The 72,089-nt window shown below is 39.8% G+C and overlaps 1 protein-coding gene and 1 long non-coding RNA gene across 2 annotated transcripts; both read right to left on the reverse strand.

Moving 5' to 3' along the window:
* Nucleotides 1-15,809: 15,809 nt before the first annotated feature.
* Nucleotides 15,810-59,969, reverse strand: LOC122656823. The gene is made up of 3 exons (XM_043851483.1): nucleotides 59,548-59,969; nucleotides 59,283-59,430; nucleotides 15,810-16,168 (listed from the first exon to the last, which is right to left on the reverse strand). Exons 1-3 carry the CDS (start codon nucleotides 59,941-59,943, stop codon nucleotides 15,945-15,947), a joined length of 768 nt encoding a protein of 255 aa, XP_043707418.1. The 5' UTR covers nucleotides 59,944-59,969; the 3' UTR covers nucleotides 15,810-15,944.
* Nucleotides 17,424-17,672, reverse strand: LOC122656824. The gene is made up of 2 exons (XR_006332177.1): nucleotides 17,571-17,672; nucleotides 17,424-17,536 (listed from the first exon to the last, which is right to left on the reverse strand). It is a non-coding gene; the product is annotated as an uncharacterized LOC122656824 (long non-coding RNA).
* Nucleotides 59,970-72,089: the final 12,120 nt, after the last annotated feature.

Raw genomic sequence — 72,089 nt, forward strand, 5'->3', positions numbered from 1 at the left:
GGAAAATTCCAAGACGAATTAACAATGAAGTCTGCCACCTTCATAGATTTATCCTTAAATAAATCCAAGTGAAGCCCTGATGCCTCAGCTATTGACTCATTCCCTAGCCATCGATCCTTCCAAAAGTTTACCAAAATGCCATTTCCAATAATAACCTATCTCTCATGTTGTTGAACCACAGGCCAAACCTTTTTAATCCCAGACCAAATAGATGAGGATTTGTAGTTATTCTTTAGGGGCCCATCAGCATGAATGAATCTGGCTCTAAAGAAGCAGCTAACCATAGAAGAATCATGCTTCATAGACCATGCAAGCTTGCATAATAGAGCCTTGTTGATATCTCGGAGTCTTCAAATGCCTAGCCCCCCACCCTTCGACCTTTAGCCTGCACACCAAATCCCATTTGACTGTCATATCCTTGCGAACCTCATCATCACCCAACCAGATGAAATTGCGGATCCATTTTTCCATCAATATCACCAAAGATTAAGGCCTCCAGTACACCAAGAAATTATGAACTAGAATGCTCAGAATAACTGACCTTACAAGCTCCACCCTACTAGCGAAGGAAAGAAGCTTTACCTATGCTTTTTTAACAAAAGTCAATTTTTTATACCTTTTTTCCCTTCGATCGTACTGTCAATTATATCAATCTAGTTTAGAGTATTCGTAGCTATAAGACTCTTAAAGCCAAGTATTGCATTGCAACTTCACTTTGGTATTGTTCAAATTAGGATTCAAGGAATCGGGATTGGATCCATCCCAATTCTGACAAAGTGGAGTCAGTCAATCCAATGACAGTTTGTCACCTAGGTCATTTATAATCGATTCTTGCTGATTCGACTTAGAAGCAGGGTGATTGATTCCGATGTTGACTCGGATCTTTGAACCGTGGTTCAAATATAGTGATGAGTCTTGGTTTTGAAAGGGATTTATTGTGAGTTCATTAGAGACCATATGGGCTCGACAGTTGGTGACAGTAATTACACTCCCGTGTACCATAAATGGATTCCTTATATCTATCAGATTAAGACATCATTCTTATATATCGACCTCAAATTTGAAAGTCAAAAGAAATATTTAGATGAAGGAAGATGATATACGAGTAACCTTTCTCTATTGTTTGATGATGCTAGAGATAATCAAGGGATTTCTAATATCCATTTTTGTTCTACACCTAATTTTATAGATATATCTATTTGGTCATTCATGTGAAATTGAAAATTGTTCCCTTTTTATTTTGTTGAGAAGAGAATTGGAGAGTTAACTACTCCACTTCATCCCTCTCTTCCAACGCCTTTGTCAAGCAATAGAAGGTTAGACGTTTCCAACAGCTCTTCTCCAACAACTATATTCCAATGACCATTTTCCAACAGCTCTATTCTAATGGTTCTTTCATGTTGTTACCAAGGTGACACTGAGAGGGGGTGAATCAGGGTCACAAATTTTTTTCCCAAATTTTGCTCCCACAACTATTCTCTAACTCACACTAATGATCCCCAAAATAATGTCACTCACTCAGACTTGTTGCAAAGAGCTAATGCTACCTTGAGCTGATCTTCTAGCACTGTCCCACTAGCAACCATTATGTCTGTAACACTATCAGCACTGGAAATAAATGACTATAGTTGTACCGGCACAAACAAAAGCAACTATAACTAGTTGGGGCAGCACACACACAATCATGTGACACACCTTTCCTCTCAACCACCGACAGGAATACAATTCTATGGCAAGGTCTACCTAGTGTGCACACCCATCCTGCAGCAAAGCACTCCAATATGCATACAACAGTAACAAGCATCCACAACACAGAGATATACGTACTTTGAAAAGTTGCCCACTTGCACAGAGTAATGGTTATACTAACCTCAGCATATACTCAATACTAGTCTTCAATTACAATCAACAATCCAGGTCCTATACCTGCTTCAACTCCTGATATTCAGAAGCAAAGGTACTCTACCCCAATGGAGTTTCTGTCAATGCAATGACACAGAACATCATGGATGCTTCAACCCCTAATGCATGGAGGCAAGGGTGTTACCCCCAAATGGTTCCCATCAGCCACTAGTTGCTCTCACAGTGTCTAGATGCAACTGGACAACCCAACAAAGATAATTGGGCTTATAACAATCCTTACAGTCAAACCACATCTAGCATAGGTCTATGGTAGTAATTAAACCTATCTAGCATACAAAGTGAATACACATAATCAAATGAAACACGCTAACAAGTAAAGAGATGCTCACAACATACACTGTCTCTGAATCTGGTATCCCAGGATGCTCTTAAAAGGTTGTGAAGCTTTGCTAGAGATGTCCTAGTAGTGGAAACCTCATCTTCATCTTCACCTTTCCTTTCGTCTATTTTCTTTCCTATTCCTTTCTTTTTTCCTTCCTTCTTCTTTCTTCTTCTTCCTCCCTTCTCTTTTTCCTTTCTTTTCTTCTCTTTTTCTTTGTTGTTCTTTTCTCCCCTTTTCTTTTCTTTTCTTTTCTTCTTCCTTCTCCTTCCCTTTGTCTTCTTTTTGTTTTCTCGCTTCTTCTTTCTTCCTCTTTATTTCTTCTTCTTCCCCTTACTTTTTCTTCTCTTTTGTGCAATGAATCAGAAAAAGAACTTATGATAGAAGTATCATTGCCCTCATTCCATCTCTAATAAGCTCCATGAATGCAAAGGCATAGATAGGAGATGAATCCAACACATAAAATAAGGGGCAGTGGGATTTTTCCCATTTTTGGCTCCACAGAGGCTACTATCTTAGTCTTCTATTACTTTCAGTGTGTAGTGCTCTTCAAGATGAGCATTCTGCAATTTGGATGGACCAAGATGGCCATCGAATAAGGGAGATACCATGATTTTAAGTTTGCTAATGAGGAAGCTTAGAATGGAATCTAGGAGAGTCTCACATGCACGCACACAACATCAAAACACCTCGTGATTCAGTGTAGCGCTGGCGCAGCGCCATATTTAAAACCAACCGTCAGATGAAGATCTCAAAGTGCGCCTCAAATCCAAAGAGCCCGATTGTGTTAGACGCTGGCAGATGGTTAGCAGAAATCCAGGGCGATCATGTCCCTCAGATCAAATCTCATGACATAACGAAAGTCAATGACTAACGCTGACAAACTACGTTTCGAGCCGTGATTGGCTCGTCAAATACAACATCCTACAGGCCATCCGATCTGTCAGATAAAAGCAGGAAATATTATATGTCGTCATATCGAAATTTGCATGCCATTTGAACTTAGTGAGATTCTATCCAGTTATTTGGAACCTCGACGCAGGGTACAGCGCAGCAAATCCAATTGGATAAGGGACTACAGGGGTGCATTAGAGCTTCAACCATAGCCATCTGATATTCCTTGTTCAATCTCGCGACACGTGGAGCTATGAACTCTAACAGAATGTTGTCAAGCACATACTGAGCGTCTGTGCAGCACACGGAAGTACTTGATTTTCATCTTGAATAAAATACATCAAAATATAATCTTCAATTGAGCTTCGTATATGGTTAACACACAGAATCAGAGCTTGTTACCATGTGGCAACAGTGCACCAACTTCTGATGTGCCTAACTACTCAAATATTGTGTAATAGCATCTTTCACGCTGTGCATCACTCTCTTTAAGCGTTCATCTATCTCCACCATAGGAAAGGAATATTCGCTCGAGGCCAAATCTAGGCCCCTCAAACTATAACTCGATGCTTGACAGCGCTCCATTCCTTCGTTGCTCCCCAGCCTACCAGAACACCCGAAAGGGTATCTGGGCCATCACTTCTTCGTCCAATCAAATTTTTGGACATGGTTTGTGGTACTCGCTCATAATGGGGAGAACTATCACCCATGTACACAAAATCAGTCAAAACTCACAAAGTGCGTATCAATATCCCAAAAACATCTCAAGTTTGCTTTTAATTTGTGCGACCATACGGAAACAGCAATATCTCCTTCATCCGTTATCAAAACAGCATGAAACCAAATGCAATGGAACAATGACTCGAAGAAATACAATTCTTCAGTTTTCAACTCCTTCCAAAAATTCTATTTGGACTTCCAAAATTTCCCTCAAACAAGCTAGCTTCACGTAGACCTATAAAATCACAATTTTAAAAGCATATAACCTTCATCTGAGGCTGTCAAATACTATGAAGCACTGAGGTGAGGTATCTCATACTGCCACATAAGCCAAGATGCTTCTACATCATTGCCAACATGTCACATCACTATCAAATATCCAAAATACCACAAGGAGTTGTTTCAACACTCCACTGACCTCTATGACTGACATAATCACCAAAATACTCTTGGATGCTAACTATCACCAGTCTAGGCCACATGTACTCTATAAAATTATAGAAATACCCCTGTAATGTTGTCTATGCCTAAAAATGAAAAAATGCACCTAGACGATTCCAAATCACTGTGGGACCTCTGTGTACACTGCCAATACCCAATAATACTGTAACAACTGTGGGGGATGCTGGGAATACAGTCCAGTCACTGCCTACATTGTCGGATGTCTGCCAACTCATCCATAATGTTGTCTGCATTACACTGATCACTTCCTAGACTGCCACTATACATTGTATCTACACACCGTGATGCACCAATATGCATTGTGTTGACAACAACAACACACATGCACTATGTTGACAGCAATGACAACCAACACACAGATACTGCCATCTACATTGTATGTTCAACATTTTCCTTCACCTATATATGTATCTTTGGACTTTTATAATGTGGATTTTATAATTTGTATTTTTGAAACTTGTAGGTGTGTTATGGTGAGCCCCCATTTTGAGTTTGAGGTCCTCATATGATGAGTGGACCCATACTTAGGTTGAGTGAGTCCCCAAGAGATCCAAAGTTATGTACTCCTCTCTGATCCTTGAGTTGAGTGGTCTAATATTCCTAAGTTGACACTAAGAAGGGGTAAATCAGGGTCTCAAAATTTTCTCCCAACACTCCTTCAAACACAAGCACTGACAAGTTTCCACTCTAGCACAAGCATTGTGGTCGTATTTTTTGAACTTCCTAAAGACCCTCGAAATTTGAGGCAGTCCCAAGTTTACCAATCACACACAATCGTGTGCACACCCTCCTCACAACCACTATGTGGCCAGGTATACCAAGTAATGCAAACCCATCCTACAAATAAGGCACTCCAAATAAAAATATGCAATAACAACAATCCACACATAGATAGGATACGTGGTTCAGTAGTGTGCCTACATCCACAAAGCAATGCCCTTATTGGGCTCAGAGTTTACTCAACACTCTTTTGCAACTACAACTACAGGGAGCTACAACCCTCGATTTGCACAGCTACAACTGTAAAGGTGCTATAACACCCAATTTTGATAGCTACAACCCCTCTCTATCTCCGGCTCCCACTGAACACCCAATGCAAATGATAATGGGCTTTATATGAATGTCCCAAATGCAAGCATAGTAAATTGAAAAATAATTGAATAAAAATCCCCCAATTACATAACAAGTATTGAGTTAGGCATTTTCCCAAACACTTAGCCTACAGTCAATATACAAATAAATAGGGATTTGCTAAGAGTGGATTACCTCAACCCTTGTAATCCCACCACTAACTGACTCCTTAAAGTATAGAAATCACTATGCACAAACTCAAGTCCTCAAGGTAGCCATCTCCATCATCAAAACCATTTTCCACTATGACATGAGGTTTTGCCAACTTGGATTGGGCCTATGAAACGCAGCAGAGATATTGACCATCTGATTTGCTTCATCGCGTCACGTGTTTGCGTGGCGCATAACATCAATCAATTTGAAATCTCTTGGCGTAGCTGATGTACTTCACAAAACACAGAAGCTATTTCAAACAACATATCAAATAATGACTATCAGATCTGTTGTTCAAAATGCAAGCTAATTATGAAGCATCAATTCAGAATCTTCAATGTCAGGAGAATGAGAGGAAAGCTAGCTTGTAAAACAAATTTGGATTGTGGGTGTAATGTATGCACCTAATACGCAAGTGGTCGAATGATCAAATGTAGCACGGGGTACTGAAGCTTCTGGAATCAACCAACAAGAGTGCTCACAGATGAATCTTCCATGTCTAGTTAAGTCACGCCTTGTGCTTGCTTTTATTTTGATCAACATTTCAGAATCTGATGACGTGACTTCACAAAATCTGTTTGATCACTTCATCAGCAGATTCTATGGTGTATTCGTGGGTACCACTTCTGTACACTCGGTCACTAAACAAGCCAAAAATGGAATCTTTTGCATTTTAACTTCATTTTAACGAATTTTTTAATGCAACTTAAGCCTAAACACCTCATGACAACTTGGTGTGTCACGACACTTATGCATTCTCAAGAACAACTGGCAAAATGCACCTCAAAATGATAATACTCTTCCAAACTCTCTCATTTTGCTTATTTTCTATGTGACAATATGGAAATCACTATAACTTCTTCATTCGATATCGAATCGGCATAAGTCTTGTTATGTTAGAAAAAGACTTGATGCACTACTTCCAAGAACATACCTCTTTGCAATTCTGCATTTGGCCTCCTCAAATTGGCTCCAACATTGACACATCAATGTGAACCTATGAAATCACCATTCAAAGTCCATGAACCCTTCACCCGATGCTACCACATGCTGCAAATCAATGTATAACATTATAATATACTGCCAAACATTACCACACATGCCCAAACAACTCTGTATCACTGCCAAATTGACACATGTCATGTTCTCACTGTCACTGCCTTGCCCTGTCTACATTACCAAATCACTGCCTAACACTTCTGCCACTGCCACAAAACTTGTGTATCACCTCCAGTATTATCACATCACTTGTGTATCATTTCCAGCACTACCACAACGTTGTACACACTATCACTACACTACCACATCACTGCCAACTTGCCAGCTGCCAAACTTGACACTGCCACTACATTGGACATAAGTACACACATGTGCACATCTGTATTCATATCTAGAGACATCTCATTGTGCCATATCACTATACCATCTCTATCATCACACTAAGATTGCCTGCTAGTCTATACAGTTGCTCTGACACTTCCATCTATCTACCATGACATTTGCTCTGCCCATGCTCCATAATAGTCATCCACCACTTGTGACCACTATGTGAATGTGTCTGTTACTGACTATGTTGAGCACCACACTATTATGTGAGTGTGTTGATTCTAACTGTGTTGATAACAATGACAACACCAACTGCCATGGTCCTCTATTACCCTTGTTATCATATATTTTTCTTCATTTTCTATCTTAGTAACATTATCCTTTTTATGTATCAATTTTTTATCAGAGTAAGTCTTGACTCTTGTGATGAAAGAGTCTACAAAGTCGATCCGAAATCCAAAAACACACTGGACATGGAAAACATGACCAACATTCAAATCATTTCTTGAGTTTTTGTGTCAAAATCGAGTACGAATTCTTTCAAAGTAGGGGAGATGATGTAGTTACGATGATAAGAACTTAATGCCAACTCCACTTCTTCCTCATCTGACGTCTTTCTCAAGCAATAAATTGTTCTTTTTTCAAATGTACTCTTTCTAAGACTTTTTCCAACAACTCTTTCCCCTCCCCTATGTAAATATATATCTTTCGTCTTGTAGGATGTAGAGTTAAATTTTTGTATTTTTGGACCTTGCGTATACCATGGGGAATCCCCATTGTGAGTTTGAGGTCCTCATGTGTTGAATTAGTCCTAAAAAGATCCAGAGTTAAGTGGTCCTCTCTGACTCTTGTTATCGTATACTTTTCTTCAGTTTTTATCTTATTAGCATTTTCCTCACAACATAATCCATTTTACAAAGTGATTTGATGATGTGATGGTCAAGGCAATATTTATGGTGTGAAGTTTCAATTATGGAATCTTGCAACTATCTCCATGTTCGTATTTAATTGAACGTTTGAAATAAGATTCTCGTAAGGGATTCTTTGTCTTAAGGTTACGCATGGAGAGCCATAGCTGACACTCCAACGGTGAATTAACGTCCCATTGGATGCTTATCGATAGCCTCACCTCTGATTGTCCAATTTTTTCCCCTTTTATAAGGGTTAGGCATTTGGATGCAAAATTGGATGCCAAAAAGAAATTATTATGCAGGTTGTGATTGGAGTGAAGGATGCTTATCACCAAAAGAGGCTAAGATGATTTTATTAGCTTCTATATTGGTACCAAGAATATCACCATTATTGGCAAACTGTTGGATATGCTCTTATTAACATAGTTCAAAATCTCACGATATTTCGACGATATTTCGCCAAATTTCGTATATCTCGAGCTGTCCGAGATACAATACCAATCCGAAATGGAAAAATACCATATTTCGACGATATCTCGTGAGATATCAACGAAATATCGTGGACTCACGATATATCGCGAGATATTGAAAAAATCACTAAAAGTGTCACGTGCAATATTTTGAATATTTTGGAAATTTTGAAAATCTCGGTAATTTCGGTAATCTCGTTTCAAAATTTTCGGAAATCTTGGTCATTTTGGCATTTTACACCCACAGAAAAATACCATATTTCGCGGTATCTCGGAAATTTCGGTCAGACTGAAACACCGAAACAAAACGAGATTTAGTACCATGCTTATTAACACCACCACCACCCCCCCCCCCCCCAAAAAAAAAAAAATTTGTTGTATTGGGTTACTAGTTTCTACTGTTTACTCTTTTGTTGGACACGTTCAACTTTGGCTTAACTTCCCTAGCTAGTCAAGATGGAAGGTTCCTCAAGGCCTGAACTGTTTTAGGTGTAAGAAATATTGCAATCATATTAAATGGGAAAGAGTTTTATGCCCATGAGCGTGGCCCTTGCATCAGCGCGAGGGCTAATGGAAGCACACGTAGGAGAATCAATAGCAGGCGGGATTTTTTCCTTTCATGAGGGGTGAGACGGTCATTTCACTCCATCATCTATCTGAGCGGAGGAGCCATGCTCCTGGACAGAGTCCTTTTTCCCATTTGAAATTTACTAGGCTCGGAATTCTAACACTTATAACCAAGCAAAGATGTAATGATAAATCTGGCATGTCGATAAGCCTAATTTGAGGAGGAATAAGAGGTACAAAGTTTCCATAGTTATGTTGCAAAATATATTATGCCAAACCGTAAGTATGGAGATCTGGTGGCAAGTTTTGGCATTTATGCTTATTAGGTTCTAGAGGATTTTTAATTATTGTTGGAATTCTAAATGATTTTATAATTAAAGATTCAAAATTTTATTTTATTTTATTTTATAAAAGGTGTGCTAGAGGGTTGAGTCCTTTCCTAATAGACACCTAAATAGCCAATGGGTGTGCCTATTGGAAGACTTGTTTGAATGACTAACAAACAAGCCTTGTGGGAAAAGACATGTTTTGGGGCACATCTTTTGGAGACATTTCATAATAGTGTCTCTTGCTCTTCTATTTAAAGAGAGGAGATCTTGCCTCTTTCTCTAACATTATTTTGAAAACACTCTTATTTTTGTTTTCCTCTCAATCATAGTATATTTGTGTCAATGAGTTAGTGAGTATTACCTTCGGTACTGCCTATTTGTAATCACACTTGGGGTGCTGCCATTTGTGATTGGAGTTGTTTTATCTTGAGGTGAGAACGTAAGGTCAATCCGGTCTACACATATTTGAGGCGTTCAAATACCTTAAGGACAGTACGTTAAATATGACTCACCTCAAGTATAGATTTGCTGATTCAAGTGATACAAAAAGATGATATTGGTGCTATCAATCCCTTCTCCAACTTCTACGAGGATATTTTGGTGACATACAAACTGTCATACAAATCAGACAAGTCTTATACTTCTGCCTATCTTATTATTTTTCTAACAATTATATAAATAAGGGCAGCCAAGTAATGGTTCTCTGGGGTTTTAACAAGTAAAGAAAAAAAAAAAAGACAAATACCCTCTTTAGTTCTTATTTTGAAATTATTTTTTGACAGAAGATCATATTGTGCCATGTAAAAAGAAAAAAAAAAACACTCTGGGACTTGGCCAGTCCATTACAATTTTATTGTAATGGCAATTAGGTATAGGTCTGCTTCAGGCGATCGAAGATGGTCTAGATCACATTATTATTATTAGGGCCGACATCTCTGCCTGGGAGCGCATCTGGGCACAGACACATGGGGCAGGACAAGGGTAGGGTCTGGGCCATTCAGGGGGCGGGTCGATCATCTATCCTTTATTGTTATTATTGAATCAGATAATAGGGATCTTATTTCTTTTCTCACTAGTACTAGTGCTCATCTGTCTCCTCCAATATCCATAGCCTCTTTAATTCATGACATTGTCCATTCAGGTCTTGTATAGAGTCAAGTACTTTTTCTTTTATTCCAAAGGAAGGAAATAGCCTGGTTGATTCCCTTGCTAGGAAGGTCAAGTTATTGACGTGTACAACCGATTGGCCTTTATCAACTCCATGGATTCTCGATATTTGTAATTCAGAAATCATGTGCTCAACACGTTCTCATCATAAATTTCATATTAACCAAAAAAACAATTTGAAGGATAGGGGTGGGGGAGGCTTCTCATCCTGCCCCCAACTATAAATAACACCCCCCCCCCCCCAAAACAAAAACAAAAAAAATTGGAAAGTATATAAAACTCAATGGCAGTTGGGCAACTACTAATCCTTCTTCTCTTCCTTCTCTCCCTTATTCAATAAAATTCTTTTTTGCCTGCAGCTATTACCGGCTTGCAATGCTTGGCCCAACATTTGATTTGTTTGAAAACAACCAAGTGTTGCGTTCAATAAAATCTTTTATGTCAATCCAAACTATTATCTATCTTTGGAAATGAAGGAATGTAGCATGGCTGGATCTTTCTCTTTATGGATGCTCCACATGTGGTCCTTGATGCAAAAAGCTTCCCAGGCCTTCTTTGCGCTCCTCTATTCCACCACCATATTCTTAGACTCCCAGATGTTTTTTCCCAACTCTTTGCTTTCATTCGACCTTAAAGTCACCAAAATGATTCCTTTCTGGAAGCCATAGTAAGTAAAAGGCTCTGGACTCACCCTCGCCTAGGAACCACCTTACTCTTTTTGGGATCATGATATTTCCTACTCCACGGAACTCATCCTAGAAGATCAGCGCTCATCCTTCTCATAGAACAGCTAGCTCATTCATTACTTGGTTGCAGGGGCGCTAACACCCTATATAATGGGGCTAAGACTTTTTTTTGTTGGGGCTCATCTATTGCTTGTTCGCTATGGAGTTGCAACAAACACTCTCAAGTGTTCGTATGAGACATCTTTCCTGGTCCACACTCTTTCTGGATAATCTTCCTTCAAAGGAACTACAGGAGATAAATTGATCAAACAACATATAGTGCACATAACCTCACTCCAAAAGAATATTGGCAATTTAGCAAGTGAGAGCATACATCTAATCTTGTCCACAATAGTGTGATTCATCCTTTCTGTTACACCATTGTGCTGAGGTGTATTGGGAACAATCTTCTCATGTCTGATGCAATAAGCACCTATCTATATTTCTTTTCTCCAGGGTTCATAGTAAAAAACTTAGGAATAAGGCACGTAAACACTCCATGACTTAGTTAGTGGTGGTTCTTTTTTCTGTACTAAAAGTACATGACAATTCTCACCTTCTATCTAAAACTAACGAAAGAAATGAGAAGAGAGTAAGGGCCCTTCAGGGAGCGCATGCAATGTTGTATTAACCTAAAACTCTACAAGAGAGTTCATGTCTCAGTCACAAGATACAGAGAAATGGTTCGATGTATTCCTCGCTTTTGGTAGACTCATTCTGCCTTCATCTAACTAGTTGATGCAGCCTGGCGATGAAGTCAGTTCTCGCTTTTCTCATTATCATAGGAGGTCTGGACATGGTACTGACTTTTGTAAGACATTGTATCGAATCATCACTGACTGTCTCACTTTTGGTGAGCTGAAGTACAATTCAGTTGAAGGTGTTGTGCTATTACTGTTCCCCCAAATAGCTACCCATCCCATGCCAAACTATAAGGTTCCAGCACCTTCAAGCTCGTTAGAGCTGCTAATGTTGTTTCTACCATCCCCATACTCAACATTGGGAATCTGAGCCTTCTCCATTGATATCATTTCATGATTCCTCTACTTCCTCAACCGAAGCTACTCCATCTGAAGCCGAAGAGCAAAATACTTATGATGATGTAGAGTTGGCATTTGGGCAACATTCTCTTCGAGGGCCAAATAATTCCGAAAAAAATATTGTGTTGATCTCCCCCAAGTCGAGGTCATTGCTACTTTATAGAATAGGGGCAAGGAAAAGTCAACAGTTGCATAATCTGTCTAAATAAAATGAAGAAATTTAGGGCAAAAAGCTCCTCAACATCCCTATGCAATTGCTATTAAACAAAAGCAAATGGATCTCTCTCTCTCTCTCTCTCTCTCTATGTATCTATCTATCTATCTATCTATATATATATATATATATATATATATATATATATATATATATATATATCTTGCACTTATTTTCTTCAAGCTTCTTGTAATGATAATCCATGGCACCCAATATTTGTTGATTTTTATTTTCTATCATTTGCCATAGTATGATAACTAGAATGTTTTTGGGTTTATGTTATATGTTGTTTAAATTTGTCATAACCTTCTACCAAAAAAAAAAATTTGTCATAACCCAATTCTTTTTCTTTTCTTTTTTTTTTTTTTTGTAAACAGTAACAACCCAGTTCACCCCCCTCTTAGGTTGCATTCAATTCTACAATATATATAATATAAAATATATATTATATAATATAAAAGAAGGCTTTTGTTATATATATATTATGAATAATATAATAAACAATATATCATTATATTATATCTAATATTATATTATATATTACAATATATAATATATGGAGGAATATGGGTAAGGGGGATTCCCTTCACCCACCAATTAAAATTATTCTCACATAGGAATTTACCAAACAATTTTTCATTCTATACTCTATTATGTCTAATGGTTACCAAATGAATTTTATAAGTAAGCCATAAACAAAAACATAAATGATACAAAAGAGAGCCTTAGTCTTGTACATTATATTCTAACTTGTTTCTCTTGCAACGGATCTAAGCTAATGAATGGCTAGTTATAGTTTTCTTTGTTGCATTCAATTCAAATTCATGATTATACATATCGATATCAACCACCTAAGAAGGCCAGCTTTTATGCCAGGTGGATTAGGGTGCCTAACATCTTCCTTAGATTGTACCCTAGCACTTACCTGAACGATGGTTTGACTAGTCCCCGTTGGAGTCATGCATTGAGTTATTAGAGGTTCTAAGCCTTAACCTAAGTAGCAACTCTTTTAAGGTCTTGTCTTCTCTCTTTTCCTCTTGAGGGTTTGCAATGAACGAAAACGTCCCCAACACCACCCATCTAAAATAGGATGATGTCTGTAAGACAGATTTCCAGCATGATTCTAGATGAAATCCCATGACCATTGAAGTATGTTTAATTATTTCATGAGATATTCATTTTTGTTTTATGCATGCGATGTATGTTACATGAGATGAATTATTATAGATGTTGTATGTTACATGAGATGTTTAATGCATGAGATGTATTATTATAGATGCATTTATATTTGAATTCTTTGTTCTCAAAGCAAGTGAGAAATGGAAATTCTTAATTAGAAATTTCATGACCTCCTATTGTCGGTGGATTAAAGATCACAGTAATAGTTTCTTGTAGATGCCAATAGAATAACATCTGGATTTTTCACCGAGATGGTTTGCATTTAGCTATACGAAATAGGTACTGGACACAACTAGTGAGAGTACATTGCAACATTGGGTTTCATCTTACAGCATATGATTCACTCTAAGACAATAGGTATGCACTTGATTTGAGTGTGTGTCGCCAACAGGAATGGACACTACACTCAGGTGATAAAAAATAGTGAAATTTTGATCTCATAGATAATACATGACAGACAAAGACCGTCCAACCAATCAGAATATACATAATGACTCCAGACATGGTAAATTATATGTGTAGGGACTGTGGAGTTCCATTCACATTAGTAAAACTAAGAGGAAAGCTTACCGTGTGAGGTACCATTGAATTGTTATAATCACTGTTGTATTCAATGTTTTTATCATGCAAATTAGTTTGAACAATATTATTTGGCCATTTTGGGTGTTACCATCCCATTGTCTAAATTCATAGATCAAAATTGTTTAACCAATCCAAATTGTTAGGACTTGAGAAAAATTATGGAAAATAATTTAGGTTTATGTGTCCATCAAACCCAATTTAAACAATTTAATAATAAATAATTCTACATTGATTTAATTGGTGTTGGATTATCCCAAGGTAATGCCTTAAATTGTTCGCAACTAGGGACAAAGCTAGACACTTTGTTCACATCATTATCGCATTGTGTGTTTATGAAAATAATGATTCCAACACACAAATGCGAGGGTTCACAATTATGTACATCGAACTAGATCGGGTGAAAATCTTAAATGTATTACTGTTAGATATATTAAGAACTAGTTTCTCATTAATGTTTTTCGATTGGTCTCAAGGCTTGAGAGGTCTTTATCGTTGCAGTTGAGGTTACCCTAACTATATATTTGTAGTACAAAATTCATGGTATTTGTCTTTTAATGAAAGAATTGCTCAATAAGTTATCCACTTTTTGAATAAGGTAAATATCATGAGAGTGATTTGGTTGTGATTAGACAGAATTTCAGAGCTCGGTGCCATGTGTTGCAGATAGTTTACAAAAATATCAAAATATTATTATTTATTAATAATCATATTTTATAAGATTTTTTAAAGTGATTATACGTCAAATCAATAATAAAGATTCTTTGTGTAAGCTATTTCAATGGACTAGGGAAGTGACAATAATTATTTTCATACCCGTGGGTCCGTTATGCATTATTATTAAATGGAGAGATTAAATTATAAGCAAATTATTACTATGGGGATTGTTATATCTAACTTAATGTAATGTTGTCCATAAATGTCATTGTCTCTATTTAAGATATAAAGATAACTGAGTAATATTAACCAATATGATCTCACCACTTGACAAATTATATGGTACAAAATTGTCAACATTCCTAAATCTATTTTAAAAACAAAAAAAAAAAACAATAACGTGGAGAGAATGCGTCCTACAAAATCTCTCTCTGGGTTTTGAAACTTTTTGAGTGTAGAGTGTGTTATTCCACTATGTATCTCGTGCAAATGGAATTTGAGAAATTGCTAATCAACTTGTGCTCACTAAGCTGATCAAGTGTTAATTTCTTTATAGGTAGGAGATACTGAACTTGTGGTACAACAGGTAGCCCCGAGTCCCTCTTATAATGGTTAAAATCCCTAATATTGAACAAGATAAGAATCATGGTTAGAAAAGTTTTACTTGTACATCCCTATATCTCAATAAATCGGACTTTGAGAAAATCAGCATAACAGTCCCCCAATGGTTTCTAAATACACCATTGATGCATACTGAGACCAGGTCACCCAAAAACCAGCCATCCGCGTTGAGTTTAAGAATATACGGCCCGGGGTGTTCCGAACACACTAGAGTAGAGTAGGCATCACCAAAGAAGGGATCAATAACTCCTGATATCTCATTAAGTAGACTACAAAAAAACAACAAATGAATCCAAAGCGACTGCCACCCTAGCAGTTCTCAACATGACTCAAAAGTTTTTTTATTTCTTTCTTTCCTTCTTTTTTTTTTGGGGGGGGAGGGGGCGTTGAGGAAGTAAGTAATTAAAATAATTTTGTAATAATTTTCAAAGAAAAGAACACCAATTATATTTCTATAATACATAAACGAATATATATTACAAGCTAAACCATTAGATACTAACCAGTACAGGGAAGAGGAAAACTTATATTAAAGGAATAAAGAAGATGACCATGAATCAATATGTACACGCCATGAGATGCTCTTCTGTGGCATGAAGGGTGGGAAACTTGACCTTCACAGCTTCTCCGTTTATGTAAGACTCCTCAAGAAAGAATATTATAAAAAGAACATCATTATGGTCATTCTCTAAATGGTATAAATGCTTACCAGAAGCAAAGCCACCAAGGAGTTGGTACGATCGCTCAGAACCATCCATTGTGAGGCAAAAATCTTCTGAACCTGTGAAACCCAAAAAAATTTAATGCAAATGAATTAGCCAATTCCACTGATGGTCTACATAAGACAGCAACAACAATGAGATACAGAATAGGCAAAAGGTTTTATTGAAGGGGAAATCCATAAGGTGTCTACTATCTATGAATGGGACACCCAGTTGTGCCATGTGGAAGGGTGATCTGGCAATTCCAACAATTGAATATTAAGGAATGGGTTGTATTGACCATATGTCAAATTTCAAACTCAAATTTCAATCACATACCTTCCTCTTGTGGAAGGGTGACAAGCTCCAAGAGAGTCATTTAAGGTGTTATGGTCATATTCAACAGAGGCCTAGAGACGCCCCAGTAAGGAGTGTGATATGATTCCGATTGAAGGAGCTAAAAGAGCTAGGGGCAGGACTAAAATGACCATAGGAGAAGTGGTAACATGCATAGTCTAGGTCTTGTTCCAAGTATGACTTCAGATAAAGCCTATCGGAGGGCAAGGATCCATGTAGCAGACTGCACCATTTAGCTAAGACTCTCCTGAAGTGCTGGGCTGTACCTCTTTCCTGCTACTATCTTTCATCTCTCATCTTTCATCTTTCATATTTCCATCTCTCATCTTTTCATCTCCCATTTTCCATCTCTCATCTTTTCATCTCCCATTTTCCATCTTTCATCTTGCATTTTTTTATTTATTTCTCATCTCTCATTTGTCATTTGTCATTTTTCATATCTCATCTCTCTCCCCATCTTTTAGTTACCTTTTTTTGGTTAGAACTCTGTTTTCTCTAATTTATTTTACTTGGATGTTGGGATAAGGCTGAGTTTGTTATTATTGTTGTTGTTGGGCCGCATTGACTGCATGTCAAATTTCAGACTCAATTTTCAATCACATACATTCCTCATGTGGAAGGGTGATGTGGCGATTCCGACCATTGAATATTAGGGAATGGGCTGTATTGACCACATGTCAAATTTCAGACTCAAATTTCAATCACATAAATTCCTCGTGCATTGACATGCACCCTCTTAGTAGTCTAAGCATTCAGATGCACCCTCATGGCCTCATGTAGTCCTGGATTTTGGAATTTCTTTATTTAGCCACTTGGCCAACTCTGTCTGGGCTGAAATTTGAGCTATGAGCAGTGGACCTTGGGATCTATCTGTCAAAAAAATTTCAGCCCTATCTAACTAGTCATTTGGAAGGGCTAGGTGCCCGTCATATACTCGCTCCCTGTAATAAAATAAGGTTGGGAAAATTTGTTCTTTACATGAGAAACATTTTTGCCCTGAAAGATGATCCACTCTTTAGCATTTGAAGTTATCATTAGGAGGCTCAGCATACTTTTAAGAAATCCTATATAGTTTTTACCCCATTAGGAAACTAATCCTATATAGTTTTTACCCCATTAGGAAACTGTAACAGTTGTTAACAAGTTCTACAAAAGATGACCTTTCTTGCTGAAAAGTTCTTAGCTCCTAGAGAGCAAAATAAGAAGGTTTTTCAACATCACTGATACCCCCTCTTCAAAAAGGAGCATAAAACAGAAAGATAGAAAGACAGCACTCAACCATGAGAAGGCATTGAAGACGTGATCAAATGATGCCAGAGAGACAATAAGCAAAGACCGCGAAGTGGCCATCATTGACATGACCAACAGTCAGAAATTAACCGAACCTGGAATTCCATAAAAGCAAGCAGATTCCACAGGGGAGACATTGAAATGAAACAGCTGTTGAAGGGGTGAAGAAATAGGATTTCATTGTAAATTTACAGCTATTCTTGTACTCCTAGACCCATGTATACTTATTAAGTGAAACAAGACCGTGGAGCAGATAATACAAATGTGAAAAAGAAGGAATTTCCTTGCCATTTAATGCCACCACCAAAACCCATATCAAGAACTTATTACACACACCTGGAGCAGGAGCACCTGCAGTGCCTACTGAAGGAGAGAGAATGGAATGGAATAGTAATGGGATTCTAAGTCATATAGATACTAGAGTTTAGAATACCAAATAATTTCCAGAATCACAGGGATTAGAAACCTGAATCAGAATTGAAGATTCTAAATGTCTCCCTAACAACAGATCTGATATGGTCCAAAAACTGGTCAAATGATCTGTTTGTGGAGGAAAACAGTTCAGCAAAATTAAACAGCAATCCAACGGTTGGATTAAACACTGGAGAATCCCAACGGCAAAAGGAAACTCAAACCCAGACAAAAACAGAGAATTTGATAAAGGGGTTCAAGGGTTTAAATCTGAGATTAAGTAATGGACTGAAATTTATGGTTAACAACATGCTGAAACCAGAATCAGTCTTCAGAAATCAAAGACAAGAAATCAGTCTATGTGATTGAGATCATAGTTCGAGATCTCGGCGAGTTTCTCGGTTTTTTGAGAAACCGAGACGAGATGGGATACGATACAAAATAATACAAGATCTTGGCGAGATCTCGGGTTGACCCATGGAAATGACCCATCTACTATATATTTACTTACCTAACTCGACAGAACTCGGCATATATCGGATCGAGATCTCGGGTTGACCCATGGAAATGACCCATCTACTATGTATTTACTTACCTAACTCCGGACAGAACTCTTATATGCTTGTTGTGGAGCACAATATGCAACATTACAGCAACACTATGTCATGGGAAGACTATGTGACACTAGCGGGGACTGAATACTTGATTCAAAGTCATTTTATGTGATGATAGTTGTAACACTGTTAAACAGTTTGATGTATCACTTTAACATTTCTAATTCTTATTTAAGTTGTTTAGCTATTTATTGAATGTTTTGCTTGCTTTCTATTACTAAATTAAGTGTAGAGTACGGTATTTTAATACATCATCGCCTACCAACCTATGGTCCGAATTGAAACTCATATTTAGACTTTGTTTTTGCAAAATTTGATAATGTCATTGTGTTTAAATGGCCTAAAATAGGCTGCATACCAAGTTTCAGACCCAAACTAGGCCTAAAATCCACCGAGTTGAGGCTTCGAGTCGGAAAAAAAAATGCACCAATTCGGCGAGATCTCGACTCGACTAGGTTTTTCCAAGGGCCGAGTTGGTACCAAGACCGAGTTTTAGTACCTTGATTGAGATTTGGAAGTAGTTTAAAGCAAATAGTAAACTGGTCGAATGATCTGTTTGTGGAGGACAACATTCCAGCAAAATTAAACAGCAATCCAACGGTTGGATTTTAAAACACTGGAGAATCCCAACGGCAAAAGGAAACTCAAACCTAGGCAAAAACAGAGAATTCGATAAAGGGGTTCAAGGGTTTAAATCTGAGATTAAGTAATGGACTGAAATTAATGGTTAACAACATCGTGAAACCAGAATCAGTCTTCAGAAATCAAAGACAATAAATCAGTCTATGTGATTGAGATTTGGAAGTAGTTTAAAGGAAATAATACTTTTGGAATTTTGACCAAAGAGAAAGAATTTTGAAAACAGTAACAGTAACAGAACTTTGACAGAACTTAAGAGAATAGATGTTCAACAGAATACGGTTTAAAGCAAAACAGAATTTAAGTAAAGGAAGAATAAAGCATGCGCAGGAATTAAGAGAGAGATGTACTGACCTGATCATCCGAATAAAGGAGAATAAAGGAAGATAACTGATTCAGGAGTCCCACCTGAATCAGAATTGGCATCCCACCGAAGTCCTACTAAGGTTTACTGCATCCCACCGTATTGCATTGAACCTCATAAACTATGAGGCAAAAGCCAGCTTTATTCAACTCATAAATCATGGGGATGGCTGTGAAGCCTTACACTTATTTATAACCCTGGTCTGAGGCAGTTTCAAACTTAGTTAAGGAAAAACAAAACATAAATAAACTAGGAAATCCTCCTCTAATCTAGGCTGATTTGGAGGTTCCCTTAGCGGACTAGGACACTTAATAATAATAATAATAAAGAAACAAACTATTATGTTGTATTAAAAGAAATTACAAAAGGAAAATAAGTTTCAAAATACCTCTTTTGGTTTTCCTTGTTTTTGTCTCCCACAAGGTTTGAACCCTTGACCTCCCAAATGTTGCTTTTTGTAAAGCAAAGTAGTGGGAAATGTTTAGTCTCACATTGCTTATGGAAAAGAGTAGAGTATGGTTCATAGTATAATGTGAGCTACATTGGCAGTGTTTTTTGTAAGAAAAGCTCACTATGCTCTCGTCTCCAGGGGGTTCGGGTTTATTTTTAGGCACGCTTGCGTGCGTTAAGCTGAGCCAGGTCATGGCGTGGCAAGGCAAGGCCTTGGTGTGTGTGTGTTTCATTCTTTCTCCAGGCCGGACTTGAATCTGGTTTTCTTTTTGGCGACGTCGGATTCATTTTTACCGACACCATTTATCAGTGATTGAACATTGGTCAAAGCATGTTCCAAGTCAAAGTTTGTCAGAAACTAACCGACACACTTTACGCTTTGACGGGCGTTTTATCGGTGTCGGAGTTTTCTCTCACTTTACGCTTTGACCAGCGTTGAATAGAATTTTATCGGTGTCAGATCCAATAAGTGAGTGCAACAACTACTAGAAGGCCTAAGGGGTTGTTTCATCTTGGAGGTCGATTCGCAAGAACCCATACCACACTATAAGGCCGACTACGATCTTAAGGAGAGTGACCGGTGGCACGACTCAGCCCCACCAAGTGTTTGTGATTTTGTTCGTGTATAAATCTCTCCTACTATTCGTGGTTGCTACATTTCAGGCGTTAAGCATTGAGGTAAGTTTTATATTCTCAATTTCTTTGGTATTATTTCCCACAGTTCTTAAGATCGTAGTATTGAGGCTTCTCAAAGTTCATCAAGTGCTATTGTTGTTCCGGCTATGAAAATCTGAGGATAGTCTCTGATTTTGATAAGATAAAGGCAATCAATGGTTCTAATTATAAGAGTAGAAGCAAATGATAAAGTTCGCATTGAGTCAATTGGCAGTTGCATTTGCCTTGACTGAACCTCTACCGGCAAAGAGTGATGATTTTACTCTCAAGGCTAAAAGAGAGAATTGGCAAGCAGACTCTGAATTCGTTGTCAAATGAATTACACAATGTACATGCTCCTTATGAATACGCATATGCTATATGGAATGCATTGGAGAAGAAAATATGCTCGGGAGGATGCTGGTAGTAAGAAGTATGTAGTGGTTAACTTTTTAGATTTTGTCATGAAAGACTATAAATATACCTACTCAGATTGACAAGTTTCAAGCCTTAGTTGCCAAGTTGGCAAAGGAAGGCAAGGTCTTACTGATGATTTTGTGGCCAGTTCTCTTTTAGAGAAGTTGTTGGTTTCCTAGAATAACTTCAAACTCATATGAAGCATAAGAGGAAGGATTGATCACTTGACCAAATAATCATCCTAGTGAAGATTGAGTAGACCGGGAAAAAGAGAGAAAAACCTAATGGAGAGAAGAGAAATGGAGGCGAGAGTCTCCAAGAAGAACCCTAGAGGATTACCCTTCATACCATTCATTGATTTCAGTCATTGGAATGTTTCTTCAAGAGCTTCACACAAATTCAAGGGTTTTGGGCTGAGAAGAGAAAAAGAGCAAGGGATTGAGAGAAGGAAGAGGAAGAAGAAGACAGCGGAGTGCATCAGTGATTGGAAACGTCCAGTTTACAGCATCTCCAGAAGTTACCTAGTGACAGAGGTAACCCTTCAGACAATTCCCTCATTGTTGTATTTCACCATAAGTTAGATGTTTGTCAAAATGCTTATGTGAAACTTGTGATGTAATTGGGTGGGATTTGTAATTGATTGAGCTTGTAATCGGGGCAATACTATAAGCCCAGTGTTATTCATATTTGGGTGTCCAGTGGGTGTTGGACAGCTAAGGGTTATAGCTCCTTAATAGTTGTGGGCCTGTAGATGTCTAAAGGTGGGTGTTGTAGCACCCTCACAGTTGTAGCTATGTAAATTGGGGGTTATAACTCCCTGTAGTTGTAGCTGCTAAAGAGTGATAAGCATTCATTAAGCCCAAAGTGGGCATTGCTTTATGGACGTAGGCACCTTGGCCAAACCACGTAAATCTGTGTCTCTCTGGGTTATCTATTATTTGGATATTGGAGTGTGTGTTATGTAGGGTGGGTGTGCACTACTTAGTATACCTGGCCACATTGTGGTTGCCAGGTGGGTGTGCATACGATTGTGTGTGATTGGAAAAATTGGTCAGCACCAGCCAATCGTCATTACAGAACTTTCATCGTCGCCATGTCTAGCAACACAAATCTGGTCAAGGGTTCAAATTTTTTTAGGGTCACTGAATTACTCCCCTCTCAGTGACACATTGGGACCAACAAGCCCAAACCACTAAGATTATCCATGAAACATCTAAAGGAATGAGAGTAGGGCTTATGACATAATTCATGTGATGGATACCCTACCTATGTGAGAGGAGATCCCTGGAATCAGGTTCAAAGTCACCATATGATTTGTATAAAACTTCTATTTTTGGATCATTCTGGTTAGATGGGAAAATAGTACTCATCACAATGAAAGAATGATGAATTTTGTACTCTTAATCAGCCATAGCTTACAAATGTAGGGGTGTGCTAACTGTGATGCACACACTATGGGCTGACCAAAGTGGCACTTCCGGTGAGAATTTAAAGGCGAATTCTCTAAACGTCCATGATTTCGAGATGGGGACATTGCTGGATAAAAATGTCCAAATATTTAAAAGGGGCATAAAAAGGTCAAATGCTAGGATATGGATGATAAATCAGTCGGCTACACTGATGAGGAAAGGTTCAAGAAGTATAACTTCACCCGTACTCTGTAGCGTAACTTATTAGACCTAGTTTAGATTCAAGTCCAAAAGACATCTACAACGAGGCGTCCTAGTATTCTTATGCGCTCAATCACTCCGTTTTGTTTAGCCGGTATTTTGTAACTTGTGGGGAAATTGTTGCATTAAATGAATTTACGAAAGGAAAATAAGTTTCAAAATACCTCTTTTGGTTTTCCTTGTTGTTTGTCTCCCACGAAGTTTAAACCCTCGACCTCCCCAATGTTGCTTTTTGTGAAGCAAAGTAGCAAAAAATGTTTAGTACCATGTTGTTTATGGAAGAGAATAGAGTGTGGCTCATATTGTATAATAAGAACTATAAGGGTAGGGTTCTTTAGAAGAAAGGCGTTATGCTCTCTTATCTCCGGGAAGGGGGGTTCAAGGTTTATTTTCACACGCACAAGTGCAAGCTGAGCCAGGTCGTGGCGTAACTTGACATGGCACTACGCAGTGCAGCGCAGAGAGGCTTTGGTGTGTGTGGGTGTGTGTGGGTGTGTGTAGTTCCCTTTATCTCCAGACCAGACTGGAATCTGGTTTTCCTTTTGCCAACGTCAATTAATGGTGTTTGAACATCAGTCAGCGCATGTTCTAAGTCAGAGTCTGTCAGGAACCAACCGGCATGCTTTACGCTCTATCTGACGTTGACCAGAGTTTTACCAGCGTCGGATGAATGTCGTCCGATGCGTGCCCGACGGTGATCTTGCATTGCAATTCGTCCAGAATGTTTAAGGCGCCAGCAACGGCTAGTTTTCTGTGTCTTCTCTCTTAGAGAGACATCTTTTGGGCCCTTTAAATAGGTATTTTCAAGGGGCATCTCTCCTCTATAAATAAAAGACATCACAAACACTTCAGAATATATGCCAAGTGCTCTCTTGGTTTTTGCTTACTGTTTTGAGAGTTCTCTTTTTTCCATTCTGTTGAGTTTCTAGGGCAGTTTTGGCCTTATGGACTATGTTACTGTTCACGTCACTGCTGTCCTGAACAGGGGTAATTTAGTCCCCATGTTATTCTTATTGATGATTATTATAAATAGAGGGGAAGGGCCTGCAGTTAGGTATTCTATTCTAGCCACAGGCAGCCTCCCACAACTTTGGCTGTCTCTTCTCTCTTCTCTTTCCTTTCTCCTTGCCTTGGTTTGGTTGCAGGATTCTGGTTTTGTAACATCGTATCAGAGCTACTGTGATCAAATCAGGGTTTTCTCATTCTCCCTTCTGATGATTTTTTCATTTTTTTTTTAAATCCTGTGTTGTGCAGCCACCTATTGCTGCCTGTACTATGACTTAAGCCTCTGTCTCTCATCAATGGAGGACTCTAATACTGCCTACAAACCTTTTTCAAGTTGTTAAGTTGCTGATTGGGGAAGATTCAGTCGATTTCCCTCTCCTCTGCTAAAATCGACTTTCTCAGGGTTTTGCCTGAAATCGATTTCTATTCCAGAGAACCTTTCTCTTGCGCTTTTTTTTTGGAATGGCTGATTATTTGGGTGCATTGGATTTATTCTGCCTGGTTGCTGCTATTGGTTATTAGGCCTTAACAATTTATGCTTCTTCAAGAGGTATTCCTACCCTGCTCGATTTTTTTATGGTGATTTGATGATTTACTTCTTCTGGGAAGTATACCCTATAGCTGGTTCTTCATTCCAGCACTGTATTGGCTCCATATTGAACTCTACTTGCTTCTGCTATTGGATCTCCTCCTCATAGATCTTGGGTGCTGTTTCTGTCTGTTGCTGCTGCTTCTGTGCCTAGTATTTTGCTACCAGTTCTATTTTCTTGTGGTGCTTCGGTTATTATTCCTGTTGCCCATCTTTGCCTCTCTTCATTATGGATGAGATGAAGACCACTGCTCCTTTTATGGATAATGTGAACTTAACCATCACCTCTATCAAACTCAAAGGAAGTTCTAACTATTTACTGTGGGCTCAAGCTGTGAAGGTTTATATTATGGCTAAAGATAAACTCAAGTATATTATATTTGATCCCCTGCCTCTGAAGACAAAGAATACGGTGAGTAGATGAAAGAAAATGCAATCACACTTATTTGGTTGTGGAATTGTATGGAGCCCGACATTGCTGCTAATGTTATGTTACACACTACTGCTAAGGGTATATGGGATGACTTAAGGACACCTATTCTCAGGAGAAGAATATGACTCATATCTATGAGCTCTATGAGAAGTTGTTTCAACTTCAACGGTCCAACAAGTCTCTCCAGGATTACTATAGTGCCTTTAAGGGCACGATTGAAGAGTTGGATGTTTTTCGACCACTTACCATTGATATTGAGAAGCTCAAGGCCCAACGTAATGAATTCTTTGTTTCTAAATTTTTGGCTGGTTTGAATTCTGATCTGTAGACTGTGAAGGGTCACCTACTTGCTGGGGAGACAGTCCCTACTCTTGTTGATACATATTCTCGCCTTCAGTATATTGTCTCTCCTGTGAATGACTCCTCCATGAAGGACAGCTCTGCTTTTATTGCTGGTCGTGGCCATGGTAGAGGTCATGGGTCAGGGGGAGGCCATGGGTCTGGTGCTCATGGTTCTGGTACACGTGGTTCTAGAGGACAGCATACCGACCACTCTTAGCATGGAAAGCCAGAATGGGCGCACCAGTTAGCCAATCATGCAGTGTCTGATGGTGGAAATGATACAGTGACCTCTAGTGATACCATACCTGGAACCTCCTTTGGTGGTTCATCTACCAATCGTGATTATATTTCTCAGATCCTACGGCATTTACAGAATCTTGAGACATCCACTCATACATCTACTGGGGCTTCCACTTCTGCTGGTACCTTAGCTCATGCAGGTACATCTACCCTCCTTACCACTACTTTTACTCCCTGGATCATTGATTCTAGGGCATCTGCTCATATGACTGGTAAGTGGTAAGTCTTCTCTGTTTACTTCATTTACCACCTATGATACTTCCATGTCTGTTATTCTTGCTAATGGCTCTTCTACCCCTGTTTCTGGTCATGGTATAGTGTCCCCTACCACCTACATCAATCTTTCCTCTGTTTTGCATGTTCCTCAATTTCCTTTAAGTTCACTTTATGTTAGTCAGTTAACAAAGGCTTTTAATTGCTCTGTAACTTTTTTCCCTTCTCATTGTGTTTTCCAGGATCTTCACACGAGGAAGACGATTGGTGGAGGGCGTGAAAAGGATGGACTGTACTACCTCAACGGTGCTGCCCCGACTTCTTCTGCTGCTGCCCATACCGTTGGTGGTGTAACTCCCTTCCGATGGCATTGTTGGTTAGGTCATTTGTCTTTGTCTAGGTTAAAACTCTTGTTTCCTAGTTTTAAGTCTTTGTCTAGCTTAGAATGTGAGGCCTGCAAGTTGGGAAAGCACTATCGTGCTTATTCCCTTCTCGTTCTGTGGCTCATAGTACGTCTTTATTTTCTTTAGTCTGTTCAGACATTTGGGGTCCTTGTCAAGTTAAGAATAAACATGGTTTTATGTATTATGTGACTTGTGGATGATTATTGTCATCTCACTTGGTTGTACCTCTTGAAGGATCGTTCTGATTTCTTATCTGTTTTTTAAAAATTTTATAATGAAATCAAGACTCAATTTGGAATCCCCATTAAAGTTTTTCGATCTGAAAATGCTTTGGAATATGTGCAACGAGATATTTCTGCTTTTTGTGCTGCTCGTGGGATGATTCATCAAACCAGCTGGTCATACAACCCACAACAAAATGGGGTGGCGGAGCGCAAAAATAGACATTTGTTAGAGGTAGCTCGTGCTATTAAGTTACATATGCATGTTCCTAAAAGTTTTTTTGGTGTGATGCGGTTTTAACTGCCTATTATTTGATTAATCGCAAGCCGTCTTCCATTCTTGCCGATAAGTCTCCGTTTTTCGTTATTTTTCCTACCTTACCCCTATTTTCGTTACCTTCTCGTGTATTTGATTGTGCACTCTCATCTTGATAAGTTGTCTCCTCAGTCCACTAAGTGTGTTCTTCTGGATTATCCTCGGACTCAAAAAGGCTACAAGTGTTATGATCCGGTTACCCAGAAGTATTTTGTGAGTATTGATGTCACCTTCTTTGAGAGTACTTCCTTTTTCTCTCCCCAGGTATCTTCCTCTAGGGATGAGTAGACCACTTCTTCCACTCCTGAGTCTCCTCCTCTTCCCACCTTAGTTCCATTCACACCCCCTTTACAGATATATCAGCAATGGAACAAATCGGTGCCATTCAGTGAAGTGTCTACTGCACCAGCTGCTTTACCTCCTGCACCATCTTCTTTCTCTGGTGTAGCTCCAAGTCCTACTTTATATGATGACTTACCAGTTGCCAAGCATAAAGGTACACGTTCCTGTACTCTAAAGTCTATGGTTATGTATCTTATAGATCAGTTTGTTTCCTTGTCTCATCTCCCTCCTTATATTCATCAGTTTGCATTGTCTCTCTCTACTAATCCTATTCCTAAAAATCATACTAAAGCTCTTCAACTCCCTGGCTGGAAAGCCGCCATGGATATTGAAATGGACGCTCTTTTGACCCGTAACACCTGGAGTTTGGTAGAATTACCTCCTAGTAAGGACTTGGTTAACTGTCACTGGATTTATATTGTTAAGTACCATCCTGATGGATCTGTTGACAGCTGAAAGCCCGTCTAGTTGCCAAAGGGTATACTAAGACTTATGGAGTTGATTCCTGCGAGACGTTCTCTTCTGTTAACAAAACAATTAATGTGTAATTGCTTGAATGATCAATGTGATCAAGCAAGCCTTGTATTTATCATAGTTATTAAGGCGACGCCAAGGCGTCCTGGCGGTTTTGGAGGGTCAAGGCGTTTAGGCGCCTTAGTGGAAAGGCGTTATTTCATTATTTTATTATATTTTTTGCATTTTATTCTATTTTCTATAGTTTTATTGGTTTTGTGTATATGATTTTCTTACACTGCGATACACCGAATCATTTAAAAACAAAACAAATTTAAAATATGTAGAGTTTTATTCTATTTCTTATATTTTCATAGGCTTGTATACATTATTTCTGTATATTGTGTTACATGGAATCACCTAAGCCAAACAAAAATGAAAAAAAAAAAACGAAAGTCTTCACTCTCACTGTCTCACCCATAACCAAAAGAGAAAGAAAGAAAACCTGTGAAAGAGAAAAGGAGAAAAAGAAGCAGAGGCGAGAGCGACTATCGCGACTCCCTCAGACCTCACTCCTCACTTCCTCAGTCCCTCTCAGTCCCCATCCTCGACCGGCGTCCGGCGAGGCGACGACATGTCCAGCCTTGTAAGTATTGTGCTTTTTTTTCTTCTTTTCTCCTTAAAAAATCTGAACCTCTTCTAACCTCTTCACTCTCCCCTCTCCACCGACATCTCCATCTCCAACCTCAACCTCCACCAGCGTCCGGCGACATCTCCAGCCTTGAAGGTAAGTATTGTGCTTTATTTTTTTCTTTTTCCTTCTAAACCTCTATCTTCTAAAGTCTAAATCCTTTCTCTAACCATCTCCAGCCTCCACCCCCACCGGCGACATCTCCAGCTTCCACGGGAAGTGTTGTGCCTTTTTTTTTCCTTCTTCTAAAGTCTCCCTTTTCTTCTAACCTTCTCTGTGTTTCTTCCTTTTGCAGCGGTGACCTTTTACATCTTCCGGCACCGCTGTTTCCTTTACTCCGGCATTCCGGCCAGCAGCAAGTGTCCTTTTTTTTCGGTTTCAGTTCTTCACTTCTTCCGGCCAGCAGCACTTCTTTATTTCTTCAGGCCACTGGCCGGTGGCTTTGGCAGCTGCATTTTTTCCTTTTATTCTTCTAGCTTCTTCCTCTTCTTTGTTCCGTGTCTGACCATCTTCTATTTTTTTTTATTTTTCTTATTCTCGTATACCTTATTCTTTTATGGCTGGCTTCTACTAGTGGTGGCCGGTGGCTTTGGCTGCTGCCGGAGTGGCTGTTGCTGTAATTTCTGTGATTCAATGTAAATTGTGCATTCCTTGGTATAATTTATGAAATGCATCTGTTATTGTAAGTTATGCAACTATTTATTCTGTGATTATGTGAGTTTATAATTCTAACATCATGTGAGTGAGTAATAATGTGATTCATTGATTTTGTAATTGTGATTCACTGATTTTGTAATTCTATGATTATGCTATTTTGCAATTCCTTGATTATATACTTCAATTCTTTCATATTTATTTAGTATATAAGTAGAATTATATAAAAATTAATATGCTATTTGTGCCTAATAAAATGGTTATATAAAAAAAGAACACTAAAACGCCTTGTTCGCCAAGGCGACACCTTGCGGCCGCCCTATCGCCAAGGCGCTTAGGAAGGCCCTCAAACGCCATGGTCGCCTTGCCGCCTTGATAACTATGGTATTTATAATATCAAAGAGTACATGAGAAAGATAGAAATACCCCTAGCTTAGCCGCCTTTACTAGGCAGTACATAAAACAAAAAATAAACCCCAAGAAGGACCACAATACCCCCCACGGTATTCTGGTGTACATTATTCAACACTCCCCATCAAGTTGGAGCAAAAATGTCAATCATGCCCAACTTGGATAAATTAGGAAGAAACATCTTTCCAGGCAGTCCCTTGGTGAATATATCAGCAAGCTAATAAGTAGACATCACAAAAGGAGCACAAATCAGCCCTTCTTCCAATTTTTCCTTGCTAAAATGCCTATCCACTTCAACGTGCTTGGTACAATCATGTTGTACCGGATTATGTCCAATGCTGATTGCAGCCTTGTTGTCACAGTACAATATCATAGGGAGACAGATAGGAACACCAAGGTCATGTAGCAATCTTTTCAGCCAGACCAACTCACAAATGCCTTGTGCCATAGCACGAAATTCTGCTTCAACACTAGAATAAGCCACCATATTCGGCTTCTTGCTACGCCAAGTAACAAGATTGCCACCTACAAAAGAACAATACCCAGAGATAGACTTGCAATCCGGAGAACCAGCCCAATCAACATCAATGTATGCCACTATCCGTAGGTGATTATGAGGAGACGTGAGAACGCCTTTACCTGTAGCTAACTTGAAGCAGTGAAGAATACGAAGAATAGCCTTCATGTGGGAAGAGTAGGGATCATGCATAAACTAACTCACAGTACTCACAGCAACAGCAATGTCAGGACGAGCGTGTGAGAGATAAATCAACTTTGCCACTAGTCTTTGGTACCGACCTTTATCAACAGGATCACCCTCCTTTTCTCTAAGGCGAACATTAGCATCCATAGGAGTTCTGAAGGGTAACATCCTAGCAAACCAAATTCAATCAATAAATCTAGGACATACTTCCTTTGGAAGAGAAAGATGCCCTTAGAAGATCTGGTAACTTCAATCCCAAGAAAATACCTTAGCTTTCCTATATCCTTGATCTCAAACTTCTGTCCAAGAAATGTCTTCAAATGGCTGATCTCATCACCATAATTGTCAGTGACCACAATATCATCAACGTAGACTTATGAGAAAGTGATGTTTTCACCAACCTCTTTATAAAAAGAGTGTAATCAGCATTACTCTGCTTGTAGCCCAGAAAAATCATGGCCTTGTGACCGGCCCGACCATGCTCAAGGTGACTGCTTCAGCCCATAAAGTGCACGCTTCAATCTACACATTTTGCCTTGGTTTTTGTCACAAGAGAACCCAGGTGAAATGTCCATATACACCTCCTCATCAAGCACTCCATTGAGAAAAGCATTCTTTACATCCAGCTACTGTAAATCCCATCAAAGATTGTCTACACAAGATAACAGAACTCGGACAGTATTCAGCTTTGCAACAGGGGCAAAGGTATCCTGGTAATCAGTCCCATATGTCTAAGTAAACCCTTTTGCCACGAGTCGTGCCTTATAACTATCCACAGTTCCATCCACCTTCTGTTTCACTACAAACACCCACTTGCATCCAACAGTCCTTTTCCCTGGTGGAAGAATCACAAGCTCCCACGTGTCATTTTTTTTCAAGGCTTCCATTTCTTCCATCATTGCTGCCTTTCACTTTCCATTAGAAAAAGCTTCCTGCCAATTTAGAGGAATACGAACAGAAGAAAGAAAAGAAACAAAAGCACGAAAAGATGGAGAAGGGAATCATAAGAAACAACATGAGATATAGAGTGTTGGGTGCAAGCTCTAACACCTTTGCGAACAGCAATAGGTAAGTCAAGAGAAGAAGTATTACCAAGTGGAGAAGTAGGTTTTGGATCTGGGGTTCGCAACTGGTGGGTACTTGTGTTATAGTGGATTGAAGCTGCTTATGTCTGGTTCTGCTCTTTGCATAAACCTTCAAATTTGATGCATCAATCCTCCACTGAAATTCACCAATGGTTTTCTGAACTAGAGTGATCTCCCCCTGAGCAGAAACTTCAATAATCTCCCCCTGAAGAAGAGGAAGGGACCAGAGCAAGAACATCCCCCTGTATAGGAACATCTCCTCTTGAGGAAAAGGGAGGAACAAAAGCAGGAGGAGCAGGAATAGGAGCAGACTTATCATGCACATCCCTAAGGGGGATCTATGGTCAACACATCTTCACTGGAACTCTCCCCGTAAAGAGGTGGGGACGAATAATAGGAGAGAGTCTCATGAAAGACCACATCCATACTGACCATGGTACGTCGGGTAGGAGGATAATAGCACTTGTACCCCTTTTTAGTAGCAGAATAACCTAAGAAAATGCAGCAGAGACTACAGGGCTCAAGTTTACCAGGGGATTTCGTATCCCTAGCATAACAAACACAGCCAAACACCTTTGGGGGAACAATAAAGAAAGAAGAGCCATGTAAGAGCTCAACAGGGGACTTGGAGCCAAGAACCCGAGTAAGCAGCCTATTAATTAAATAGGCCGCAATGAGGACAGCATCCCCCCAATAAAAGGATGGAACATGTCGAGCAAACATAAGTGCTCTAGCCACCTCCAAGAGATGGCGATTTTTTCTCTCAGCCACACCATTGTGAGCTGGAGTATCAACACAGCTGGTCTGATGGAGAATCCCATGGGCAGCAAGGTATTTTTGGAACCGACCTTCCATATACTCTGTCCCATTGCCACTTCTCAAGACTTTGAGAGTGGCATTAAATTGGGTCTGAACCATCTTATGAAAACAAGAAAAAATCTCATTTTTTGTGTGCATCAGGTAGACCCAAGTGGATCTAGAATAACAGTCTATGAATGTGACAAACCACCGATGACCAGAAATAGAGACTTTACAACTAGGACCCCACACATCAGCATGAACTAAGTAAAATAGGAAAGAACTTCTTTTATTAGAAATAGGATAAGTTGAACGTGTCTGTTTGGCCAAAACATAAGCCTCACAAAAAAAAATCTTCCTTCTTACATTGTTTAACCAAAACTAGAAATAAATGGGATAAAGTTCCTAAAGGGGGTGTCCTAATCTAGAATGCCATTGGTGTAATTCAAAGGAGAAAGAAGAAGGCTGACATAGTTGGGAAGGTAATACTCTTGGACGAAGAAGTCCATCATCAAGCAGGTACAATCTACCATGCACTTTAACCGATCTAATCGTCTTCCCCGATTCTAGTTCCTGAAAAACACAATGAGTTGGAAAAAAAGTCACTTTGTAATTCAGATTTTTTGTAAGACTACTTAAAGAGAAGATTAGCAGTGAAATTGGGAATATGCAAAACGGAGGACAAAGTAAGAGAAGGGGAGCAGCTAATGGATCCTTTTCCAGAAACCGATGAAAGGGAGCCATCAGCCACTTCGACTTTATCCTTTCCAGAAGTAGGGGAATAGGTATGAAAAAGGCTAGAAGAACCAGTCATGTGATCAGTGGCACCGGAGTCTATGATCCATGGAGTGGAGACAACCGATGCGCAGTCATAGTACTATATCTCGCGATATATCGGTATCTCGGGCCTACCGAGATATCCGAAATATCCGAGATATCGCAAAATATGCCCGAAATATTGCATTTTTTCTGCAATATTTCGGGGGTCCATCTCGGGGGGTATTTGGCCATATCTAGGCCTGAAACTTCATGGACAGCCTTATTTAAGCTTAATAAACACATTTAAACCATAAAATTGTAAAAATGTGAATTCAAATTGGTGTTTTGGGCTTGCACCCTTGATTGACATACGGTCGCCGACCCTAATGTAGAAATAGTTAAATACACATAGATTAATGAAATCACAACTTAAGTTACAAATTACAAGTGCTAAACTGCTAATAGTAGTTGCTGTGCCTCCCTGGATCAATCCCACTCATGCCTCGCTGGAGTCGACGTCCATTGCTCTCTGTTTGAAGGACATATGTGGACCACGGTATAAAATCGGAGAAGAAACGAGTGTAGTCATCCACAAGTGTCACGTAAATGGAATCATCAACATACTATAGGTAACCTATCATAGGATATAAACTAGGGTTACCAATCGATCCAGTCCGTGAAGAAGATGATCCACTGTGATATGATGTTGGCGCCGGCGCAAGAGGCGATGGCATTGGCTGCATGTATGGCGGGTGAGGTTGGTAGCTAGGTCCGCTAGGGTATGCAAAAATGTTATCTACAAAAGATGATCAGTATGTCCCTGGGACTGGGATGTAGTCATAGTCCCCTACCCCACTAAATCGCCCATATGATGATGATCCATATCCATATCCACCGTAAGGTTGTGATGCACCATAATCCGATGCAAATGGAGTGGCATGTGCGTCAAAGATGGGGCACGCCAATGTCGATCGGTCCTCCCTCCCTATCACCCATACTCAAACCACCAACAGAGCTAGATAGGTTATCAATGTCCATGTGATCAGGTTGCAATCTGTGTTTGTCGACCCCTACGCTTCTGTTGTATGTATGTAGGGGGCCTCTCGAGGGTGGGGGTGGGGGGCACGTGCTCCGTGGTCCGTATCTTGTGTGGCATGATCAACTGTGTCTCTCCGGTGAATCGGAGTAGCTCTACAGTGCCGTATCCTGGGCCTCCTGGCCTACCACATAACGCTCTCGCATCTTGTCAAATTCTTCACCAAAGATCACCACCACCAACATCACCACCACCAAGATTACCACCACCAAGATCACCATCACCACCACCAAGATCACCAAGATCATCATCATTTGAGGACTTAGACCAGTCTTCATCATCAGCAACATTGCTACCAGCGATGGTGGAATGGTATGGGTGAGGCTTCCTTACATGTATCGACCTCGCCGCCATATACTCGCCCACATCGCACCAATCTCAGAAGCTATCATGGGGTCGGGCCTACCTCCCTCCTCATCCAACACTGGCTCACCTCTATCCCTCACCCAATCCACAATAGGGTCCTCATCGTCTGAGTCAACTTGAAAGATGTCGGCTAGATCAATGGTGCCCCTCGTCCCACATGTCCCACGCGTATGTGTTACAGTTTCAGCCTCAAGTTGTAGTGCACATACACCATGTCAGATAAACGTTGAGACCCCAATCTGTTGCGCCTCTTGGAGTGGATGAGTGCAAAGGTACTCCAGTTCCTCTCACAACCAGATGCAGAACATGTTTGGGCAAGGACTTTAATTGCTATTCTTCTTAAGTTTTCAGCCGATTCCCATACAACACCAACCATTCAATGCATTACAAGTTTACAACAAAAAGACGTGTCAAATGTTGTTTCAACTTTCAACTTTCAAATTTCAATACATATGTAATTTAAAACTTAAAAGAATTACCAGCATCACCACGTGCTCGCCTCAGATCGCAGCCTCAATTCCAAAACTTCCCAATGCATCCCTAAATACCTTGATCTACACTCATGTGGAAAATTAGTAAGTACTTCTTCACTACTTATTTGAAAGCATGAATAAGTTGAGTTTCCAAATGAACTCACTTCATTGTTGCAAATTGCTTGTAGTGCACCATCTGGCTCCAACTTCTTCACTACTTGTTTCACAGCATCAATAAGTTGAGTTTCCAACCCAAGCCTATTGTTATATTGATACTTAGGGTTCAAGTAGTATGCTGAAATATGACATATAGAATAAAGGTATTGTCGAATGCATAGGTAATTAGTAAATAATAATACTATAAATTAGTAAACATAAAACAAATTTACTCACCTGCCTTATGCGGTGGATGCATAAGTTGATTCTCCCAATGAGCATTTATGATATCTAAGAAGTGTTTGCTATCTGCGAGGAGCCACACTATAGACACTATCTTTCATCAAGTCTATTGCGGCATATAGGATGGCATGGTTGGGCCCTTCAGAGCGAGTCGCAACGTGTAGAACTTTAACTACGGCTCTAAAACTTTCACCACTTTGCTTAGTTTGGTCAGAAGTCCTCAGATGACATCGTTGTTTGTGCTTCCCTCCCATTTGCAGTCTTGGAACCCTTCCATTCAAACCACTCCTCAGAAGCAAACATGCTTCTCAGCCCGGCCTTCTTTGTCTCAATGCTTTTGAGAGCAATGTAGTTGGTGCCAAATCTTGTGATGCCAAGCCTAACCAAGTCACCCCCACATTTTTCCCTCAATAGATTGAGTGCATAGGAGTGGTTGTATACAAAGTTGGTGACTTGTCTTGCACTTTCAACCACAGTCTTCACCAACTTTAACTTTCCCATATCTTTTAGCATTAAGTCAATGCAATGGGCTGCACAAGGAGTCCAGAAGAGCCGGTACTTACTATTGTTCATCATCTTCTCACCGGCCAGCTTGAAGTTACTTCCATTGTCCGTTACAATCTGGACAACATTCTCAATACCCACATCTTTTTCTACTACTTCCTTTAACAATCTGTAAATATATTTTGCATCATTTATCTCTTTGGATGCATCCACAGATTTGAGGAACACTGTTTTCCCATCACAATAAACCATGAAATTGATGATGGACTTTCTTGTAGGCCCAGTCCATCCATCTGCCATTATAGTCACCCCATATATCTCCCACATATTCCTCATCTCACTAATGTACTCATCAATCTCACTCTTTTGTTGAGGTAGATAAACATTCATTACCTCATATGGGGTGGGGCCCTTGAATCCTGGGCTAGCCTCTGCAATGGTATCTATCATGGTATCATAATGGGGGCCTTGTGCAGTGTTTGCTGGGATGGTATGGTATAGCATCCACTTAGCTATTGATTCTTTAACCAATCCCTTCATCCCCTTCCATGCTCCTTTGATTCTGGGTTGACTGCTTCCTTTCTTCTTATGCAATTTAGGATCGGATGTTGATGGTGGTATCTGATCTGGTAGAGGTGTTGGGGTTGCCCTCACACTTTGTGATCTTTTAAAAGGATTCAAAGTTCTAGGACCTCCAGAACTGCCAGCTCGTCCACTACCCCCTACTCTTTGCCTCTGCTAATCATCTTGAAAACTTACTCTACTCCTTGAAACAGTCCGCCTAAAATCCCTAGCCTCCTCTGCTGTTTGTATGTCATCAGGTACTGCAATGTCATCATCATCAGAGTCATCATCACCATCATCATCATCATCATCATTGTATCGTCTTCCTCCTCCCATCGAACTCCTCACTGTATCCTCAAGTTGTTCTCTTATCCTTTGCTTGTCGACCTTCCTCTTCTTTCTTCCCCTCAAACTATCACCAATCTCCTGGCTACTTGGTAGGGACCATATGACAACCTACAACATCTTTAGATCCTCCAGTCAGATGTTGTTTAAGTCTACTGGACCCACCTCCCATAAATTGCATGTGACAATAGTTACATATAGATTTTCTCTTATCCCCATCAATGGGAGTACCATGTAACCATGCGATGTCACCCCTATCTTTGTGGTGGTCTCACTTGTTCCCTCTGTTCTCTTTGTTCCCTCCGCCCTCTTTGTTGACTACTTTCCCCCACCTTTTGCTTGCCCTTCGCACGTTGTCTATCACGATCCGCCATAATGATACTTGTTTACTGCAATGTAAGTAACACAAATAATTAAAAAACTTAATGTAGATGCACTTCAATTGACACTTTTAGATTACTAATACACTTGTATAGTTATGTAATATTTTTCCCCTAACCCTTATATTTTTCACATAATTAAAACCAATTTTTTATATATAATGTTAATATAAGTATTGACCTAACACAACAAAACCAAAAATTAGTAAACATAATATACATGTAATGCATCTCAAAACATATAGAAATAACTTTCATATTTTTTCATTATTTTTTAAACTTAAAACTCATATTTTTCCTTATTTATTTCTGTTTTTTAATTTTTTATATATTTTTCTTAATTTTCGAAAATTAAAAGAATTATTTAAGAGCAGAAAAATAAATCCGATTGTGAAGCCGTAGATCGGCCATTGGTGTCTAACATATATTTAATTCATTACCATCTAAGTCATATTACCCTAATTATTTCCTATTTTAGTTGTAGGAAAATGAATTTTTAAAACCAGAAAAAAAATAAAAAAAATACATATGGGAAAAAAATTTCGACACCGTGAGGCTGTAGATCGGCCTCCGGTGTCTAACATATATTAATATCATCAACATCCAACAACATTTGTACAAAATTTTTTAAAAAAAAATAGTTTTAGAGAAATAGAATTTACCTTAAATAATGAAAATAGGCTTGGATGATGAGCTTAGATGACCCTCCGACGTCTTCCCGGCGACAAGGAGCTTCAACAATGCTTGGATGAGGCTTGGAAGGGAGGAAGAAGAGAGAAAATTTGAATTTCAGCAGCTTTCGGTCGAAATATCGACCAAGAGCTGCGAAATATGGAATTATAAGGCTCTTAATGTGACACTATTTGTCACTTTTACAATATCTCGCGATGTATCGTGAGGTCTCGCGATATATCGTGAAATCCACGATATATCGACGAGATATTGTATTTTTATGTTTCGGAAGTGTTTCGTATCTCGGACATATCGAGATTCACGAAATATGGCGATATATCGCCGACATTTCGCGAGATTTTATACCATGTGCCCAGTTACCAGCAAAGAAAATACCTGAACGGGCAAAGTGGGAACCTGATGGAGTGGAGTAACCGACAGGAAGAGATGTAATAGAGGCAGCAAAAGTCTATAACATACGCCTGAAAGCCTGTAATTCTTCCTGGGAGAGACCATGTTCAGCAATGGGGGTTGTAGCTACACTTTCAGTGTGATTAGCCTTCTTTTTAGTTTTAGCACGAGCACGTTTGGCCCCAAAATCAGCAGGCTTCCCATTTAATTTCTAGCAATTAGCCTTAGTGTGATATAATTTGTTGCAATGGCCATATTTTACAGGCTCTTTTGCCGAAGCAGTACCCTCAGATGGAGGAATAGGGCTGGAACCAGCAGCTTGTAAAGCTGATCTCTCAACCGTAGGAGTGAACAACATGGCAGCCCAAGTTCCCAACGGGTCTCGTCAGTGTGAACAAAAGCATAGGCTTGCTCTAATGTTGGGAAAGGTACCCGACCAAGAACTTGCACACGAATTGGATCGTATTCAAGCATTAAGACCAGCTAAAAAATCATAAACACGAATCTGGTCCACATATTTGCGATAGGCAGAATGTCCGTAGCGGTAGAGGGCTGGAAACGAGAGTAGTGATCCAATTGTTGCCATAAGCTCTTGAGGGCAGCAGCATAATATTTAGAGACAGACAACTCCTTCTGTGTAGTGGCATGGAGGGTCTTACGGATCTCATAAACTTGAGCATCATTCCCCAATTGTCCATAGGTTTCCTTGGCAGCAGTCCATATTTGTGTGGTGTTTCAAGGAGAAGATACTGACTAGAGAGGTCAGGTTGCATGGAATTCAATAAGAATGACATAACCATAGCATCATTAGCAGTCCATCGAGCCTGAAGGGGACCTTCATCAGGGGGTTGTGTAGAGGTGCCAGTAAGATGGCCAGTAAGTCCTCTTCCAGCCACAGTCAAAGAGAGAGATCTGGCCCACATTAAGTAATTGGTACCATCCAATTTAATAGTAACAGCATAAGGAAGGAATTCAGTCCTGGAATGACCATCAACCCCAAAGGTAGCCGTGGTAAGATCAGACATCATGGAAGCAGCCAAGCAAATAGCAGATCGATATAGACAAAATCGATCAAAAAATTGGAGAACTTGATATCTTCAAAAATCTGCAACAGAAGGGGCTGGAATTGAAGCCGAGTGCACCAAGAGGATAGGGAAAGCTTCCCTCAAAAATCTTCACAATCAGATGGCTGAAACCCTAAGATCCATATTGTGTCAAGGTTTTCAAAACCCTCACAGTTGAGATCGATGTAGGGAAAAAAGCTTGAACTTGTAAGGTCTTCAACTGTAGATAAAAGAACTTGATAGATGTTGTCCAAAGCCTGCTCGTGGAGCTCCAAAGTGAACAAACAATCTCCCAAATAGATATAGGATTGATTTTCAAAAAAAAGAAGCAATCAAAAAATCACAGAAGAGGGGGAGGCAGCAGCTATCGAAGAAAAAGTATTTAGATCATCTAAAGTGAGGTGAGATGGAGGGCAGCCTCTAGATCATAATATGCTCACGTCATTAGTGCTGCCCTTGAAGGATGGAGAGAACCAAGGAGAGAAGAAGAAGAAGAGAGACAGAGAGAGAAAGGAAGGATGGAGAAGGTGATTGGAAAAAGTTTTGTATGACCTAGATCAGAGAAGTGGCTCTGATGCCATGTTAACAAACCAATTAATGTGTAATTGCTTGAATGATTAATGTGATCAAGCAAGCCTTGTATTTATAATATCAAAGAATACATGAAAAGACAGAAATACCCCTAGCTTAGCTGACTTTACTAGGCAGTACATAAAACATAAAATAAAACCCAAAAAGGATCAGAATACCCCCACAGTATTCTGTTGTACATTATTCAACAAATTCAGTCCGTCTGCTTATTCCTCTTGCTGTTAACTTTGATTGGCCCTTATTTCAATTGGATATTAAAAATGCATTTCTCTATGGTAGTCTGCAAGAGGAGGTCTATATGGAGCAACCTCCAAGGTATGTTGCTCAGGGGGAGAGTAGTGGTCGTGTTTGCAGATTACATAAAGCTATTTATGGCCTTAAACAATCGCCAAGGGCGTGGTTTGAGAAATTTAGTGTCACCGTTATCTCTTGTGGTTTTTCACGAAAGGTATACAAATCTGCCCACACTCTAACTTCTCCTTGATGAAGTGTCTATCAATCTCCACATGCTTGGTACGGTCATGTTGCACTGGATTGTAGGCAATGCTGATTGTTGCTTTGTTGTCACAGTACAACATCATTGGACAATGAACAGAACCACTAATATCTTGGAGTAAACCCTGAAGCCACAATAACTCACATATGCCCTGGGCCATAGCAACGGAATTTGGCTTCAGTACTGGATCTTGCCACAACATTTTGTTTTTTACTCCGCCACATGACAAGATTACCTCCTACAAAGCTACAATAACCTGAAGTGGATTTCCCATCAGGATTACTACCCCAATCAGCATCTGTGTAAGCCTCAATGCGAAGATTATCATGCGGAGACATGAGAATCCCTTTTCCTGGAGCTGACTTCAAGTAATGGAGAATACGAAGGATAGCAGCCATATGAGTGGAGTAGGGATCATGCATGAACTGACTGACAAAACTTACTGCAAATGCAATGTCCGGTCTAGTGTGGGAGAGATAAATCAATTTTCCCACCAACCGTTGATATCGACCATTATCAACCGGATCACCATCTTTCTCTTGCAGATGAGTAGTAGCTTCCAAAGGAGTGTCACACGGATGACATCCTAACAAACCAGTCTCTAAAAGTAGGTCTAGAACATACTACCTTTGGGAGAGAAAAATGCCTTTGGGAGAACTTCAATCCCAAGGAAGTACCTGAGCTGTCCTAGATCTTTTATTTCAAATTCTCGTCCCAAGAAAGTCTTCTGGTGAGAAACTTCAACTGCATCATTACCAGTCACAACTATGTCATCGACATAGACTATAAGAGTCATCAACATAGACTATAAGAAGAGTTACCTTATCTCAATTTCGCTTGATGAACAAGGTGTGATCAGCATTACTCTGTTTGTATCCTACAAAGATCATTGCTTTATGGAACCTGCCAAACCAAGCCCGAGGAGATTGCTTCAGCCCATATAATGACCGCTTCAGCTTGCAAACCTTCCCATAAGTCTTGTCACAAGAAAAACCCGGAGAAACCTCCATATAAACTTTCTCTTCCAGCTCTCCATGAAGAAATGCATTTTTTACGTCCAATTGCTGTAAATCCCAGCCTAGATTGACAGCATATGACAGCAAAACCCGAACAGTATTCAACATTGCAACTGGGGCAAACGTCTCTTGATAGTCGATCCCAAAGGTCTAATTAAAGTCCTTGGCCACAAGTCTGGCCTTATATTTGTTCACTGTCCCGTCCAACTTCTGCTTGACAACAAACACCTATTTACAGCCGACTGGTTTCTTGGCCATAGGAAGAACCACTAGCTCCCACATCTCATTTTTGGATAAGGCTGCCATCTCTTCCATCATGGCTGCTTTCCACTTTGGATCTGCAATCGCCTCCTGCCATTTCTGAGGAATAGAAACAAAGGAAAGAGAGGACACAAATGCACGATAGGAAGGAGACAAAGAATCAAAGGAAATAACATTGGATATGGGATGTTGGGTCTGGACCAAGTTCTGACGATTGGAGAAGTGGTACAGTAGTGGTAGTCTCAACTTGCTCTTTGTGCTTCCGGGTGTACACTTTATCAATAGGAATCTGACTCATAGGTCTACGCTTCCCCTGAATAGGAATCAAATTAGGGACTGAAGTTGGAGGTTCTGGAGAAGAAGGTTCCCCTTAATAGCAGCCAGAAGGATAGCAAACACATCTTCAAAACCTGGATCATGCTCCCCCTGAAGAGGTGGCTGAGAATAACACACCAGAGATTCATGGAAGACAATATCATAGTAACCAAAGTGCGCCGAATGGGCGGGTGATAGCACTTGTATCCTTTTTGGGTGGCGGAGTAGCCCAAAAAAATACACTGAATGCTCCGAGGATCGAGCTTGCCATGAGGATGATGGTTGCAAACATAACAAACACAACCAAAAATTTTTGGGGGGATCACAAAAGAAGAGGAACCCTGGAGAATGTCAATAGGGGCACGGCCATCAAGTACACGAGTAAGCATTCGGTTGATGAGGTAGGCAACACTACGTATAGCATCACTCCAATATTGAGAAGGAACTTGCCATGCAAACATAATGGCCCGAGCCACTTCCAAAAGATGCCGATTTTTCCTTTCAGTCACTCCATTCTGGGCCGATGTGTCTACACAACTGGTTTGATGAATAATGCCATTTTCAGCCAAATAATTTTGGAACTGACCCTCCATGTATTCCTTGCCATTATCACTCCGCATAATTTTTAAGGTGGCATTGAATTGGGTCTGAACCATACGATGAAAGAGCCGAAAACAGTGAAAAACTTCACTCTTGTATTGCATCATGTACACCCATGTAGTACGAGTATAACAATCTATAAATGAGACAAACCATCTATGACCATAAATAGAAGCACGACGGGAAGGGCCCCACACATCAGTATGAACTAAAGGAAAGGGAGAAACACTTCTTTTATTTAATGTACAATAACTGGAACGAGTCTGTTTGGCCTAGACACAGGCCTCACATAACAACTCATCTGTTTTACAATCTTTAACCAATTGGGGAAATAAAAAAGCTAAGGTTATAAGTGGAGGGTGACCAAGCCGACAATGCCATTGATGGATATCAGGAGAAGTGGCTGAATGTAACTAATGAGCCGAAGATGAAGCTAATGGAAGAGGAGGCTGACCCGTGTCGAGGAAGTAGACCTTACCACCCCCGATCGTGTGACCTTTCACCAGATCCTGTATGACACAATGAGAGGGAAAGAAAGTTATTTTGCAGTTCAAATCTTTGGTTAGACTACTAATTGAAAAAAGATTATTAGAGGAGGGAACATGCAAAACAGAATTTAATGTATGGGTAGGAGAGCAGCGAATGGACCCCTTTCCATTGATAGGAGAAAGGGAACCATTAGCTACTCGAACACTATCTTTTCCAGAAGAAGGAGAATATTGGTGAAACATATAGGGGGAACCAGTCATGTGGTCAGTAGCACCGGAGTCCATAATCCAAGTACTGGAGACAGCTGATGCACAATGACTACCGACTGGAATACCCAAGGCAAAGTAAGAACCAGGAGGGGCAGCAGGTTCAGATGCCATAGTAGGTGTAGCGGAAGAAGCCTGTAGCATGCGACAGAAAGCCAAGAGTTCATCCTGAGTAAGCCCAATGTCGGTAGAAGGGGCAGTAGCAACAGCAGCAGGAGATTCAGTAAGATTGGCCTTGGCCCTTGGATTTGGACTTCCCACGGTCCTGTTTAGCCTCAAAGTCAATAGGCTTCCCATGTAACTTCCAGCATTGAGCCTTAGTATGATAGGGCTTGTTGCAATGTTCACACTTGACAAGCTCTTTGGAGGCAACAGTACCACCATCAGTTATGGTAATAGAAGTAGGGTTGGAAGTAGCTTGTAAGGCAGAGCGATCAAAGTAGAAGAATGCAACGTAGCATCCCGACAAGCCTCCTATGTATGAACCAAAGCAAAGGACTGCTCTAGTGTAGGAAATGGAGAACGGCTAAGAACTTGGACTCAAATGGGGCCATACTCCACATTCAGACCTGCCAAGAAGTCATAAACACGGATTTTGTAGACATGTTTGCGATAGGCAGCAATATCAGTAGCAGTAAAGGACTGAAAATCAGAGTAATGGTCCAATTGCTGCCATAAGCTTTTGAGGGCAGCATAGTACTTGGATACAGACAGCTCCTTCTAAGTGGTGTCATGAACCTTCTTGCGAATCTCATACACCTGAGCATCATTCCCTACCCTCCCATAACTCTCTTTGGCAGCACTCCAGATCAAGGTTCGAGAACTCGGGTCTCGGTGGCATCTCGGCTAGGCCAGAAACCGAGTCGAGCCGAGATCTCGCCGAGATCTCGGCGAGTTGGTGCAATTTTTTTTTTTTGGACTCGGACCCCCAACTCGGTGGGTTGTACACATATTTTGGGTCTGAAACTTGGTATCCAGCCTATTTCAGGCCATTTAAACACAATGGCATGCCCAGATTTGCCAAAAAACAAGTCCAAATATGAGTTTCACTTTGGACCATAGGTTGGTAGGCGACGAGTCGTACTAAAAGTCTAAAACAACATAATCTATATATAATTTAGTAAAACATAGCAAATTAGCAATCAAAACATTCTAATTAGCACACATCAATCAAAACATTCAAATAAAATGTACATTACATCAATGTTCACTTAATTTGTTACATAAAATGAGATTGAACAAGAAATTCATCCCTATATCGATCCACATATAATTCCCATGTCATGGAATTGCTATAGTGTTGCAAATAGTGTGACACGACTTCCATATAAGTCTTCGATCAACATATACCAATCTCCCTATCTTAGGGTACATGGGAGGTTGTTGGTATGAGGTGTAAGATCCTTGCCATCTTGTCATATTGAGTTTGAGGCATGTATGTGGTTTGGGACTAGGAATGTATGCCCAACACCGACCTAGGCTTTGATCGTCATACTACCATTCTGCCCATCACGACCATAGGCACTATAATCGAACGGTGCTCTGCTGGCCATAGTCATAGCCATGATGATCTTGAGATGATTGCCATGACGATGCTCACTAGTAGTATCTATACTCATGCTTCCGAAACTTGTAAGCATGGTGTTCATACTGCTGTTGTCCTCCTCCTGAGCATATGACTGATGTGAGTGTTTGCGACCCTTCTTTCTGTTGTATGTTTTAGGGTAGCCACCATGGTCTTGATCTTGAGTGGCATGCGTAAACCGAGACTCACCGGTGAAACGCACAGGGTCCTCTCTGCGTTCCAACTTCTTGCTCATCGCTCGCGCATCCCCTCACGACGATCATCATAATAACCGCCACTCCGCATGCCACTAGCAGCAGCAGCTTCACCACCATCACCATCACCATCACCATCACCATCACTAGCATCACCAGTGTCATCACCACCACCATCATCATCATCAGCAGGACTTCCTACAGCAGGCGGCTCAAAAGGTTTCGGTGACTCTGCATGTGCACGCCCCTCTTGCGTCGACATATATTCATCAACATCAGTGCCGGTTAGAGACGCAATGGTGGGGTCGGGCCTACCCCCAGATTGATCCATATCAGGTGTACCACGATCCCTCACCCACTGGAATAGGGGATCCTCATCGTCATCAGAGTCCTCTTGAAAAATGTTGGACAGTTCAATGGGTTCTTTATCATTGGCCTCAATTCCTTCACGTATGTGCCTCATCCTTAATCTCATATGTCAGTGCACATACACAAGCCGCTCCATCGCTCGCTACCCAACCTATTCCGCCTCTTTGAATGTATCAATGAGAATGTACTCCGATTGCGCTCACATCCGGAGGATGAACAAGTTTGTGAGAGCACTCTCACCGCTACCTTCCTCGTGTGGGTGAACTTGTACCATAAAGCACCCACCTTGCATTACAAATATAGAATAGTAAGAATATGTACATTATAAAGAGATAAATTATAATTCATAAATGTAATATCATGCCACCTACCAGGGTCTGACTTTTGTCTACCCTCCACTGCAGCTAGTCGACCGAAACTTGCTGAGGCCTCTCTGAAGTATTTGATCTATTTTCAATATGAGGCATTAGTATTTCCTATTTAGTAATTACATTCATAAAACCAAAGTGCCAAAGTCCCATACTCTCACCTCATCGTTGCAAGCAGCTTGTGTCTTTGGATGGGGCTCCAACTTCTGAGTAACAGCTTGAACTGCCTCTAACAATTCTATGTCTAGCCCAAGATCATGGGAGTAGTGATACTTTGGATTCAAATAGTATGCTGGTAAAGTAAACACCACAAATATGATTTGTTAGTGACTTAATCGCTTTAATGCCTTTAGGGTTTTGAATATGTAAATGTAAAAAAGTTATAACATTTAAAGTATAAAGTATGTTGAACTCACCAGCCTTATGCAATGGATGACTCAAGTGCTTCTCCCACCGCTCATTAATGATGTTAGTGTAGGACTTTGCACTTCGAGGTATAGCAGCTCTAACCATTTCCTTCATTTTTGGATGGCAGCATAAATGTGGCCTAAAGTAGGCTTCTTCTCTGTATCAACCATCCTCGATCGCCACCACCTGGCTCTAATATGCCAACCACTTTCCCCAAGTCCTTCCAAAATCCATCATTTGCAATGGTCTGTTGTGCTACCTTTGCTTCTTCTGACTTAGAACCTTGCCAACCAAACCATTCATGACTTGCAAACATACACCTTAGACCTATCGTCTTACTCTGAAAGCTCTTCAATGCAATGTAATTGGTGGCAAATCGAGTGACACCAGGCCTCACTAAATCTCCATTGCATTTCTCCCTCATCAAGGCTAAAGCATAAGAATGGTTGTACACAAAAGTTGTCACTTGTCTTGCCCTATTTACCACACCCGCCACCAAAGTCTTTTTCCCCATGTCCTTCAGCATTAAATCAATAGAATGGGCTGCACATGGGGTCCAAAAGAGCCGGATCCTCTTACTCTTCTTATTCATCAACTTCTCTCCACCTTTTTATAGTTGGAACCGTTATCCGTCACAATTTGGATAACGCTCCTTGTCCTACCTCCTCCACCACTTGCTTCAACTCCTTATACAAGTATGATGCATCCTTTATATGCTTTGATGCATCGATAGACTTCAAGAATATAGTCTTTCCATTGCAACTCACCATGAAATTTATGATGGACAGCCTAGTAGGTCCAGTCCAACCATCGGCCATAAGAGTAACCCCATATGTCTCCCACATTGGCTTCAAACCATCAATGTATTCTTTTAGCTCCTCTACCTCCCGAGGCAAATACACATTGTATAATTCAAATGGTGAAGGTCCTTCCATCCGCACCAGCCCTCCGCAGATCAAGGAATGCATCATAGTATGTTCCTTGTGCTACATTGGCTGGAATGCCATGGTAAAGCATGAATTCTTGAAGGCTTTTCGTGCTTTCTCTTGTTTACCACCAAATACTTGTGGGATGGTTGGTGGTAGGCATCTTGTTGCCTAAAAGTGGTGGGATCCTGCTCAAAAATGGGTTCTGGACCTTGTACTCGTGGTCGGGTTTGGGGTCGTGGTATATTTCTTGTCCCAGTGCTTCTTCTCCTCTCATCTTCTTGCACTGGTGCAGCTGAGCCAGATCCACCAGCTCCTCTTGCTTGCTCATATGCTCTTATATTATCAAAATGAAAACTTTGTCTACTCTCAGCCAAAGTCTGCTGGTAAATTCTCCATTCAGCCTTTGATTGAAACTCACCAGGTGGAGGCCCAATGTCAGTATCATCTTCGCCACAAACCTCTGCACCAGCCCTCTCTAGTATTGCCTCATTAAACTCTTGTTGCATTCTTTCCCTCTCAGATTTTTTTAATCTTCCTCCTTTCAAATGTTGTGTCATTGCCACTTTCACTTGGATAGGAACATTTGGGCATGATGAAACATCCTTGCCTGTACCAGACAAGTGTTGCTTTAACCTGGTGGCTCCTCCAGATAGCAACTTCCCACAATAATTGCATTTGGACTTCTTTTTTGTCTGCGGACATGGGAACTCCATGTTGCCATGCTATATCAGACATTGAATACAAAATGTCTTATGTTTGACACTGTTACATAAAAAAAGCATGTATTAATAACCATGGATCACTTAAAGTAAGGTATTCAAGACTTAAAGTATGCTATTCATAACTCTTAAACGTAATGTCAAGCTACTAGAACTATGAAATAACTATATCTTATTTATCCCCTAACCCAAGTATTTATTTGTTAATTAAAAATAATATTTTGAATTTTTTTTAAAACTATTTATACCTTAAAGTATAAGAAAAATATAATGTAATGATGAATTTGACACCATTTGAAGTTGAATATTATGTACATATGTTGTACATAATTTTCCATAACCAATAAGTATTTTTCCTTAATATTATATATATTTTTTTAATTTTTATAATATATTTATTAAATCTGAAAAATAAAATAATTTTTTTTAATGGGTGAAAATAAAAAATTAATCCATGGGGCTGTAGAGCATCCCAAGTAGTTTAACATATATCAAAATCATTTTCAAACAATCACTATTCATCCTATTTTTTTCATTTTCTTTTTTCAAATAAATCATTTATTTTTCCAGAAATTATAATAAATAATTTATTAACTGAAAAAAAAATCCGACTCCATGAAGTGATAGATCGGGCAAAGATGTTCAACATATATTAAAACCACATGAATCTAACAAGGATTACAAAATTTTTTTTTGGAAAAAATAGATTTGGGGAAGAAATAGAAAACACCTTTGAAATCTTGCAAATAGGTGATGATGCTCCAAATTGGCACTTGAATCTTCACTTTGGCACTTCAATCTAACTCCAAACAGTGCATTCCATCCAACAATCGAAAGAAAGAAGAAGAAATTTGAAGGAGAGGTTTTTTCCCCTTGGTTTAGAGCCTAAGAACTTCTGTTCCTGCTCTCTCTTATGTTGGAAATGGTTTTTGGGTGAAAATTGGGCTAAATACAACTAACTAGCATCTTTGGGCCCAGCCGAGATCTCGCCGAGATCTCGAGATCTCGCCGAGATCTCGCCGAGATCTCTGCGAGATATTGGTTTTTTTGTACTAAAAAAACCATGATTTTCACCTTCGAGATATCACCGAGATCTCGGCGAGATCTCGGTCGAGAAATTGTAGTTTTTTGTACCGACTAGGAACTCGACTCGGTTCTGCCCAAAACCGAGAAACTCGGCGAGATCTCGGCGAGATCTCGCGAGTTCTCGAACCTTGCTCCAGATTTGATGGGCTGTTTCCAGTAGCAAATAGTTGCCGGAGAGGTCCGGTTGCATAGAGTGGATCAAATAAGACATCACCATAGCATCATGAGACATCCATCTTTCTTGCAAAGAACCAAGTTCAGCCGGCATGGGGTTAGTCCCAAGAATATGGCCAGTAAGCCCACGACCAGCAATGGTCAAATATGTAGATCGAGACCACATGAGATAATTTGTGCCATCAAGTTTGATAGGAGTAGCAAGGGGAAGAAAATCAGTCCGGGGCTGTCCATCAATTCCAGAGGTTGCAGAAGAAGAATCTGAGCCTGTCATTGTGGCAGCCAATTAATGAGATGAACAGGCAAGTAACCGATGCAGCCAGCCAAGAAGAACCAAAACCCTGGAATCGATATTGGGAAAAATCAAACCCAAGGAAAGGAGATCTGAATTTTTGCAAAAAAACTCAGAAGATATGGCTGAAGATGATGTCGAGTGACCCTCTTGGTCAAAGAAACTCCTCTGAAACAAAGGCAGCAACTGTAGGCAGCCCTAACCCAAAAATCAATATATGTCAGGGTTTTGGAAAACCCTGAAAGGTGAGATCGATTGGGGTTAGGGGTCTTCAAAAAACTTGCAGAGTTTGGATAGATGCTGATCAAGGTTGCAGATGAAGCTCCAACAATGGAAAATCAGCCTTCAAAAGTGACAGAGGCCTGGTCTTCAAAAAAGCATGGAGGACTCCAATATCGCAGAGATGTGTTCCATCAGCTATCGAGTAGAAGCAAAAAAGTAGATCATGAAAAAAGAAGAGGCAGGTTTGAGGGCAGCAACTAGATCATTATGATCACCTCATTAGTGCTGTCCTAAGGGGAAGGACGAAAACCAAGGAGAAAAGGAGAGAAAAAAATCGAGGGAAAGAGAGGGAAGAAAAAACGATGGGAGGGTGGTGGGTTTTGAAAACCTAGATCAGATAAGAGTTTGGCTCTAATACCATGTTAACAAAACTGAATTTTATGAATGACTTAAGTGATCAATGTGATCACTAAGCAGTTTTATTTATAACTTTCAATGAGAGAGGCAGAATTACATGTAAGTCCCTACATAGCCGACTATATAAGCTATGAGGAAAAAACAGAGAAAAAAGTCCAAAATACCCTTATCGGGTTTACATAACTCAACAGCACTATAGGGGGCAACTACGATCTTAAGGAGAGTGACCAGTGGCACAACTCAGCCACTCCAAGTGTTCGTGTATAAAGCTCTCCTACTGTTCGTGGTTGCTACATTTCAGGTGTTAAGCATAGAGATAAGTTTTATATTCTCAATTTCTTTGGTATTATTTCCAAATTCAAACAAGGATACCTTATCACAGCCTGCAACAACTGATTAAAAATAGACAACTATTGCTGGACTCATAGAGTCCCTGATGCAGCAAACTTCTATTAAATAAAATAAAACAATAAAAGGTAATAGTAAGCCCCACAGTTTGGAATAAATCTTATCTGGTTCACTAAACCATATCTGAACCAAGGGACTGGTTCAAATCAAGAACCGCAAGCTTGGTCTGGTTCAGAAAACTGACCCAAACTGAACCAGGTTGAACCTTGGAGTGTTCTCCTTTTCTTTCCATTTCTGGAAATCTGCATCAAATAGTCCTTTTAGTGTCATCACTATGGTCTCTGCCTTCCCCATGCCCCTAACAAATTAACACCTACTCTTCTATACTTGGTATACAATGATATAGACCACTCACACTCTCCCAAAGGGAATTCCCCAGCAACTAAGGATCTCATCGTGGGAAACTTCTGAGGGGTCTCTAATCTCTTCCTTTGAGTTTACTTATTTCCTAACACTCTGTTTAAGTTCTCTTAGATCCAGTTAGTTTATCCAGCACTGCATCTGTGTCTCTGACTTTCTGTTGGACAGCAACATAGTCTAACTTTCAGTCAACGTATTCTGAGAATCTGGCCATCAACATGAACTGAGATTAAACTATGTTACACTCCCCATTTCCAACTTCATTCGACCTAAACATGGTTTCATCGGATGGCTGGATCATGAGTTATGTTAGTTTTTCCGACTTGCTAATTTGCTGTTCTTTTTATTTCTATTTTCTATCCATGCAAGTTTCTATCCATCCGACTCTTAACTCTCCTTAGTATTTTTACCACTTAATCACCCCCATAGGTCCTCTAGAATATATTAATTTCATCTTCATCGAGTTCATCGTTTGCAATTACTGCTCCCTCTAAGTTTCTGTTGTGTTTTACGTTCACTGCGATTCTGTTCTGTGTAAATTTGTTATTGCTGTTTTGTTTCAGCCTATCATTAATGTAAGACTGTAAACTAGGGTTTACAGCCCCAATAATAACCTTCAAACTCCAATAAACTCAGTAAGAACACTCAGACTTTAGGTAGGGAAGTAAATAAACAAATCTGAGAACAAATTTCAATGGTGAGAAACACAACAGAAGTAGATTTTCAAAATTAGAACGTACTGATGAGTGTGTAGAAACCAAATCAGCAATGGGAAGAGATCCAAACTTGGATCGAGTGGAACAGGGACAGAGAGGAATCTCTGCTGAAAATTTCAGCCAATTTCAATGGCTAACTTGTGAGTTGTGAAGGAGTTCCCAAATTAGAAGGTTAGGGTCTGCAGGCCAAACCAGTGAGAAACTGGACTTCAAGTCAGGGATCAAATGTAGCCTTTGATGGTGTGATTCAACCTTCCAAATATCAATTGATTTCAGTGGTTGGTTAGGGAGATATCCCAGCCAAAATCTGGAGCAAACCTGGGCAGAATCGCAGGGTATTCAAAGTCTCCCTTCGAATTGATGCAACAGCAGCAGTTCTGGTCTTGACTTGATTCTGATCTTCCAGAGGCCTTCACAGCACTTGCAACAATCTTAGAAGGACAGCAGCAGTAAGGGAAATCAAGCAGGGAAGGGAGGAGGAGAAAGGGGGTAGGGGATGGGCTTTCTCCGCCTTGGGTCTCTCACCCACAGCTATCCCAGCTGTTGAACAGGGGCTTACTCCCATAGTCGAGTGCAAAAGTTTGCCTCAAAAGTTCTGTCATTAATTGTCAGTCAATTACAATAGCTGCCTTTATATAGACTGAGGCTGGGCTACAGAAATAGAAAGTAAAACTTAGCAACTGTTTGGAAAATAGAAACTAATGGAAATAAAAACTGAATGAAATTAGAAACTACTAAAGGCTTTATAACTCAGCCTTCTAAATATGCAAAGATAACCAAATCAGAAACTATCTAATATAAACCGAAAATACAAACCAAACTGTGGCAGCATTAGGATAGAATCTTCCTCCACTTGATGGGCCCACAAGATCTTCTAAAAATCAATCCCAAACAAGGCAAATTTTGGCTTTGACACTGTTCACGTAACAGTGTTTTAGTCTTCAACTTGGGTCTTCTAGAAGGATTTCCATCAAGGCAATATGGGCTGTGACACTGTACACGTGAACAGTATTCCTGACTGTTCTCTTCTTCATTCTTCGATCTACATTAATCATACCTCATCACAATTGTACAATCGGACAATCCTCTTCTTTGTTTTTGCCAATCTTTTTTGTCTGTAAGCCTTACCTAAGGGGTGCTGGTCACACTCTTGAGATCTTCACCAGAAGTTCATCAATGAGGTTCTCAACCCTCAATTAGATTCAATTGATAGATTGGGGCTTGATGGTGTTGCCAAAGGATTAACAAGGCACAACCATAAGCTTCCAACCATTACTGACCCTGCACTGATGTTCCATGAGTAAAATTTCCCAATACGTCTCGGCAAAGCCATATGAACTCATCCATCACCAGTTGGCACATCATAACTACTTGGTTGAGCAATTGTACTCCTCAGTGGATGGTCGAACAATGCCATTTTAAAACATAGTTGGTATTTGATGGTTCTCTGTAGGATATCCTATATACATCTAGTATTAGCACTTCAGCAAACACTAAACCTAGCTCCTGAACATCAATTGGAGAGACCAGCTGAGCACATTCATCACCAGTTTCCACACTCTGATTAGTATTTTGACTACATTTAACACTTAATAGGATAGTTAAATGTTACAGTGCCAAAAGCATGGATGGTGTCGCATAAGATCTGTACAAAAGGGATCCAACAGTCCATCTATTGTTCATTCCTATTTGACCTTAGAATAGTAAAATATTAAATCTGGTTTGTGCATCAGATCTGTACAAAAGGGATCCAACAGTCCATCTATTGTTCATTCCTATTTGACCTTAGAATAGTAGAATATTAAATCTGGTTTGTGTCTATTTAAAAAACCCCATTATGATCTCAACCTTCCTTTTTTCCGGAGTGTGTTTTGACTATTAGAGGTAATACTAAAACAAAGAATCAGAAATAAATGCATATGTGTGAACTAATGCTAGCATTAAGAAGTGACAAGATGAAAATAGGTTGATTGAGATGGTTTAGCCATGTGGAGCAAAGGCCATCAAATGCCCTGAAGGTACAGAGTGACTGTTAAGGGACAGGGACAAGGTCAAGACAGGTCTAAAGGGTTTAGAAAAGATACGAGTATATTTAATTGAAGACATGGGCCAAATGGAATGACATAACAGAATCGCAGACAGGTATTAACTGCCAAGTTAGCAAAATAAAGTGATTTGTCGATCGGACGAAGAAATAAGTAAGGATCTATTACTATGACCGAATTATTTGAGGACTCAATAAAAACAATTCAGATCTAGTAATCAACCAAACTACATAAAAAAAATTAAAAGAAAATAATGGATTGAAGGAAATCCAAGCAATGTTTGTAGAAAGCATGCACATAGACACACAAGCATACACTTCTTTTATTTTTAATGATTATAAAGCATATATTAATAAATAAAAAAAGAAAAAAGAGTACATGATTAACGTCTGGATATGCCCAGACAAATACAGAAAACAAAAAGAATGAGCACCCCACCTTCGGCATGGCCATCAGCAGGGAAACCCATCCTCCTCAAAAAATTACATAATTAAGAAAATCTGAATCTAGGCCTGGAGTCCGCATCCCTGCGCAACTCCTCTCTAATATGAGAAAGAAGATCACAGTGAATGGATGAGAATCCTTGCTTCACCGCACCTTTAGCCAAAAAATCAGCTATTGGGTTTTGCCTCTCTATAGCAATGAGAAATTTTCCAAACAATAACTGACAAATAGGATTTCAAGTAACTCCAATCCTGCATGCAGAACCAAGAAATCATCTCAGATTGAATAGATACTACCACTGCAGCAGAATCACATTCGATCCAAAGATTTCGGATTCCCAATTCCTTTGCTTTCATCATCCCAAATAAAAGACCAGAAAATTCAGCCTCAAAGTTTGTTCTCTGACCCAAAAATTCTTTAAATGAATACACCATTCTACCAAATGATCTCTGATGATGCCTCCCGCTCCAGCTCTTCCTGGGTTCCCCAACAAACAGCCATCTACATTTAATTTCATCTATCCCACATCTGGTTTGCACCAAAAAACCTCTAAATCTTTTGAGCTGGTCTAGAAAGAATTGGCAGCCCCAATCTGCTATAACATACCAAGTCTGAACAGGATTTTACCGACCCCTTCATATTCCGACTTACATCCCCTAGGTCACACAAAATCCAATTAAAAACCTGCCCTACAGATCTCCTTTTGTTATCATACCTATGGGAATTTCTTTCAATCCATAAAGTAAAAGGAACTTGTTGAAGTACTGTTCACGTGAACAGTGATTTAGTTTTTGTGTTTAGGATTATAAACTCCTAGTTCTAATTTGAGTTATGAGTCCTAGTCGCTAGTCCTAGTTTTACTTTGAATTATTAGTCTTAGTTTTATTGTTAGTTTCCTATTGTAACTTGGAATCCTATCATGACTAGGAATTCCTAATCTGAATAGGAGTTCCCCTTTCCATTGTAATTTCAGATTATAAATACAAGCCTTATGAGGGAGACAGTCATATCTGACAGTTCTCTTCTCTTCCCATCTTCTTCTTTTCATCTCTTCTTCTTCTCTTCTCGGTTCTGGTATTCTTCAAGTGTGTTTTGCTACATGGTATCAGAGCACAACCATTAGGTTGTCTGTGATCTGCGACACTGGTTTGAGAGTCTTCTAAATAATCAATTTTCTTTAAAGGGTGCAGCACCCTATGCTGCATATTCTGAGAATTACACCCTAGATGAAGTTTTCAAAAGAAAACTAGGGTTCTACTGCTACTTCATACCTGAAGCAAAGGATTGACTGGAGTTTTTAGTTTATATTACCTGCATAGATATCTTCTGCCTTCTTCTTAGTTCTTCTACTACTTTCGATTGTGCTGCTGCTTACAAATCACTTCTGGAGTTTTGCTGCTACTTGCAATCCAAAGTGAAGCCCTTTTTTATCTGCTGTTCTGTTTCATAGTGAAGCCTTTTATTTACTCCAATCGATCCATCACATCTATTTTCAGGTACAGAATTTTACAGACTTATTTACATCCTATCTCTGCCGATTGGATTTTCTCTGCAACTCTTAGGTTTTCAAATCCTACTGTTGCTGATTGACTACTGCTATTATTGGGTTTCTTTCAACCCTTATTCTGCTGGTTCTTATTTCGGCTGCAATTCCCTGCTGCCACCTTGGGTTTACATACCCTATTTCTGCCGATTGGTTACTGCTACTGCTTTTGGGTTATCAAACCCTAATCTGGTTCTAAGTGAGACCCACTTGTTACTGCTACTACTACTGCCGATTGGTCGCTGCTACTGTTACTACTTGGACTTGATAAATTACATCTATGGCTGATCCTAAACCACCAACGGATAATGTTCAAGTACAGATTACCACTATCAAACTCTCAGGAGTTTCAAATTATTTATTATGGGCCCAAGCAGTTCAAGCTTACATACATGCCAAGGACAAACTGAAGTACATTACAGATGATCCACCTGATCGTGATCCTAAAGATCCTACCACATTCACAGTTCATGAGGAGTGGATGCGCGAAAACTCTATTGTCAAGATATGGCTATGGAACAATGTTGAGCCTGCTATTGCCTCGAATGTTATGTTTCACTCCCTCGCTAAGGATGTCTGGAATGACTTACGTGAAAGCTTCTCTCAAGAAAGGAACATCTCCCGTATGTATGATCTCTATGAGAAAGTATTAACTTTCAACAAGGAGATAAAACCTTAAATGAGTATTCTACCAGTTATAAGGGCATGGTTGAAGAATTACAAATACATCAGCCTTTGACCACTAATCTTGATCAGTAAAGCAACAAAGAGCTGAGTTCCATGTTGCGAAGTTTCTTGCTGGACTACACCCTGACTACCAGTCTGTGAAGAGTCAACTACTCACTGGAGAGAAGCTGAGAAGGTTCCTTCTCTTAATGAAGTTTTTTCTCGTATTAACCATCTGGCTAATCCATCCAAACCTAATAGTACTCCCAAAGACAACTCAGCCTTTGTTGCCAATCGTGAACGGGGCCATGGTCGTGGCCAATTTAGAGGTCGTGACCGTGGATCTAATGGACGAGGTACAGGTACTCAATATGTTGACAAATCTGCCCGCCAATGCACTTATTGTGGAAAACCTAATCATATTGTTGACACTTGTTAGGCCAAGCATGGAAAACCTGATTGGGCGAATGAACTAACCAATACTGCCACCACTGACACTACTACTGAGAAACCTAACAGTGACATGAACCAGAGTTCATCAACTTCATCTTCTGTGTCTCGTGAGGATTACAACCAACTAGTCAAATGCCTCCAACAACTTGAAGCTACATCTGCCTCTTCCCCTACCGCCACTCTAGCCTATAAAGGTAATGCTGTATTTTTCCCTTCTTCTACTTCTTGGCTTATCGATTCAGGTGCTTCATGTCACATGACTAGTAAGTCAAGCTTATTTTCTTCCATAAATTCCATTCAAACCTCCTCCAATGTTATTCTTGCTGATGGATCATCTACTAAGATAACTAGTCATGGAACTGTTTCTCCAACATCATCCATGACTTTCTCTCATGTTCTTCATGTTCCTAAATTACCCTTAAACCTTGTTTCTGTTAGTCAGCTTACTAAATTCGTTAACTGTTCTATAACCTTTTATCCTTCTTATTGTGTTTTTCAGGGCCTTCAGACAAGGAAGAAGATTGGTGGAGGGCTTGAGCACGATGGACTATATTACTTGGATGGCACCGGACCTTCCACTGCTGCTACATCTACTACCATACCATCTCCCACGCAATGGCATCTACGCCTTGGTCACCCATCCTTACCTAAACTTCAATTAATGGTCCCTAGTTGCAAGTCCACATCTCACCTTGAATGTGAGGCTTGTGAACTACGCAAACATCATCGCTCGTCTTTTCCTGCTCGTACTTTACCTAGAAGTTCTTCATTGTTCTCTTTAGTTCATTCTGATATTTGGGGTCCGTGTCGTGTTCGTAATAGGTTAGAATTTTCTTACTTTGTTAGTTTTGTGGACGATTGTTCTCGCTCCACTTGGGTTTATTTGTTAAAGGACCGGACTCAATTTTTTACTGTATTTAAAAATTTTTATCAAGAAATAAAAACTCAATTTACCAAATCCATTCAAATTTTTCGTTCAGATAATGCTTTGGACTACACCCAATCTGCGATTTCTAATTTTTGCCTCACTCATGGTATTATTCACCAAACTAGTTGCTCGTATACTCCACAACAAAATGGGGTGGCCGAACGCAAAATCGGCACTTACTCGAAGTTGCCTGTTCTATTATGATCCACATGAATGTCCCCAAACGTTTTTGGTGTGATGCCGTTCTTACGGCCTGTTATCTTATTAATTGTATGCCTTCTTCCGTTTTACAAAATAAAATTCCATTTTCTATTCTTCATCCTGATCTAGCAAAACACACTTGAAGAATACCAGAACCGAGAAGAGAAGAGAACTGCCAGATATGATTATCTCCCTCATAAGGCTTGTATTTATAATCTGAAATTACAATGGAAAAGGGAACTCCTATTCAGATTAGGAATTCCTAATCATGATAGGATTCCAAGTTACAATAAGAAAATAACAATAAAACTAAGACTAATAATTCAAAGTAAAACTTGGACTAGCAATTAGGACTCATAACTCAAATTAGAACTAAGAGTTTATAATCCTAAACACAAAAACCAAATCACTGTTCACGTGAACAGTGTCACGTGCACAGTACTTCAACAGAACTAATACAAACCCCCCATTCCAAGGCCCTTTCAATGAGATAACAGTCACTTTTGCCTTCCACCATTGAAAGAAATCCGAAATCTGCAAATGGGATTGCCAGGCCAACCCAAAGCAGTCCAGAAATTTCGCCCACACCACTCTTGAAAAGCTACATTCCCTAAATATATGGAAAATAGATTCTGTACTACAGCTACACAAATCATATCGGGAGGCCAAAAGAATACCTTTTCCAATAATGAGGTTGTCAGTAGGAAGTTTTCCATGCATTAGCCTCCACCCAAAAATTGACTGTCTCGGAAGCAGATTATTTTTCCAAATCACATCAGCCCAAGGAACCTTCAGATTTCTTTTTCTGATATCCTCCACGCTAACTTAACTGAAAATTTTCCAGATGGAGTCAAACTCCACACACACCTATCCTCCATATCCCAACTTGGAATATTAATATTCCTAGCAGTGTTGAAAACATTGTTCAGAAAAGCCGACGACACCATTGGAAATTGCCACTGAAAATCTGAGATAAAATTTGAGAACTTTAAAGCAAGATGCTGGAAATGATCCGGATCAATACCAGAAGCCTCCTCAATTGTCACACTTCCCAGCCACCTGTTCCTCCAGAAATTTATTTTTTTCTCCATTACCAACCACCCATCTTTCCTGCTTGTACACGGACTGCACACTCTTTTAATACCCAGCCAAAATCGTGGAGGACTTATAACCCCTTTTGAGGTTCCTATCTTGGTTAATAAATCTGGCTTTCAAAAATCTACTTAGAGCTGAATATTCATACTTAATCTAAGGGCTCAACCAACCTCAAATCATTATTTAAGGTTCAGATTTTCCAGGCAAAGCATTACAAAGGGTCATGACACAGGAAGAACCAGTAATATGACAAAAGCTGGGTTCAAATTAACTCAATCCAATGTTGTACTCCAATTACAACTCTTTCCCTAGTAGGTCTGACTGTTAAAAAAACAGAAAACTACTAGCAGTTTCTACTATAAAAAATAAATAAAAACTAAACAATTTGCTAATATGCCAAATACATTCCATCAAAATCTAAGAGAAGCAGAGGGGACCCAATGTTATCTGATGAAAGAAGTGCTTCTCGCTTAAAGGCATAGCCGTTACTGGTTATCCGAAAGGTGAAAAACGAAGTTAGGAAGTAGAATGTAGTGTTTGCCCATAACATTGATTATCGGTAAAAATAAAACAAAAGAAAATATGTTCAGGCGGCAAATTCTAATAGTGTCTAATTAACAAACAAAGCAATGAATCAGATATTCCAGGCAAGAAGATGTCTCAAGTTGTCACAACTCACAAGCAGCTAACTCTATCTGTGTCTGGTAAATAAAATCCAGAACCGCAGCAATCTCTTGTTCAAATTGATGGAAAGGTCCACTCTCAAAATTCATCTTTCGGAGCTTGCATAACCCTTCTCCCAGCTCCATCATCGCTCCTCGATGATTCTAATAACATCATATACAACAATAAGTTGAAGAAGAAGAATCTTAAACCTTACTAACCCCAATTTTAACCCCAGATGAAGTTATAGTATTAATTACAGGAAATAATCCCTATCATACCCGATTAAATAGGTGATGAAATCCAACGGCGCATTGCAGAATGCCATGGAGTAGGGTTCTTCTGGGCTCTTCCGCTTTGTTCCATAAAGTTTCGAGGAAGTCATGACATCTGTGGTAATCACTGCTATTAAATAGAAAAACTGCTTCATCGAAGCTACATTCTCCATCTTCGTCGTCACTATAGAAGGAATGTCTCCTAGACAACTGACACCGAAGACGAGACAAATAAAATATTCTTAGCTGATAGGATTCTTCATAAACCTTGCGAGCTCGAGACTGTGTAGAGAAGGTTGGAGAATCTAAGGGGAGAAGCTTTAAAGGGAAAGATTGAAGAAGAAACGATGGAGATAGTGGCACAATGATCGAAGTGAATGATAGTGTAGCGGAAATCGCCATAGCCAGGAGCAAACTCTGCAACTTCAGCCATTCTTTTTGTTTTTCTATAGGGTTCTATATTATTCTTTTGTTTTTCGTGTGGTCGACCATTAATGAGTTTGCAAGATGGCGAAAGATTTTGTTAGCCGCGATCGCGATAGGCAATGTTCAAAATCCCGGTATCGTCTCGGTATTGGTCGTGGCCAATACCTTTTCAGATCGGTTAAAAACACTGAAAAATCGTTTTTTCGATTTTTAATGGATGGGCTCATGTATCGGTCAGGAACGGTAGTTATTATATCGGATTAGATAGGACAATATTATTCGTATCAGATCGGATCGGTATCGATCAGGATCAGTCAAAATAATATATGAAAAATAAAAACATCAAAAAAATCCCCAAAAACAATTTAAAAAAAAAAAAAAAAAAGGGTGGGTGGTAGCACGTGCATTTTGTGAACTTGTTCTTGCATTTTTTTTATGGGGAAAGGTTTCATACTTGGTCGTGTAAATCGTGTATGTGAGAGGGTGGGAGTTTCAAGGCATTAATTAATGGGTGGGGATTTCTGACTTTTCTAACTCTTTGTAAGAGACCCTCTCATATATACGGTTTACACAACCGTGTATGAAAACTTTTCCCTTTTTTTATTATAACTATAGATTTGACATTAAACTAATCAAAACCATCCATTGAATTTTCACACAGTCACCGGCTAGTACGATTATCAAAAACAGAAAAAAGAATGTAGAGAGGTTGTTAGGGCTTTGGTTGCAACTCATCCTATTTGGGCACCGGTGCTCAACGAAGATACAGAGGGGCGGCAGGGAGGGGGATGTAAAAGCTAGGACGAGAGAGAGAGAGCAGGTGCAGGGTTGAGCGTGAACTTTGGGGTGTGGCAAGTGGTAGATCAATTCAAGGGAAATAAATCTAAGGAGAAATATTTGTTGATTTTTTTTTATTTTTTTTTTTTTTTATTTTTTTTTTGAAAAAAACCCATAGAATTTTCTCCATTGCCATTACTACTCCTGCAATAACACCAGGGGTTTCATATTCAATGTAGTTCCAATTATAACGAATCAAAGGTTGTTCACTTGATCAGTCGTCATGCATTTCATGCAAACGATACCAACAATTCCATATTCACACATTTGGGTTTTCCATTTTTAGTCTACGTCATGGGACATTGAAGGGAAAATTGGGTAAATGCTCTTGCATTTTATGAGATGACAATACAAGTTGAACAGGCCAACGAGTAGTTTTCTTTTCCTTCTGTCCTCTAATTTCATTAATTTTAGAGGTTTCTAATATTGACCCAGGGACTGGGTGAGAACTTGTGAAAACTAGAGATGGTTTTCGTGAGTTTTTTACGATTTCAGTTTTGTCAGGAGACTATAAGTGATACACATTGAAGATCAGGGAAAAGTGGGTTTCTGTTTGTTTCCTCCCTCTGATTTTCTCTAAGGAGATTAGAGATGGATTTCTCCGTTATTTTTGGTTTTGGTGTGGGATTTACCATTGGACTTGTTGTCACACCCCGCCTTTGACAGCCTAGGCGTAGCATGAAGTGATGCGGTCTCGCACCCAACCTAACCAAGAAATCTGTGCAATACAGTTATCAATGGCATAAAAATAAAGAGAAAACTAAGAGCGGAAAAATACGTATAACTATAAAATATATACATAAGGTCCAACGTAGGACCACATGATAAACCTGTTTAATATGAAAAAGATTTTACCCCCAAAAGATAACCCATAATTACAGACTTTTCCAAGATGACTATCTACATTAGTGTTATACACACATCAAAAAGAATATATATATATATGCATGGCCTATTCCATCAGGCCCGCCTATGAGAAGGCACATGAATCACAGACGCAGGTCCCGTCATGCTCCTTGGGCTCGGGTCTGTGAAGTTTTCAAAAGCTTCATTCACGAACTCATTATCAGGTAGTCCGTCACCTGCACACTCATCCAAAAAAATTGGTTTCCACGAGAGTGAGCTCACACTGGGCCCAATGAGGGGAAAAGCACACAACATACAAATGATGCATGATTACATACCATTAAAAGAAAATAATAACCGCACAATATGATGCATGTTCAATTCCATTTTTATTAAACCACCTAACAAGCAGACTAAGTTATTGGTTTGAACTACGGTATCGGCTTGAGGAGTACTTTAGATCACTTCACATTATCGCCGCCGCTCTCCCTCAGCCAATACAAGTAGGGAGCCCGCCTCCACGCTTGGTACGTTGGCCTCAAGCCTTCGGGCAGACCCCGATAGTCAAGTACCCCTGACCCTGGGTTAAATCCCTTTGCTCCAGGCGTCAGTAACCCGACTACCCAGCACCTGAACCCCTGCTGGTAAAGGATGTAGTTCGGGGTTCCCATCCTAACCATGTTTTCTAAATGATGACATCCTGTGTTCAAGAGTGCACCGTGTTCCATATACACGTCCACTCAAGAACACAAGGTCACACAAGTGGTAATGCACATTAATTCCAAACAACAATCAAAATCAGGTTTGCATATCCATACACCAATAATGAGAGCAGCATATATCATAGCAGTTCCAAACAAAAGTTAAGTACATCACAACATGTTCCAATTAGGCAAAACACAAGCCTAATCAAGCATCATTAGCTAATAATAAAAGAGTAATAAAATGAATACTTAAAACATGGAAAGCAAATCTGAAACTGTTGTGCATATATGAAATAAATTAGATATACATTACAGCAAACACCAAAAATCCCACTCACCTTGGTTGCCTTGAACAAGATATCCAACCAAGAGTCCAAAATCAAGAGAAGGAATTCAATGCAGGTTCAACCCCTAAATACAGAGTTATAAAATGGTTAAGACTCTTCCTAAGAGGCTGGTGCACCATCCCAAGCCATTAAAGAACCCAAAAATTCGTTCAGAGATGGCCGGAGCTTCTAGCTCCAGAAAGGATGGTCACCTGCTCTGAAACAGCCAGCCCAGAAAACAGAGTTAAAAACAGTAATTCATTTGGTGGGTTTTAACTATCAATCTTGGTTCAGCTATCTAAGAGGCATTAGGGAGGAGGATGAAATTTGTTGAGTTGAGCCAAAGAAAACCACAGCAGTAACACCTAAGCTAAGATAAAATGATCTAAGCATAGATTTAACTAGTTACAAGTTAGTAGCTTACCTATTGAGAAGTTAGGAAGGATTTGAGGGCAGAAGATCCAACATGCAAACAAGTTTAGAGAGATTTCAAGCCAAAATCACAGCACAATATCCTCCTATGAGGAGCTCAACGTTTCAGCCTTCTAAGCCTTGAGAAAAGAATTCTCAAAGCTAAGAATGAGCTTATATATATATTTAGCCCCAAGGGCCTGATTGTAAAAGGCTAAAATAGATGGGTTTCACCATGATTTAATAAGTGATTCAAGCTTAGTGGAAGCCGATTCCGAATCAATTTAATAACATAAGTTATCGATATGCCGGAGTCGTACCGATATGACACGAGGTCTTACAAGATTTGGTCGCATAGGACCCGCGAGGTACGGCAAGGCATCGAGCCGGCACGGCTAGTGATAGTGGTAACCGATTCAAGGCCGGCTGAAACAAGCATAGAATAATTAATTTATTTTAATTCTAAAATAGATATTATTACCTAATGTTTGGCATCCGACACTGATAATTGTTGCAAGTGGTCCACCAAACATCTCTCGCATGCGAACCATATATGCGATGGCCCGCAGGGTTCCTCGGATTCCAACAAGGCCTTATTTGATGGTTCATCGGCACAAGGTGCAATAGGGTGTGGGTTTGTCTCAATGACGGGCAATGCCCACAACGCGGAGATGGTCATGGCACCCAAAACCGCACCCGCAAGACCTATTATTTAATAAAAAATTTAAATTAGGCCCAATTTTATGAGGTGGGTCTCACACTCCCCCCTCCATATAAAAATTTACTCCGCGAAATTGCCATACCTGGAAGACCGAAAAGACGAGGGTATTTCACCTGCATAGAATCTTCACGCTCCCATGAGGCTTCTTCAAACGAATGATTACTCCATTTGACCTTGACGAAAGAGATTGTACGGTTTTGCAAGTTGTGTTCCTTGCGCTCCAAGATCTCCTCAGGCACCTCCTCATAGGTTAAGTCAGGAGTAAGCTCATCGGGCAGTTGCGTGGTGGTGCAAGCTTGTAGGCAACCGGTCCAACTTTCTGTAGGATCTCAAAGGGACCGATAAATCTTGGACTCAGCTTTCCTTTCTTTCCAAACCGAACCACTCCCTTGGTTGGTGATACTTTAAGAAAAACGTTCTCACCAACTTTGAATTCTAAATGTTGTCTTCTTTTATCGGCATAGCTTTTCTGCTGGGATTGTGCTGCTTTGATCTTCTCCTTGATGAGATCCACTTTCTCACAAGTATTTTGTATCAATTCTGGCCCAAGTATACGCCGCTCTCCGACTTCATCCCAATACAAGGGAGTGCGACAAGTCCTGCCATACAATGCCTTGAAGGGTGACCCCGATAGTTGCTTGATAGCTGTTGTTATAGGCAAACTCTATCAAGGATATGTGATCATCCCAACAACCACCCATTTCCATCACACATGCCCTGAGCATGTCTTCCAAAATTTCTATTGTTCTTTCAGATTGACCGTCCATCTAAGGGTGATGTGCCGAGCTAAGCTTCAATTCCGTACCCATCGCTTTTTGCAAACTCTCCTAGAATCTAGATGTAAATCTAGGATCCCTGTCTGATACGATGCTTACTAGTACTCCATGCAAATGAACTCTATTGAGGATATATAGCTTTGCTAATTGGTCCATGGAGTAAGTGAGTTTCATAGGAATGAAATGAGATGTCTTAGTTAATCAATCAACAACAACCCATATTGTATCTAAACCCTTCCTGGTACGGGGTAAACCAGTAACAAAGTTCATAGTTATGTGCTCCCATTTCCATTCCGGTATAAGTAGTGGTTGCAGTAATCCTTGCGGTCTCTGTCTGACGACTTTGACTTGTTGGCAAACCAAGCACTTAGACACATAGGTTGCCACATCATTTTTCATTCCATTCCACCAATAGTACTGCTTCAGGTCCCTATACATTTTCGTACTACCTGGGTGCATAGAGAATATAGAATGGTGTGCTTCTTCTAAAATCATATCCTTCCAATTACCTTCTGCAGGTACACACAATCGGTTCTTGTACATAAGAACACCTTCTGTAAAATCTGCATCCTTCTATGTCCCCTCATGGATTTTATTTACTATTTTTTGAAGTTCAACATCAGAAGGTTGTGCTGATATTATCTGAGCTCTTAGTGTTGGCTGCACCGTGAGTACTGATAGGAAACCACCAGTATCACCATCTACAAATCCCAATTCCATCTTTATAATTTCCTTCATCAAGTGTTCTTCAATAAAAATAATTTGTTTACTATTGAGGGCATCGGCCACCACATTAGCTTTACCTGGATGATATTGAATTTCACAATCATAGTCTTTCACAAGTTCAAGCCATCTCCTCTGTCTCATGTTTAGTTCTTTCTGAGTGAAGAAATACTTGAGGCTCTTATGATCTGTAAATATCTCTATTTTATTCCCATACAAGTAATGCCTCCAGATTTTTAATGCAAAAACTACTCCTGCCAGCTCCAAGCCGTGTGTGGGGTAATTCTTCTCATATTCCTTTAGTTGTCGAGAAGCATATGCAACTACCTTCCCGTGTTGCATCAAAACACACCCCAAACCTGTATTCGAGGCATCTGTGTATACTCCCATTCCACCCATGGCATCTCGTATTGTTAATACTGGGGTTGTTACTAGTTTTTGCTTGAGCTCTTGAAAACTCTTCCCACATGCTTCAGACCACTCAAACTTAACACCTTTCTGTGTGAGTTGGGTCATAGGCACTGCTATTCTGGAGAAATTTTCAATAAATCGCTTATAATAGCCAGCCAACCCCAGAAAACATCTTATCTCTGTTACAGTTTTTGGGCTTTCCCAATTCAATACTGCTTCTACTTTGCAAGGATCAACTTCGATCCCCTTGGCTGAAACTACATGACCAAGAAACACCACCTAAGATAACCAAAATTCGCATTTACTAAATTTGGCAAATAGTTATTTATCTTTTAACCGTTGCAACACGAACTTCAGGTGCTCTGCATGCTCCTCATTATTCTTAGAGTAGACGAGAATATCATCGATAAACACGATCACGAACTTATCTAACACATCATGGAAGACTCTGTTCATGAGGTCCATAAATACGGTTGGAGCATTCGTGAGACTGAATGACATCACTAGAAACTCGTAATGGCCGTACCGAGTTCGAAAGGCCGTCTTACTAATGTTGCCTTCTCCAACTCTCAACTGATGGTATCCCGACCTCAGATCTATTTTTGAGAAATCCTTGGCACCTTGGAGCTGATCGAAAAGATCATCAATTCTGGGTAAAGGGTACCGATTCTTGATGGTTAATTTATTCAACTCTTGATAATTGATACACATCCGCATACTGTCGTCCTTCTTCTTAACAAACAGTACCGGAGCACCCTAAGGCGATACACTTGGCCTAATAAACCCTTTCTTTAGTAAATCTTGCAATTGAATTTGTAGTTCTTTCAATTCACTTGGTGCCATTCCATAGGGCGCCTTTGACATTGGAGCCACCCCAGGGAGTAAGTCAATCACAAATTTTGTTTCCCTAACTGCTGGCAGTCCAGGCAAGTCATCAAGGAAAACATCAAGAAATTCTTTCACAACTGGAATTTCCGATATAGGCCTAACCCGCTACTTAGTATCCATTACTGAGACGAGGTATCCCTGGCATCCCTTATTAAGCAACTTCTTCATCTGAAGTGCAGATATGATTGTTTTTCTCAATTTCTTCTTCTGGTCACCGACAAAAACAAATTCACTAGCATCCTTAGACTTAAACAAAATCTCTTTCTTATCGCAAATTATATTTGCCATGTGTGCTGACAACCAATCCATACCCAAAATGACATCAAAGTCGATCATATTGAGTTGGATCAAGTGTGCAATCAGGGTTCGGTCAGAAATTTGTACATTACATGGTTCGTACACAATACCAAGCTTAACCACCGTCCCAGTGGGTGTACTAACACTTAATTCTTTAGTTAATTTCTTAGGCAAAATGCCCATTCTCCTTGTAAAGCACGGTGATATAAATGAATGTGTGGCACCCGAGTCAAATAAAGTAAACACCGGTGATGAACAGATAGAGACGGTACCTGTCACCATATCTTGATTTGCCTCAGCTTCTTCCACAGTCGCTGAAAACACTCGACCCTGAGTCCTGTTGCCTTGACGCTACCGAGGGTTAGAAAAAGATCTCCAAACATTGCATTCCCTTGCAAAATGACCTGACCAACCACACTTGTAACACTTATCTTCTTGACCATCTGCTGGTGCTATAGTCCCTGTGACTGTAGAGCTTGTATGAGTCGGCTTTGAATTCTGACCAGATGACCCTACTCCTTTCCTTCGATACTGCGAGGAAGATGATCTGTAGTGAGGGGTTCTCGAAAACTTATTGTACTTGCGATCCGAGAACGGCATGGTTCTTTTTCCAGTACCCCTTTGTCTAGCAAAGTTTTCCCTCTGCTTGTCTTCTATTCCCTTGGCTGTTTGAACCACCTCAGAATAGCTTTGAGCCTTATGGGCTACCATAGCATGGCCGATGGAAGGCCTTAATCCATCTTCAAACTTTCTCGCTTTAGCCTCGTCAGTCTTCAGATGCTCAGGAGCAAAGAAGAAAAGTTCCTCAAACATCTGTTGATATTCTAGGACTGACTTTGGTCTCTGGCTTAATTATGTGAATTCCACTTCTTTCCTTCTTCTAACAGAACTAGGGAAATAATTTTTGAAGAACTCTTCCTTAAATAACTCCCATGTCAACTCAGGGTGAGCAGCGGCCAGAATAGGCTTGGTTGTCTGCCACCAAGCCTCCGCTTCATGCTGGAGTTTATACCTAGCACATTGTAGCTTTTGTGCCTTAGTACAACCCAAAAACTCAAACGCCTTCTCCATCTCCTTCACCCACCTCATTGGTTGGAGGGCGTCCTTAGTAACACCACCAAAGGTGAGAGGTTGAATTTTAAGAAACCTCTCCATCATACGAGATGCAGCATCATTCACAATCTCTGGAGGAGCCGGTGCCGCTGCCTGTGGCACATTTGCAGTGGGAGTAACAGGTGGAGGTGGCGTGTTCTGCGCATTCCCTCGCATTTGAGCTGTGACGGTGGCCATAAATTGTTGTTGTTGTCGCTGCATTTCTTGCAGAATTCCACCCAACTGTAATTGTTGCTGCCCCATCATACCAGACACAATGTTAGCAACATCTTGAGCGGTGAGAGAAGTTGGTGCATTAGATGTTCCTGCTGCCGGTTGATTTCCCCCACTAGGTCTAGACGAGGATGGCATATTGGAACGTGTCCGAGCTCCCATCGAAAGTTGAGGATCAGTTGGAGGTAGTACCATGATGTTTCTAAGAATAAGAAAAGAGTTGGAACAATAACGATAGAGTTGATGGAAGTAGATCGTGTTCTAAACCCGATCCTTCCTGATGGATTTGGACACAAAATTACTATATAGCACAGAAAACTTCAAGTGTGACATAACATTTAGAGGATAGAGGCACATGGAATCGCAGAACAGTAATCACAGTTGAGTGTCATATGAATACAAATAAGTATCCAAAGAGATAGGAATAATGATACATATTTGAATTTAAATGCATTTAAGTAAGTGCATGTACCTGACTGCTTTAAATTGCAAGAAGTTGCAGATCAAGTTCTAAGTTAAACCTTCCCCACTCGTGTGCTATTATGATCTGCCACTGCTCTTCAGCCACACGAATATAGTGTGCACGCTCCCTCACTTCACAAGTTTTATAGGATTCTTCGGCCTCCATAAGTAGTCTTTTTGCATGTGCTACAATTCTATTTATTTGCCAAATTCTCCTCCTCAACTGGGTTATGTATAACATGGTACTTAGTAGGAAAATTCTTGGAGGGTCCTTTTGTTTAGGTAAAGTCTATAGTTTATTTCGAATATTTCCTCTCTAACCCCCTCTGCTAGGTTAAGAAAATACCAACGTTCTTCAAACTCAGAGGCGTCAGCAAACAATATGTGCTGCCTCAACCGTTTCCTTGCTTCAACTTTTGCTCTCTCAAGATGACTTATCCTTCTCCTAAGCCTCATTAAGTACTTCGTAACTGTTGGGGTAAGTTGAGCGTGCAACCATTTCCTGTTATAGGTTGGCGCCCATTAGTTCACCCCAATTCATATTAGGAAATTTTTTTTTTTTTTACACCAAGAACACCAACAACCTCAAGGGACAGATGTCAATAAATCTTAAATGTTAAATTGGCATCACCAGTCGTAATTTCAAGTAATGTATACTCCCAGTATATTCATGAAAGAGAATAAAAATAAAGGAGGTTCTAATGGAAATCCAAAAACCTATGTATTTATACAAAGGTTGCATAACCTATCACACTTTTTTTTATATAGATATTATAAAAGAGGGGATTGTTGGTTTTGTTTTTTTTTTTTAACATAAATATATATACATATATTTTTTTAAAAATATTGGGTGTTCATGCATTTTTTTTTTTTCATTTTATTACATTGCCCATTAATTTGTTTACATGTATGTGTACCTAGGTTCCATGATTCTTTTTTTTTTCTCATGGGTATGGATTTAGTAAAAGTGGATAAAATGTGGGGTCCAAAAATGTAGGCCCCACCCTTCATCCATCTTCTTTCTTCTTTTTTTCTTTTTTTTTTTTCGTTTTGGGCTGGCCGGCCCTTCTAGGCCGAATAGGGCTGGTCAGCCAGCAGACCCATTCTGTTTTTTTTTTAAAACACGATTTTAAAAGCTTCTCTTTTCATTTCCCTCTTCTCCTCTTCTTCTCTTCTCTTCCAAGAACTCACAAATAAGCTTCTCAAGTTGGGGATTCCATTTCTAGGACTTCAAGAACTTGATTTCATCTTCCATCATCATTCTCAAGGATCCATATCCTTCAAGGTAAGTCCTGCAACTCATCTTCATACTTCACTTTCTCTCTATTTCAAGTTTCTTCTCTTCTTTTTTTTCTTCTATTTCTTTGAAGCAAATGGGTAATGGCATACCCTAATCTTCACAAACTTTCTTAAATCCACAGGGGTTTTAACACCATCAAGTGCCTTCCACCATAATCTCAAGGATTTTAAACGATTAGTAAGTTTCCATTACATTCCCTAAAAGAGAAAAACAGGGTTTTTTTTTTTTTTACAACTTCACTTCTCTTGAAATCTTTTTTAGTTATTACCTTGTCTTGGATGTTTGTCTTCATTATGTGCTTCAAGAGTTTTGTTTCTTCTAATATGGAGCTACATTGTGCTACATTCATAGATTTGGGGAAAAATACCCATCTTCTACTCTTGTAGAGTTTACTTGTTATATTATGCATCCAAGTTATATGTTAAAATGCTTAGACCAACTCTTATGTATTCTTATGAGTTGTTTCTCTTCTTTTTTTTTATACATGAATATGGGTATAATGTGCCTTCAATTTTTTTTATTTTTTTTTTTGCAAGTTCCTAAAATAGAAAATTTGGCTTGTTTTATGGGTTTTTTTTTTTTTTTTCTATGCTTACATTGATCTTTCTAAGTTGACCAACATGTTTTTACATTTAACCCATGCTGTCCTCACTTGTTAGTACAACAAATTGCCTCAAACACCTACTAGATGGCCCCAACATACCTTTCTTGAATGTTTATAACCAATGGCATGGTTTGGTCTATGTTCTTAACTTGGAAATGTTATTATTATATATATATTTTTTTTTCAAGCTTCATCCTTGGTAATGATAGGCTAATTGTGAGCATTTTGTTTTGTATTTCAACAAGTTATGGTTATGTTTTGCATCCTTTAAACTAAAATTCTATTTTTGGCCAATGTTCTCTTCTCTTATACATATTTTCTCACAACTTATGGTTTCCTTTATTTCTTGATAAGGTTGAAGACAATGAATCCAAATGAAGACTTCAATGATGAAGATGTGGGTTGGGACGGATATTGGTACCCTAATATAGCGGAGGAAGTGAGATACCAACATTATTATGGGGGCAAGCCTATCGACTTGGAACGGAAGGTTGTAACCAAGGACTTTGAAAGGTTCAAGGTCCAAGAGAGATTTGAGAAGTTGGGGTGGGGTTCTATGCTTGATCTTGATGACCCTTGCTACCCCAAATTAGTAAGAACCTTCTACAACAACCTCACTCACACTCATGAGGATGCCGAGTTCGTGATTACAAGTTACTTGCAAGCATCACGCTTCTCTTTTAACACCAGTCAACTCGCAGCCATCTTAGGAGTCTCCAACGATGGAACTTGGTCATACTGTCCTCCTATAACTGAGCCAGAGGAATTCTTTGAGGGAGATGAGTATGAGCACACCTTTTCCAACCTCACTGAGGGAAGATCTTTGACCAGAGTGACGTCAGAGACAGAGTAGACTCCTTCAGCTCGAATCATCTCGAGGATTGTTAGCTACAACATCCTCCCTAGAGCAGGTCACTTCACTAATGTCTCCCCACTAAATGCTTATGTCACCTACTGCATCTATTGTAACTATCCCATCAACCTTCCCTATTTGTTGATGAGAACCATGGCATTGCATGGGAATGACCCAGGTGCCGATAGCTTATCCTATGGGAGGTTACTCACCAAGGTCTTCAAGCACTTCAATATGTGCTTCTTGGAACAAGAGGTATTGAGAAAGAAAGCGGTGAACTTCACCAAAGCTACACTCTCAAAGATGAAAATGAATATGTCTTACATATCCCCAGTGGCAACCCCAGAAAGAATAGAGGGAGGAAGGGAAGAGGAGGGTGAGGGACAGGCCGAGGCCAATCAGGAGGTTGGTTTTCACGTAGGCGGACCTTCATCAAGACTTCCTACTGATGAGAGTCAGAGGTGGGATTGGCCTGCGGGTCATTTAGACACCATTGAGGGGATGACAAAGCAGTGTTTGGAGGAGAACCGGGGTCTCCACAGCCGGGTGACAGCCATAGAGAGGCGTATGGCGGAGTGGAGTTCATACTTTCCGCCACAGCCACCACTGCAGTAGAGGCAGCCCAGCTTACTATTAT

Source organism: Telopea speciosissima, chromosome 3 (assembly GCF_018873765.1).
Source record: "Telopea speciosissima isolate NSW1024214 ecotype Mountain lineage chromosome 3, Tspe_v1, whole genome shotgun sequence".
NCBI classification, from domain to species: Eukaryota; Viridiplantae; Streptophyta; class Magnoliopsida; order Proteales; family Proteaceae; genus Telopea; species Telopea speciosissima.

Excerpts from the sequence above, each read along its gene's own strand:
- LOC122656823 (XM_043851483.1), bottom strand. The coding sequence starts at position 59,943 with ATGGCGATTTCCGCTACACTATCATTCACTTCGATCATTGTGCCACTA. Across the intron at positions 59,431-59,547 it reads TTCATCACCTATTTAATCGG|AATCATCGAGGAGCGATGAT; the intron begins GTATGATAGGGA and ends TGATGTTATTAG. Across the intron at positions 16,169-59,282 it reads ACAGATAGAGTTAGCTGCTT|GTTCAGAAGATTTTTGCCTC; the intron begins GTGAGTTGTGAC and ends TGGGTTTCACAG.